The sequence below is a fragment of the Mesoplodon bidens genome (genome assembly GCF_964165515.1).
Source record: "Mesoplodon bidens genome assembly, chromosome: 1".
In the NCBI taxonomy this organism is placed as follows: Eukaryota; Metazoa; Chordata; class Mammalia; order Artiodactyla; family Ziphiidae; genus Mesoplodon; species Mesoplodon bidens.
In genome coordinates this window covers 61,952,334-62,003,455 of record NC_138176.1, presented here as the reverse complement: position 1 = coordinate 62,003,455, position 51,122 = coordinate 61,952,334, and the positions used below count along the sequence as shown (strand labels likewise).

General features: G+C 44.6%; 2 protein-coding genes across 2 annotated transcripts; both read left to right on the top strand.

Moving 5' to 3' along the window:
- Positions 1–13,400: 13,400 nt before the first annotated feature.
- LAP3 (leucine aminopeptidase 3) lies at positions 13,401–40,114 on the top strand. Its single transcript, XM_081226340.1, has 13 exons — positions 13,401–13,598; positions 15,995–16,110; positions 17,418–17,472; positions 17,938–18,043; positions 19,736–19,895; positions 21,196–21,360; positions 24,668–24,826; positions 30,020–30,144; positions 31,574–31,662; positions 32,752–32,854; positions 36,859–36,938; positions 38,967–39,076; positions 39,537–40,114. The coding sequence occupies exons 1-13, from the start codon at positions 13,497–13,499 to the stop codon at positions 39,724–39,726; spliced, it is 1,560 nt and encodes a 519-aa protein (XP_081082466.1). The 5' UTR covers positions 13,401–13,496; the 3' UTR covers positions 39,727–40,114.
- A 3,843-nt stretch (positions 40,115–43,957) lies between these two features.
- On the top strand, positions 43,958–50,626 carry MED28 (mediator complex subunit 28). The gene is made up of 4 exons (XM_081244141.1): positions 43,958–44,130; positions 46,160–46,226; positions 47,202–47,314; positions 48,605–50,626. Exons 1-4 carry the CDS (start codon positions 43,972–43,974, stop codon positions 48,800–48,802), a joined length of 537 nt encoding a protein of 178 aa, XP_081100267.1. The 5' UTR covers positions 43,958–43,971; the 3' UTR covers positions 48,803–50,626.
- Positions 50,627–51,122: the final 496 nt, after the last annotated feature.

Sequence of the window (51,122 nt, the reverse complement as noted above, 5' to 3'; positions counted from 1 at the left end):
CCTTCAAACTCATCTTGTGTAAAATGGAATTGTTTTCTCTACTGCCTCTTTCCTTAACCCCCACCAGGACTGCTTCTCCTCCTGGGTCCTCAGTCTCAGTTAAAAGAAGGATATCCACCTTGTTGCTTAAGCTAGAAATCCAGGAGTCATCTTTGAAACTTCACTTCTCTCACTCTGCAAATCCAGTCCATTGCTAAGTCATCTTGATTCTACTTGAAGGTAATTCTCCACTTCTCTCCTTTGCTTTAGCCACCACATAGTACAAGCCACCATCAACATTCCCCAAGGTACAACAAAAGTCTTTAACCACTGGACCCTGCTTACCTGTCCAGCTCCATCATTCCCTCACTGTTTACACTGCAGCCACACTGACCTTCTTTCTGTTCCTTGAAATTCACATACTCTTGTCTTTCTGCAAGCCCCTCACACTCATTCTCAACACCTATATCAGTCCTGCTCATTGTACAGGTCTCAGCTTCAGTGTTCATTTCTCTGGGAGAACTCTCCTGACTCAATAATCAGGGAAGAGTCTCCTACTCTCTGCTTGTAATGCTCCTTTATTTCCCCAGTCACAGCCCTCACTCATCACACAACCTTGGTGTTGCCTTGCTGAGTTGTTTTCCTCACTGCATGATGTGCTGAGTGAAGGCAGAGATTGTGTCTCTTATTTATCTTGTATCCCCAGAGCTCAGCTCATTACCTGTCATATTGTGAGCCCTCAAAATATTTATGAAGTGAATGGAAGAAATGAATAGGTAGAACCTGGGGCTCATATAACTCAGATCACTCTTGCCTGTCTTGTTCACTGTTATATCCCCAGCACCTACAGCAGGGCCTGACACAAAGTAGACATTCAATAAATATTTGCTGAACAAGTGAATCATTACACATAGTGAAATTCCATTCCAGTGGTCTGAGGAGTAATAAACTATTCAGTCTGTGATACAGTTACATTGAGAGCCATCCTCTTAATTCTTAATTGACAGAGCAATCATGAGATGAAATTACATAGAAATGAAGAAAATATAATCTGAGACCTGAAATAATATATCAATAGATCTTTACATATTATATTCATCCTCCCCCACATAAATACATCTTCTCCAACTTAGCAGAAGACTGGATTTTCTCTCGAAAGGGGTTGAGTCAGAGATGCTCCAGATTTTGGGGTCCCAAGTCCAACTGGGGGAAGGAGACACCTAAATAAAAATAGATAAACTAAGTCAAAATCTATGGACTGAATTATATGAGTCAAGACATTCCTTCTGACTTGCTTCCAAAATACTAGCAGTCAGGCTCTTGAAGGACAGAGAAGCAACTGAAGGATCCTTTCTTTCTTTTTTTAATTTTTAATTTTATTTATTTTTGGCTGCATTGGGTCTTTGTTGCTGAGTGCAGTCTTCCTCTAGTTGCGGGGCACAGGGGCTACTCTTCATTGCGGTGCGCAGGCTTCTCATGAGGTGGATTCTCTTGTTGTAGAGCACGGGCTCTAGAGCGCAGGCTCAGTAGTTGTGGCGCATGGACCTGGTTGCTCTGCGGCATGTGGGATCCTCCCAGACCAGGGCTTGAACCCGTGTCCCCTGCATTGGCAGGTGGATTCTTAACCACTGTGCCACCAGGAAGTTCCAAAGGATCCTTTTTGAGGAAAAAGGATCCAAGAGGAAAAGCTTACAGATTTTGACATTTGGGGATGTCACAATGAAATGACAGGGTGCTACCTAATCACCCTAAGGTGATGGCTACGAATTGCCAAGGTCTTCTCATGAAGTTCCACTTAGACTTTCAGGGTTCCCCTTTTAAATATTATTAGACAGCCAAAGATCACCAGGCATTTGAGGAAATCCACCAACATTAAAGTCAAAGACCAAAACAAACAAAGAAGGAATAGGGACTCAGAGGAAACAGAGACAATTCAGAGAGCAGAAGAAACTTCAGAGAACGTGTAATTAATATTTATAGAAAATAATAGTAAATATTGCATCAATGAGAAAAGAAAGAGCTCTTGGATATTTAAAATCAAATATTAAAATATTTGATAGCAGAAATAAGAAATTCATAGAACGAAAAGGCAGGAGATAGGAAAAAAGATCAGTGTTAAAAAATCTATGTTAAGCATACGTTCAGGCTCTATCTGCTCATAGTAGATTCTTAATATATAGTAGCTATTATAATCTCATTCAGAAAATAAATTTGTCAGTGATCTTTGAACATGAGATTCCTTCCAATTGGAATGTGTCTTGTAGGACTATTTTATTAAAACATAGAATTCACATATATGATTTTAGAACACTAAACTTAGATTTTTACATGACAATGAATTTACCCAACATACATAATACACAGTGCAGCTGCATTGATTTCAACATTAACAACCCAGTATATAAGCTCTCAGCCCTAACTGCTTCTTTGGGTCTTCATTTTTCTTGTGAAGGCTCCTATGCACATGTAAAAATGACTAAATAAAATTTGTATGCTTTCCTCCTGTTAGTTTGTCATTTAGCTTAATTTTTAGGTCTAGCCAGAGACCCTAAAAAGGTAGAGGGGAAATTTTATCTTCTCTACAGTGTTAAAGAGCACCGCCAGGGCTCCCCTGGTGGCGCAGTGGTTAAGAATCTGCCTGCCAATGCAGGGGACATGGGTTCGATCCTTGGTCCGGGAAGATCCCACGTGTTGTGGAGCAACTAAGCCCGTGTGCCACAACTACTGAGTCTGTGCTCTACAGACCGCGAGCCACAACTACTGAGCCCGTGTGCCACAACTACTGAAGACCACATGCCTAGAGCCCGTGCACCGTAACAAGAGAAGCCACCGCAATGAGAAGCCCGAACACTGCAACGAAGTATAGCCAAAGGGAACTTGATCTAAGGATGGGCATCAAGAAAGAATGCCTTTTGGGACTTCCCTGGTGGTCCACTGGTTAAGTCTCCACACTTCCACTGCAGGGGGCGTGGGTTCGATCCCCAGTCAGGAAACTAAGATCCCAAATGCCACGCTGCCAAAAAATAAAAAACAAAAAAAGAATGTCTTTGGGAAATGAACTTTGAGCTGGGACCTGAGGGGTAGCAATTACTATGTGGGCAGACATTGCTTGTTGCCCACAACATCCAGGCTCCCTTTCTTTGTTAGTTTTAGAACTCAGATCTTATCCTGGGTATCAACCCTCCTTACAGATAGGGATGGACAATAGAATTAAGCAAAACGATGAGTGGAGCTTCCAAAGCATTCTTCAAAGGGGATGACTCAGCTGGAAGGGAGGGTGGTTTGACCTTTGTCTTTACCCTTCTTCCTCTTATCTGGAAGGTAGAGGTGATGGCTGACATTTCAGTAGCCAGATGACCTCAAGGATGAAAGCTCTGCACTAAACATTGGGAAAGGGAATCTTGTACATGCATTGTTTCAACCCAAGCTTGACCACGTAAGAATGGGCCTTGGGCTTGGAACACTTCCTAACCTAGAGATAAAGAACCCACATGGGCCTGTGGTGGACTTATCACCTTCTGTGGAAATATTTTTCTGTCTCAGGCTCAGTGTGTATTCCTTTGTTTTACTGGAGCATGTGTGTCAACGGTCCTCAGGAATGTCACCAGCTTTCAGAATTTCAGACTCTACTGAAATTCTGAGTCTGGAATTCTGACTCCACTCCCACATCTGTTCATCAAAAAGATGAAAGGGAGAAAACAAGCCACAAACTGGAAGGGGGATATTTACAACAAATTTAACTGGCAAAGAATAGTGCCCAATATATATAAAGAACTATAAACCAATTTTAAGAGACAAACTACCAAATGATAAATGGGTAAAGGCACTAGCATTTCACAGAAGAGGAAATGGAAATTGTGAATAAATCTATGTAAAGATGCTCACCTCATTTGAAATTAAAATTACAATGAGATACTACTTCACATGTATCCAATTAGATTGGCAAAAAAATCTAGCAAAATCAAGGATGAGAAGAATGTGGTAAAATTAGGACTCTTATACACTGCTGGCAAAAGGAAAACAATTTGATATTGTCTCACAAATTTAAGCATTTATACCCTACCTTCCAGCAATTCAACTCCTACTTTTCTTTCTAAAGGAATTTTTGAATTCGTTATTCAGGAGACATGCTTAAAATTTTTTTCACAGCACCATTGTTTGTAATAGATGCTAGAAGCAAGCCAAATGTCAACTGATGGGAGGATGATAAATATATTCTGGTAGTCACATGCTAATTACATATTAAGGAAATTGATCCAACTGTAATACATAGAGCAATATGGATGAATCTTAGAAATACAATATTAAGGGAATAACATCACAGAAAGCTATATCTAGTATAAATACCCTTTAATAAAGCTCAGAAACAAGATGAGGAAGAAGTGCAACAATAACTTCAATGGAGTTGGATATTTCTAGTCTGAGGTTAAGTATTGGGTTCACAGGTGTCTGATTTATTGCTATGCTTTATAGGTAGCATATACATTGTAATTACTCTTCTGATGTATGAAATGATGCATTTAAAATAATTTCTAACCATAAAAAAACCCCACAACTATTTGTGCCTCTGGCCTCTTTCAGCTACCTTCCTGTTTGTCTCCTTTGTGTGGCTGTTAAACGTCTCATTTAGAAGTACTGGTGGTGGACATCTCTCGTGTTTACTGGTTTCCCAGCACCTCTTACCCACTCCTCTTCTGTTTAGGGAATGACCCACCTTGGGAACCCCTCTCCCTCAGGAGCAGCCCAATGCCTGGCTCTCCCAGCATGGGGGCCGGCACATACCCAGCTCTGCCAGTCAGTCAGCGGCACCCTCAGCAGATTCCAATTCAGAGGCGAGAACCCTGAGGAAGGAGGCTCCCGTGGCATCAGAGTTGCTGGTGGTTTGGAAGCAGAGGCACCTGAAGTTCGGAGGTAGCCGTGGCTGCAAGATGGGATTCATGGTGCAGGGGTGCCAGGAGTATCAACCATGATGGTGGGGCCTGAGTGGGGAAGATGGGGCAGTTGTCTCGTCAGATCAGGCCTGTGGCAGGTCTAGGGCATTGTTTCTGGAAGCTCTGCCCCTCGGGTCTTTTCTTCAGCCCTCAAGCCTCCCTTTCAATAAACTCCTCTGCTGAATCAGCCAGGGTTGCTTCTGTTGCCTGCATGGAGCCACCATCAGTGCTATTTTTCTCCTGTAGCTCCTTTCTGATAGATCTCACTCCCGATATTTTATGTTCCATAAACCAACATGTTCTTGGCACTAGGAATACAAAAAATAAACTTAGATAGGTAGATAGATGACAAATAAATAGTGGATGGATAGATAAATAGATAAACAGATGTAGATAGATAGATAGATAGATAGATAGAGTTCACACTATCAAGGAGTGCAAAGTCTTGTCAGGAAGGGGGTATTAAACACCAGTGGTTGGTTATCACAACATCCATTCCCATCCCCCACCCCTCTTCTCTGCTTCTGCTATAGAAAGTGGGAAAGATCCAGCAATTACACTTCTGGGTATATATCAGGAGGGAATGAAATCATTGTGTTGAAGAGATACCTCCATATTCATTGCAGCATTATTTATAATAGCCAAGGCACGGAAACAACCTAAGTGTCCATCATCAGATAAATGGATAAAGAAGATGTGAATTTTATGTATATATAAATATGTATATATAAATGTGTGTATATATATATATATATATATATATATATATATATATATATTCAGTCATAAGAAAGAAGGAATCCTGACATTTGCAAGAACATGGATGGACTTTGAAGGCTTATGCTAAGTGAAATAAGTCAGAGAACAACAAATAATGTATGATCTCATATGTCTTAAAAAAAAAAAACCCACTAAACTCATAGAAAAAGAGATCAGATTTGTGGTTACCAGAGTAGGGGATGAAGGGTGGGGGAATTGGATGAAGATCATCGAAAGGTACAATACAAACTTCCATTTATAAGACTTGGGGATGTAATGCACAAAGTGACTATAGTTAACACTGTATGTTAACTGTATGGTATATTTGAAAGTTGCTAAGAGAATAAATCCTAAAAGTTCGTATCAGAAGGATAAAACCTTTTTTTTTCTTTTTCTTTTTTTGTATCTCTACAAGATGATGGATGTTAACTAAATTTATTGTGGTAATTATTTCACAATACATGTAAGTCAATTTATTATTTGGTATACCTTAAACTTATATAGTGCTGTATGTCATTTATATCTCAATAAAACTGAAAGAAAAAATAAAGAAGCTGGGAAAAATAAATACTTCCCATCTCTTGCATCTTGGAGTAGCCATGTGACACAGTACTGGCCAATGACAAGTAAGTGGAAGTCCACTTTGGGGGCTCCTGGGAAAGTTTTTGCTCTTCAGACAAAAGACAGATGTGGCTGGTGCCACTCTTCCGGCTTCCTGTTGCCCTGAGTGTGGATACAATGCCTGAACCCACATGCAACCATGAACATAAGCCAAGCAAAGAGCAAGAACAGCAGCGGCATCAGTAAGCAGCTAAACTAACACCTGGAAAAATCTCTCTCTGGTCTTATTGTTAGATGAGAAAAACAAACTGCTATTTGTTTATGCCACTGTTAGTCAAATATTCTGCTGCTTGCAGCTGAAAGCATTCCTAATTTAAACAGAGCAAAATTGCAAACAAGGAGTGGTAAGTGTTGTCACAAGTCTCTTTCTTGACAAATACAATGGAATATCCTCTATTTATTGTACTAGCTAGCTTGAAACCAGGGTCAGGGAATTAAATACATGTCTTGAGCAAAACTTTTTGATGTTATCTGTGTGTATTAGTTAGAATTCAAGGTCAGCTGCTCTAACAAAGGTCAAAATAACAGTGGCCTAAAGAAAGTCACAGTCAGGATGTTAATAGTCCAGAAATGATTCACTGGCCTCATGCTGTTGGTGACCCAGCTTCCTCATGTCTTATGGGTTAAAATAATGCTGCTCTGCCTCCTACCATTGTGGCTGCATTCCAGTGAGAGAGACGGGAAGGGGGAGAAGTAGGTTCACCATTCCATTTTATAGAGATCTTAAGGCTTTTTTTCTCAAAGAGCTACTCTTTTGGTTTTCCTCCTGCCCCACTGGTTGATACATTTCATTCTCTGTGCTGGTTCTTTTTTTGTTCCAACATCTTTGTGTTGGAGGAAGCTGCAGCTTAGTCTTTGGCCCTTTACTTTTTTTTTCTTAGCTGCATTCTTTCTTTTCATGGACCCATGGCTTTTGGTACCATCTTCATACCAATGACTCCCAAATTTATACCTCCAGCCCAGAACTTTCTCCTGAACTCCAGACTCATAGATCACGCTACTTCCTCCACCTCTCCACTTGGAGGTCTAATGGATGTCTCACACCCCTGACCACTCTCTGCAAATCTGCTCCACCCACAGTCTTCCTAGCTGATGGCATCCTAGTTCCCATCCTTGCTGATGGCAACTTCCTTACAGCTGTTCAGGCCAAAACTTAGAGTCATCTTTGACTCTTCTTTCTCTCACATCCAACCACCCAACCTCCAGTCCGTGAAAAAGTTCTAATGGCCCTCTAAAAATACACCCAGAGTCTGACAACATCTCAACACCTCCACTTAGCACCCTAGTCTGAGCCACTGTCAACTCTTCCCTACATTATTGTAATAGCCTAACTGGTCTCACTGTTTCCACCTTGCTCCCTACAGACTGTTCTTAACCCAGAGACCAGAGTAATACTTTTTGAGTTAGGCCATTGTTCCACTCTGCTCAAATCCTCCCAGGGCTACCACTGCACTCAGAATAAAAGCCCTTAATTTGGCCCGTGGGTCCCACATGGTCAGCCCTCACTGTCCCCATCCATCCATGAGCTCATCTGCTCTCCCTCTCACTCACTCCACTCCTGCCACACTGGCTTCCTCGCATGCTCCAGCCTCAGAGCCTTTGCAATGGCTGTTCTCTAGGCCAGGAAATCTTTTTCCCCTGATATCCACAGAGCTCACCCCCTCACTCAGTTCCTTCAAGGCTGCGCTCAGGTAATTTTCTCAATGAGACCTACTTGACCACCCTATGGAACAGTAAAACACATCCGCTCCCTCACTGCTCTCAAGCCCCTTACCCTGCCCCACCTTTGCTTTTTTCTATACCACTTATCTTCTAACATATTATATAATTTAGCTATTCATTACATTTATTCTTTGACGCCTCCCACTAGAATATAAGCTCCACAGAAGAAAGGATCGTTATCTCTTTTATACACTGATGGATTCCCAAATGCCTAGAACATTGGCTGGTACTTAGTGGACGCTCTACAATTATTTTTAAATGAATGCAGGCATGAAGAAGGGCCATGCTTTGGAAGTTACACATTCACATTTCACTTCCACTCCCTCCCATTAGCTGGAAGCTAGTCACACAACCACCCTACCAGCAAAAGAAACTGGAAAATATAGTTTTATTTGGATGGTGATATGCCTGACTAAAGCTGTCAATACTAGAGAAAAAGGGGGAGAACAATCCTGGGGGACAAGTCACAGACTCTACCATGGTGTGGAGGTTACCTCTATCTTCAGTGACTGCGAGTGATGAACCTTCTTCAGTTATGATTTTGGGGAAAAAAAGTATAAAATGATTTCAAGCAAGTTAAGATGTTATTTTATGGTTAATACGTGTGGCAACTCCCTTAATTTGAACATAGCAAGAGATAAACAGTTTTTATCACTAGAAACTGTTCCTTCCTTCCCTCTCAAGTGTTGATATTTTAAACAAATCAGCTAGAAGCAGTGTTGAATTATTAGTCTGCCCAGGGTGACCCTGGAAGTGCTGAATAACTGTTACTCATGAATGTTGATAAGATTAATATCTTCTTGCCTCTCCCTAACCACTCCCTACTTTTCCTCTTTCTAGGGTTTTTGCATCTCCTGACAGAGGGCGTCTTCCACAGGCTCTGTCCTTTCCCTTTGCTTGTTTTGTTCTGTGATGGCTCCTTTAGGGAAATCGCCAGACTCCTGCTGCTCAGCTCACCCCGGGAGCATCTGCATCATCATCTGAAGCTTCCACTGGACTTTTTTCCATCTGTTTTCCCCTCCAGTGTCCCACTGTTACTTGAGAGTCAGCATTTATAATTAAACTCCCCATCACCTTCACAGCTTCTTCCTTCCTAAGCAAGTGGGAAGTGTTAGGGCCCTAAACAGGCTAGGGGTGTATGTTTTGCCAGTTTCATAGGCTGTATCTAGCTGATTCTGTGGTCCAGTTCCCAAATGGAGTCATCTGGCAAGTTCCATCAAAAACTCATGCCTCCATCTCTTCAATAAGTGACGCTGGGAAAACTGGACAGCTACATATAAAAGAATGAAATTAGAATACTCTCTAACACCATACACAAAAATAAACTCAAAATGGATTAAAGACCTAAATGTAAGACCAGACACTATAAAACTCTTAGAGGAAAACACAGGAAGAACACTCTTTGACATAAATCACAGCAAGATCTTTTTTGACCCACCTCCTAGAGTAATGGAAATAAAAACAAAAATAAACAAATGGGACCTAATGAAACTTAAAAGCTTTTGCATAACAAAGGAAACTATAAACATATGAAAAGACAACTCTCAGAATGGGAGAAAATATTTGCAAACAAATCAAAGGACAAAGGATTAATCTCCAAAATATATAAACAGCTCATGCAGCTCAATATTAAAAAAACAACCCAATCCCAAAATGGGCAGAAGACCTAAATAGACATTTCTCCAAAGAAGACATACAGACGGCCAAGATGCACATGAAAAGCTGCTCAACATCACTAATTATTAGAGAAATGCAAATCAAAACTACAATGAGGTATCACCTCACACCAGTCAGAATGGGCATCATCAGAAAATCTACAGACAACAAATGCTGGAGAGGGTGTGGAGAAAAGAGAACCCTCTTGTCCTGTTGGTGGGAATGTAATTGATACAGCCACTATGGAGAACAGTGTGGAGGTTCCTTAAAAAACTAAAAATGGAATTACCATATGACCCAGCAATCCCACTACTGGGCATATACCCTGAGGAAACCATAATTCAAAAAGAGTCATGTACCAAAATGTTCACTGCAGCTCTATTTACAATAGCCAGGACATGGAAGCAACCTAAATGCCCATCGACAGACGAATGGATAAAGAAGATGTGGTACATATATACAATGGAATGTTACTCAGCCACAGAAAGGAAGGAAACTGGGTCATTTGTAGAGACGTGGATGGACCTAGAGACTGTCATACGAGTGAAGTAAGTCAGAAAGAGGAAAACAAATATCGTATATTAATGCATATATGTGGAATCTAGAAATATGGTACAGATGAACTGGTTTGCTAGGCAGAAATAGAGACACAGATGCAGAGAACAAACGTATGGACACCAAAGCAGGAAAGCAGGGTGGTGGCGGGGGGCGGTGATGGTGGTGGGATGAATTGGGAGATTGGGATTGACATGTATACACTAATATGTATAAAATAGATAACTAATAAGAACCTGTTGTATAAAAAAATATATAAATAAGGAAAAAACAAACAAACAAGCAAAAACTCACGTCTCCAGCCAGCTTACCTGCTATTAAAAGATAATTTTCCAAAAAAGTTAAAATCAAGACTCATACAGATATAAAAATGAACACATGTTAAAGATTTTCTTTAGCTCATGGAGGAAACAATTGTTATAACTGGTTCAAAAGAGAATTCTGAGAACTGATACATTTATAGATCAGGAATATTGAAATGAATGTGAAAATGGAGACAAGACTGGTCCCCCCTCCCCGCCACACACACACACACACACACACACACACACACACACGTGCACGTGCTCTTCTACTAGACAGGATATAATCTACATATCTACAGACAACACTTGTGTTGCGATGTACAACAATTTACAGAGTTGTGAAAGAATTTCGTAGAATCTGAATCAGTTTACCCACAGGAGTCATCTCAAAGCTCTCTGGACAGTACATGGTTTTCCACCAAACCACAACTCTCCCTATACTGCTTGGTCTTTCTTCATCCTTGACTCCAACCTCTATCAGCTGTACTAAAACATAGATTTTACTTCTCCCAGCTTCTACAAAAAACATTGTTGAGTCCACGTTGACTCCCATATCAATAATAAACTCTTCTAGCCTTTCAAAATCCTCTTTAATCCAGCATCACTGTCTTTTATAACCTTTTAATCCAGGCAAGCCTGATCCCTACACCGTAAACCAAGCCAACGGCCTCCCACACACTCCTCTATATCCTGATGTCTTCCTCAACCATCTATATCCTTTTCATTCTACTGGCTCCTTTCAAGCTTTTCCTGTTTTTTTTGTGTTGTTTTTTTTTTTTGCGGTACGCGGGTCTCTTACTGTTGTGGCCTCTCCCGTTGCGGAGCACAGGCTCCAGATGCACAGGCTCAGCGGCCATGGCTCACGGGCCCAGCCGCTCCGCGGCATGTGGGATCTTCCCGGACCGGGGCACGAACCCGTGTCCCCTGCATCGGCAGGCGGACTCTCAACCACTGCGCCACCAGGGAAGCCCAAGCTTTTTCTGTTTTTGTATTTATTATTTGAAGGCCACAATCGGGAACTATTCTGTTTTTTAATTAACCCTGCCGCATCCAGTAGACCCTGATCATGCATTCATTCAAATATTTTATGAACACCTCGTATATGTGGCAGTCACAGTCTAAACTCTAGATCTAGGCACTGGGAGCTCAGAGATGAAAGCCGTGGCTCCCAAGATGCCTAGGGGAAACAGGGAGAATACAGGGGATCAGCACTTTGAGACAGGCTGCTTTGGGAGCAAAGGGAGGGCACATAACCCAGATGTGGAATGTCAGTGAAGGTTTCCTGGAGGACATGGCACCAAAGTCTCGGTCAAGCAAAGAAGGGGACAGAAGGAACTGAATCATATGCACTTATAACTGTATGAAACAGTGTCTATTTTAATCTCTTTACAGTCATGATATATCTTACCTCTACTAGATAATAAAGTCTTTGAGGCCAGGAACCCTTTTAAATTCTGTTGCACCCCATGGTTTCTAACAGAAAAACATACTAAACACTTTGTAAACTCAGGGTTTGTTGGATGGCTAAATCTTGCATCCCAAAGTGGTCAAAAATATTGTTCAGTAGGACAAAAGTTACTTGGGGGCTTTGACATTTATTTCTCCCTTATTCTATTAGGCATGTGAAAATTAAATGGTGTGGTCCTTGAAGCAAAGAGAAAAGTAAATGAGGCTATGGCAGGAAGCAAATTCTCCCTGGCAGGAGCAGCAAATAAATAAAATGAAGGGAACAGAATTTGCTAAAAGGAGATAGTCTCAAATGTAACCTATGGCTCTGCAGCACTCTCACCTCCGAAGCTCACACAGCCCTCCTCCTCGTCACTCACACAGAAGGTTGGGGGACACGTTTTAGCAAATTTCTGGTTATGGAAACTGCAGCATGAGTTCGTTGGAACGAGAAAACAGCTATAACGTGAATACAAAATTTCTCTTAAATGAACATAGGTGAAGTTTGTTGAGTTTATGATGCAATTCCTCTTCAACTATCTAAAGGAAGTCAAAGAGGACCTACCACCCCCAACTTGCCCAACCTTCAAGAATGGACAGTCAAATCTCTGCTGCGTCCAGCCCTTGCTCGGTGAAATAGACATTCTCTCCTTCCCGCGACTGAGACCAGGACTTGACTCACTTCAGTTGGGGGACCCCGCCTACCCCGCGCCCCTAGCTAAAATCAAAGATCCAGCTAAAATTGGGTTCAGACACTGGTGTAACATTAAGGACGGCTTTCGTATCCCTCTTTGTACTTCATCGTGTTCTCCAAGTTCCATTCAACCGTGTATCTTTTTACAATAAAAAATGTAAGAGCCCTTTAAAAATATATATATTAAAACATTGAGCGCTATTCGCAAAGCTTCTCTTTTCAAAAAACAGTATTTGGGCTAACTGCCTTACCATGTTGAGCCCTTGGACCAGATGCAAGTTCAAAAAAAGTTCAAGAAAAGGAAAGTAATAAAAATTACTCAGCAGGAGGGTCTTCACTACCCAATTAGAGCTCTGCTATAGAGCTGCTTCTACCCTCTTTCTCCCCCGTGCCCTGCCTCCATCCCCGCCCCTCGTGGTACAGCATAACAGCGACTCCGCCCCTCTCTAGAGTGTTCCTCCAAGAGCTCCGCCTCTTCGTCTCAGTACGCACATGCACGCCCTGAGCGCCCGCCACAGGTTCGCGTCTATCCCAGTACTGCCCAGTCGGCTCGCCCCGCCCCTTGGGCGCACGCATGCTCGTCCGCGCCCGAGCCCTACCGCGCCCGCGTTGGCCCTCACCCAAAGAGCCCTGACCCCCGACGCCCTCCCGCCACGCCCCTGGCGCACGCCCGGCACGCCCCCTGGCACCTTCCCCGCCCCCTAGGCGCGCGCTCTCTGCCCACCTTCCCCCCTTGCCCCCCCCGAAAGCTGGGCTCCCAGGCGCGCACTCGCCCTCCTTGCGCCACGTGCTCGGTGGAGGGCGGTGCGGGGGGGCCGAGCCGAAAAGATGTTCTTGCTGCCTCTTCCGGCTGCCGCGAGACTCGCCGTCCGACATCTGAGCGTGAAGCATTTCTGGGGGCCCGGTCCAGCCGCCGCAGACATGACGAAGGTGAGAGGCCGCGGCTCGGTCCGGGGCCGCCGCGAGAGTCCTGCCCGCGGGCCACGGGGACTTCGGGGCAGGTCAAGGCCGCGTTGTTCCGGGCTTCGGAGCCGAATTACAGGCATTGGCTAGAAAGAAACGTTTCGTGTCTTTGCGGAGCTCGGCGTTGGCAGCGGGCTGCGCGGGGCTGCAGACCCCCCAGTATTCTCCAGCCGGCTAGTGCCGAGGATGCGTTCTTCCTTCTCTTGCTTGAAAGTGCTAGGACCCGAACTCTGCGCGCGAGGGAATGGTAGCCCTAGCTCCCGTTTCCTGAGCTCCCACTCTGTGCCGTGCCCTTACTTCATTATTTTGTTTAGTCCTCGCAGTAACCCAGGGAAGGACGGCGCCAGGATTGTTCCCACCTTAGCTAGGAGGATGCCCAAGTTTGGTGAGGTGAAATGCCCTCTAGGGTCCCAGAGTCGGGCAATCACTGGCCCCGGGTTCCACACCAAGACCTCCCTCCCCAGCTGAAGTTAAAGGCCAGGAAAACACAGGCTCTCGGGGAGTAAACTGAGTAGAAGGGTTTCTAGAGAAAAATGTCTCTCTAGGGAAAAGGGCTTTGCAGGGAGACCCATCTGTTCGTGAGATTGGAAGTGTCCTGCAGAAGAAGCGCCTCCTCCATCTAACTGAGCTCCAAAACATTGTGAAGAGGGTCACTGTTCGGTCGTGGGGGATCTGGAAAAGGGGAACGATGGCTTGGCGGGAGGAGCACATGTGTGGGAGTCACGCTTGAGGACCAGAAGGACTGTGCCTGGCTAGGAGTGTTCTAGATGGGGCTTGAGCTCAGGCCTCTCCCTGAATCACAGATGGCTGAGGGACCAGAAGCTTGTCCCCTAGTCTGTTGAACACTATGGAAATAGATCCTACTCAGGTAACATCCGTGTTCTGTCTGATCAGTTCCCTACTTGGTTCCCTGGAATCCCGGACAGTGGGCAGTCTAGGTAAGTTAGAACCTGGGAAGGTTACCAACCCCGAGGAAGCCTATTTTCTTTGATGGAAAGGACAGGACATGATTTGGTCTAAGTACCAGTGTGATTCTGTAGAAAGGACAAAGGACCTGAGGGAGGGCATCCGGATTCTTGACCAGTTCTGTTGCACACGGGCTAGTACGTCAAACCAGGCTTCAGTTTCCTTATCCATCAGATGCGAAGAAGACTACTTGTCCTTTCCGCCTCACAGAGGTGCCCTAAGTCAGAACACATTTTTAAAGTCATAAATTGCTGTGCAAAGGCAAATAGTGATTCCTAGGTTTACTTCCTTATTTCAGGTGTTTGGGGCTTGGAGCTTAAGGAGATGAAACGATAAGCCACTAAGTGCTGGACCGAATGCTCTGGCCCCACCCTTCCGGTGAAGGTGCATCCTTTTCCTTTCTTCCAGCCTATGAGTTGGCCAGAGTACTTGTTAGTATTGGCAAGTGCAGCCATTGACTTTATTGGGATGACATCCCAGAGTATTGCAGATTTGCATTTGAAGCTTGTAGGGGAGGAAGAACTTACTTCTACTCTCCAAGGTTCTAGGGCAGCACCTAAGAATGAAATGGACACAAAACAGATTAACAGGAGAAAGGCATACAAGTTTTATTTCATATTTTTATGTGTACATGGGAATCTTCAAAAGGGAAATGAAGACCCGAAGAAGCCTATAGGCCCAAAAGCTTATATACCTTTTTAAACAGAGACGGGGAAATTGTGGGGATGTGATAAGGCAAAGGAGCCTGGGGGCATTAAGTTGAGAGACAGGGACTGGGAAATATATGGGGGAAACGAAGGGAGGATAAGGGTTATTTTAGTAGGTTTGTTTGGTATTGACTCCCAGTCTATGGTGATAAGAATGTTCTCTTCCTGGTACAGGGAGAGAAGCTTTCTCATGGGAAATTTTATGACCAGCTTTTAGATAGGAAGGGCGGGTGGTGGTGGGCGGTCAGAGAGCCCTTCCTGCATCTGCTTTTTCTCAGCTGCCTGCACCTCAAAGTAATCAATATGCCAGAGTGGCATATTTTGGGGTGGCATATTCTGAACCCCTTCCAGATCTGACTTCGTTACAAAAGGAATTGTTTTCTTAAAGCACCTTTCTACTCTTCTTTATTTGTAAGTGAAGGAAGCCCTCTATGTTGTGAAAGCTCTTGGGAGGGACCATCAAGACCAGGACAGGTAGTAATTGTGCTCTTGCATCAGCAGTTTGAAACATGTAGGTAGGATGTGAGTATAGCTGACTGCCCAGCACCTGCTGCTGCTTTGGCCTTGTTCTTCTGTCCTTGGGGGGGACACGGTTTTGTTGAAATGATTAGCTCTTTGTGGAATTTGGGAACCCTTGAGTCCCTGTCAGGGATCTACTCTAATTATATTCACCTTTTCTCTTGTTTTCAGGGCCTTGTTTTAGGCATCTATAGCAAAGAAAAGGAAGATGATGTGCCCCAGTTTACAAGCGCAGGAGAGAATTTTAATAAATTGGTGTCTGGAAAGCTGAGAGAAATCTTGAACATGTAAGTATTCACCTGTGGGTTCCAGTTTTTAGAGTGCCCTGAAAGTGAAAGAGAATATCTTTTCTGTGCTTTATTATTAGCGGATGAAAATGCACGGAAATACACTGGCTGGGATCTTCTCAGTGGAAGTGAAAGTATGTGTCTGTGGAATGCACATTGGTACTTCCGGTTCAGTATTGGGTGGGTCCACCGTTCTGGGAAGTCAGGCTGCTCCAGCCAAATCATAGACTTATGTGAGAGGCTGACCCAGAAAGATCTGGAAAGTACCATATTTCCTCAGCCCACCCTCCTGGCTCCAGTTTGTTTCTCCCCACCCGCTTCCCACCTTCCATCTCTCTACCTCTTTAACTCCCCTTCACTTGGGGGGGAACAGCCTGGGCTGGTTCAGAATAGCCTGAGGAGGCTGCAAGTGTTGAGTTTCAAGGGCTTCTCAGATCTTAAATGACATGTGAATCGCCTGGGGGTGTAGTTAGACTGCATATTCCAGTTCAGTAAATCTGGGTGGGGCCTGAGATTCGAACCACTCTTGGATTAGCCAGGGTCTGGGGAAGGTAGGAAAACATTGGGCTTTCCAAGTCCTTCTGAGCTGCAGGCCACGTTTAACAGGAACAGAGGTGACAGCATAGGCCACTGCAGCTGTATGTTATTTGGATTACAGATAGCCTATTAGCATCTGATAGGCGTAGTCTAATAATTAGAGTAATTGTCTAATCATTGAATGACAGAATTTGCATTGCCTGTCAATTGACCAGTCCTTCACCGGTAGGCAGCTCTCTCAACTGCCTTGGTCAGTTCATTAACCCAAAGCTAACCGGTATGAGTACAGAACAGCCTGGCCTTCCTGACTGCGAGGTGTCAGGGCATCCAGTCCTCGGGCTGTAATTGTGCGTTGCCACCTGCTTTGTTTTTAAATTGCCCGGTATCCCATCTGTAGATACATCACAAAAAACCTCCGGGTTGAGCACACTGTAGTCAAGTCAGCCACTTAGGTTGGTGTCTTGCGTCTTTTATGAGGTTTAAGATTGAGGTCAGCCTCCATCCTCAGCTCTCCCCTACATTACCCATCCACGGCATCGCCTTCTGTAGTTGGCGTTAAATCTAATCCGGAAGTTTTTGAGATAGAATTAGAAGTGCTGCATCTGAGAAATCTAGCCTGAGAGAATTCTGTATTTGATAAAAACATAAGTGTAGCAAATTTGCAGAAGCATCCGAGCATACTGTAATAATGCTAAAGGTTTGTTTATGTCACTTTTCAATGGAACAGAGCAAACTATAACTTTTAAAACAACTGTTTCTTCTTGTTGCAGATCTGGACCACCCCTGAAGGCAGGCAAAACCCGAACCTTTTATGGTCTGCATGAGGTATGAGGTGAAAATAAGGTTTATGTGGCAAACCCTGAGTTAGCACCTATATGTGCCAAGTACTATGGCTGACCAGTCAGGCAGAAAATTTTGTATCGGATTATGTGTTCGTTTTATCCCAGGATTAAGCCGCAAGTATTGGTTACCATTGTAAAGAGGCGAGTTGTTGTCAAAAAGTACTGCATCTCTTGTATTCCTCAGTCTGCAGGCTTTCTTGGTTCAGTGGCCCTGTCTTACATAGCAGAGTTATTTGCAGGATTATCCTCGCTCTCCCTTTGCAACACACAGTTATAAAATTTAACCAAGATAACAGGGCTTACAAAAATAAAACAAGCAAAACTTCGTGGAGGGTTTTGTCCCGTGCAACACTTTAGGGGGTTCTGTGCAAGCTCCTGTGCCATTTCGTGCTGGAAGTGGATGCTTTAAAGACGTAAAGCAGCTGATTTCGTGTATCTTTTGGAACAGGACTTCCCCAGCGTGGTGGTGGTTGGCCTCGGCAAAAGGACGGCCGGAGTCGACGAACAGGAAAACTGGCACGGAGGCAAGGAGAACATCAGGGCCGCTGCAGCAGGTTCTTTAACTTTTTTTTTTTTTGCGGTACGCGGGCCTCTCACTGTTGTAGCCTCTCCCATTGTGGAGCACAGGCTCTGGATGCGCAGGCCCAGCGGCCATGGCTCACGGGCCCAGCCGCTCCGCGGCATGTGGGATCTTCCCGGACTGGAGCACGAACCTGTGTCCCCTGCATCGGCAGGCGGACTCTCAACCACTGCGCCACCAGGGAAGCCCAGGTTCTTTAACTTTTGAACTTTAATGTTGGTAAAGATTGCTAAGGCTCACTTGGTCAGATTATGTCTCCCCTCTTTCCATCGCCATCCCCTCACGTTCACACAAATAACTCTCAACAGATATGCAGTTTCCCTTACCTAACATGCTTGGCTTTATTTTAGATACAGAAGGTTAGCTTGTGGAATTTTATTTTTATATTTCTTTAGCTTCTGTCTGGGGGTTTCAGGACCACTTGTTCCCTCTTATAGTATCAGCCTTAGAGCTCTGTTTTGCCAGAAAGTCCTGGTGGGTGATTTTTTTCCTTTTTTGTAATGCAGCCCTCGTGTTGCCCAAATTTTATTTTATTTTATTATTTTTATTTATTTATTTATTTTAAATTTACTTTTGGCCATGTTGGTTCTTCGTTGCTGCGCACAGGCTTTCTCTAGTTGTGGCGAGCGGGGGCTACTCTTCGCTGTGGTGCGCAGGCTTCTCACTGCGGTGGCTTCTCTTGTTGTGGAGCATGGGCTCTAGGGCGCGCGGGCTTCCGTAGTTGTGGCTCGTGGGCTCTAGAGAGCAGGCTCAGTAGTTGTGGCGCACGGACTTAGTTGCTCCGCGGCATGTGGGATCTTCCCGGACCAGGGCTCAAGCCCATGTCCCCTGCATTGGTAGGCAGATTCTTAACCACTGTGCCACCAGGGAAGTCCGTTGCCCAAATTTTAAATCACGTGGAGTCATCATATTTACAAATCAGAGAAAATGGATGCCAAGGGCAGGATGCTTATTTATCACTAGTTGCCAAAGGTGCATGCCTGTCCCAGTTTGTCACGTGGACAGTTCAAAAGTTGAGGTAGGTGCCATTGGCTGCCATTGGGTCTCTTCAGAGCTGAGCGGCAGGACAAGGCCTTCACCGCGGAGTCTGTGGTTAAAGATGCTTTGAAAACCGTTGCTGAGGTGGTGATAATTAGCTTGATTGATCTTTGACCCCGTGTATATCATACGTGCTTGTTAAATGTACTTTCAAAGTTCATGTTCGGAGATTATCTCATAACTTTCATTTGGGAGATTTTGCTGACCTGATCTTAATAAACGCTGGGTTACTAATGGACTTTGCTCAGTTCCTTGGGTGTAATTTCAGTGTTATCACTTCTATGTCATTTTTAATCTGGCAAGCTCCTGGTGATTGGGACGCTTCATCAGGAAACCCTAGTGTTTCAGAAGTGATACTAGTAATAGCAGCCACTTCTTGAGGGCCCGCTTTGTGAGGTGCTAGACTAGTCATTTTATCCATCAGTCTGTCCTCCCACCCTCTGTGAGGTGTGTGCTCATCCTCACTGTACAGAAGGGGAAGTGGAGGCTCAGAAAAGTCAAGTGTCAGGGCCAGGATTTGGACCTCAATCCTGATGTTTTCTCAGGACCCCATCCCAGGCCTCTGTCTTCTGCCCTCAGAGGTGTCCCTGACTGACTCCGGTTTTCTGGTTCCTCTGTCCCTGTGAAGCGGGGTGCAGACAGGTTCAGGACCTGGAGATCCCGTCCGTGGAGGTGGACCCCTGCGGAGACGCCCAGGCGGCTGCGGAAGGAGCGGTGCTTGGGCTCTATGAGTATGACGACCTGAAGCAGAAAAAGAAGGTGGCCGTGTCAGTGAAGCTCCATGGAAGGTGATGGAACAAAACCAGGCCCAGGCCCATTCCCTGCGTGCTGATGGCAGGGCCTTTTGGACATGAGCTGCCTGCCTTTCAGCATTGGGCACTGCCGTGCAGCTTGTCTGTGGCTCTCCCATGGCCTTAGCCATTTTAGGAGTTCGGTGACTGTGCCTCCACTCTGCTCCTGGCTTTCGTCCTGTGTGTGTTTCTCCCCTGACTCTCTAGACCCCTCCGTGTTTGCTGGTTCCTAGGAAACCATACCTGGTTGGCTCCCTGAGGAGGGAGGGAACAAGATGACAGACGGGCCCCAGCAGGTTTTGATGCAGATCATTTCCATCTACCCAGTGCCTGTGGGCCCTGTACTAAACGCCAGAGATACGCAGACGCAGGAATCCGGCCCTTGCCCTCCTAGTCTAGTGGGGAGACTCATCGTTGAGCAGATTTATTGAGCACCAGCTACACTCCAGCCCTATTCTGTGTTCAGGAGCAGACAGTGTGGGACCCTCAGGAGATGGTGCTGGGAGGACAGCGGGGGTCCTCCCAGTGGTTGGCAGCTGTGATGTAGTGGGTAAGAATGAGGGCCCTGCGACCAGTCAGCCTGGCTTTAAATCTGGCTCCCACTTCCTGGCTGGGTGACCTCAGTGAAGGGACTGAAGTCTCTCTGTGCTTCATTTTCCTCATTGGTTGAGTAGAGTTGTGGCTCGGATTTCATGGGGCTTTTATGATCGCAAGACAAAACCCATCAAGGGTGTGTCACGTGGTGAACTCCGTAAGTGATGAGTGTTGTTCTGCCTGTCCGTGCGCCGTGTTAATTCCTGTCGTGCACAAGAAGAGCCAGGGTCGAGGAGAGCTTACCCACGTCCTTTGTCTTCTGAAGCCGGCCCTGCCCTCTGGTGGGTTGGAGTTCAGGGTCCCGACCCAGGCAGGGAGAAGGCGGGAGGCCTTCAGTTCCCCGGCAGGACTGAGCAAGGGGAGCTTGCTCTGTAGTCACTCTGGAGGAGTGTAAAAGAGGCCTTTCTGTGGAAGCCTCTGCCGTCAGATTTGGGGGGTAGATTGAAGGCTCCAGAGGTTCCTCAGGCCAACAGGTGAGGTGGGGATTCTAGGTTTCCTCTAGCTCAGCTCAGTGGGGGTCGTGTTTTCCAGCACTCTATAAACCATAACAGCTGCCCCCCTGGATCAGATCACAAAGAATAAATCCGGGTCCCTGTGTCCATCACGTTTCACTTGTCATCTTCGGCAGGAGCCCTCCTAGCTGGGCTGTGGTCTGTGTCCTGGAGAGGCTGTCTGACGATGACCTTGTGCTTGCTTTTGCCAGTGGGGATCAGGAGGCCTGGCAAAGGGGAGTCCTCTTTGCTTCTGGGCAGAACCTGGCGCGCCACTTGATGGAGACACCTGCCAATGAGATGACGCCAACCAGATTTGCGGAAATTATCGAGAAGAATCTCAAAAGTGCTAGTAGTAAAACAGCTGTCCACATCAGGTAATTCAGGATTATGTCATAGACTCCTGTGCTAGAGCCAGACGGAGCCTCAGAGATCCTAAAATCCAGCTCTCTCACTATTCAGAGAATTAACTTGAGACTAGAGAGGTGAGGTCACCCACCAGCAGCCACATACAGGTGGGGGTAAGGGCTCAGTTTGAGGTTTCTCCCATCATATCTTGCCTTGCTTTTGAGAGTGTTGTGACTGCACACTGCACATGAGTGTGTGTTTTGTAGCAGCTTTATTGAAATATAATTCATGTAATGTACAGTTCACTCATGTATGCAGTTCAGTAATTTCTAGTATATTCACAGAGTTGTGCTACCACCACCACAGCTCATTTTAGAACATTTTCATTACCCCGTAAAAGGAACCTTGTACCCATTAACAGTCACTCCAAGGGCTTCCCTGGTGGCACAGTGGTTGAGAGTCCGCCTGCCGATGCAGGGGACACGGGTTCGTGCCCCGGTCCGGGAAGATCCCACATGCCGTGGAGCGGCTGGGCCCGTGAGCTATGGCCGCTGAGCCTGCGCGTCCGGAGCCTGTGCTCCGCAACGGGAGAGGCCACAACAGTGAGAGGCCCGCATACCTCAAAAACAAAAAACAAAAACAGTCACTCCTCATTTCCTTCTCCCCCTGGCCATCAGTTCATGGACATATGGGTTGTTTATACCTTTTGGATTCTGAATAATGCTGTTGTGAGCATTTGTGTATAAGGTTTTATGTGGATGTATATTTTCCTATCCCTTGGGCATGTGCCTAGGAGTTGAATTATTGGATTGAATGGTAACTCTTAACCTTTTTGAGGAGTGTGCACATTGTATTTTGTTTTGGTGAATCCTTTCTGTCTTTTCTCTTTTTGATGTAAGTGAAGAACAGAGCACGCTCTCCCTGGCATAGAATGAGAATCTCTACCTGGTAGATTCTGTTAGCTAGATCAAATAACCAGAACTGATGTTCCCAGGGCGTCCTCAGGTTCGTTGTCAGCAGCCAGGCTGTTGGATGTAAAAGGCTGCCCCTCCAGGCTCCCCGTAACCCTTTAAGCAAACCAAGTCTGAGTATTTGGGGATTTATTATTAAAGTAAATCCACAGATATTTGCTTTACCTAAATAATCCTTTACTATCAAAGTTGCTTCTCAAGGGCACTTCCATTTAGAAGGATTCTTCACTATTTAATTGTGAGTAGGGTTCGCATTTTTCAGGAAAACCCCTGTGGTCTAGATAGAGCGAAGAAAATGTATAATCTATAGAAAACGTAGTATTGGAGCTTGATAAAATTTCTGGAATGGTTGCTATATATTCTGTAGCAATGTTTAGTCCCTACAAAGGTGTCTTGGTAAAGACTATTCCTTGTTTTATTTAAGGAGACACCAGAGCTATGTTGTGTCAGCAGATTGTGGCTGTGTGACCTCACATTATCAGTAAGGGCACCTCCTGTTGCCTGGGAACTTAGCATACAAAGATGGGTGGCGATGGTTCTTGTCCTCAGACAGCTGAGGACCTTGCAGGAAGGAATAGGCAGGGAAATGGTTGTGCAGGGGATGCTACAGGAGCAGAGAGCCAGGGAGGATTGTGGAAGAGTTGAAACGGCTTGCCAACAAAAGTGGTGCCTAAGCAGAGTCAGGGAGGTGAACAGACAGGAGAGTGGGGCAGGAGCACCTATGCAGTGGCCTTGGGAAACTGCATGGCTTGCGGTGGAGCAAAGGGAAGTCGGCCAGAGATGAGGCAGGTCAGATGGGTGGAATGTAACCATTAAACTGAGGCAGCTGCGTCAAACGTGCTCTAGCGTAGGTGGGTGTAAATCAAAGAAATACAGACTGTACTTCAAGAAGGGCAGGACTTTAATAAAACATCAAGTACTGGGTTTGTGAATAAAAGTGCCCACATTATACGGCCTCGCTTCTTTTGAAGTGTTTTTTTTAATTGTCATACCTTCCATTTTTATATTCTTTTCCCTCTGAAGTTGGGTGGCCCTCTCTCTACAATGACGTCCTAGATTAATAGTTACAACAAGTGTCTAGGCAGGTGCGGGAGGAGCGTTCCTTGACTGAGGTGGTTTCTGGTCTGTCTGTAGGAGGGTAGGATTTCTCCCCTGGCCTAGTTACTGTGGCCAGAGAGCAATACAAAGCCCTTTTGGGCCTCCAGCCTAGGAGGAATAGCGATGTGGCATCTATCTGTCTTCTGGTTGGCACTAAGGGCTATTCCAATTAAATTACCCCCATTGATCCCGTGTTTATTAAGTAGTAACTAGTTTTCCCACTTCAATCAGACATATCAAACTGTGAGAAATAGTGTGACAACATTAAAAAGATGGAATTCCAGCAATACTGTAAAAGCAAAGAAATAGGTAGTTTAGTCTAATCAATGGAGTGTAGTTTTGTTGGTTCTTTGTTTGTTGATTGGTTGTTTGACTATTGCTTTGTCTTTTTCAGAAGTACCAAAAATAAATCAGTGGACTCCTCAGCTATCTTTGAGTACCCTTGATGGTCTCAGAGCCTTGCTAATTTCATCTTTAAATTAAAACTTTAGAAATATGTGAGTGGCTTGGGGAAAAATCAAGTAATAATTGTGTATTGACTATGCACTATTACCTGACATTGTATTGCATACCATACATGAATTCTCTTAGTAATTCTATAGCTAATCTTTTTTTTTTTGCGGTACGCGGGCCTCTCACTGTTGTGGCCTCTCCCATTGCGGAGCATAGGCTCCGGAGGCGCAGGCTCAGCGGCCATGGCTCACAGGCCCAGCCACTCCACGGCATGTGGGATCTTCCCGGACCGGGGCACGAACCCGTATACCCTGCATCGGCAGGCGGACTCTCAACCACTGCGCCACCAGGGGAGCCCTATAGCTAATCTTTTGATGGAGGTGTCATTGATCTCATTTTATAGATGAGGAAACAGACTCAGAATCAAGTGACTCTCCCAAGAATATACAGAAAGCAGATAGGAGGTGATAATTGAAGCATTAACGTGTCTGTATTAAGAGCTTGTATGTTATACTTTTTTTTTTTTTTGCGGTACGTGGGCCTCTCACTGTTGTGGCCTCTCCCGTTGCGGAGCACAGGCTCCGGACGCGCAGGCTCAGCGGCCATGGCTCATGGGCCCAGCCGCTCCGCGGCACGTGGGATCTTCCCGGACCGGGACACGAACCCGCGTCCCCTGCATCGGCAGGCGGACTCTCAACCACTGCGCCACCAGGGAAGCCCTATGTTATACTTTTTTACACACGGATGAGTTATTCTAAGTTATTGAAATGGGGATAGCAACATGTATTTACTTTTTCCCTTTTCTGCTCTACAGACCCAAGCCTTGGATTGAGGAACAGGAAATGGGATCATTCCTCAGTGTGGCCAAAGGGTCCGAAGAGCCTCCAGTCTTCCTGGAAATTCACTACAAAGGCAGCCCCAATGCAAGTGAACCTCCCTTGGTGTTTGTTGGGAAGGGGATTACCTTTGACAGGTACTTCTTTACTGCATTCATGCTTTGTATTTTGGTGAATGCTTTGTATGCCGTTGCATTATTTGGTGTGTAATTTGGTTCAGAAGCATGGTGTTTGGTCAGATCTTATGTGTAACTTTAAATATGTTAGGCTGCCACTTACAAAACACCTACTGTGTGTCAGAGGCTCTACTAGGCATTTTACATATATTAGCCCTGATCTTACGCCTAGGAGCTAGGCGTTGCAGACATTCTTCAGGTAAGGAAACCATGACTCAGGTTAAATAATTTGTTCAAAGCCCCATAACTTATAGAATCGGAAGTCAAACTCAGCTGTGTGTTTAAAATGTCTTAAAATATTTCCGTCTTACACTTTGATTCTCCTGTGTGGATATTAAAGACTTCCAAGTAGATAATGGTGAAACAGCTTTCCAAGTAGATCATGCTGTCTTCCCTTTGCTTACTTGAGATTACTTTTTTTGCCGACTAGTCTAGCTTTCATTAATCTCCTTTAAACCATAAGTGTTCCTTAGAATTGGAAGCTGTCTCTGGTTATTTCAACCAGGGAGAAGCTGAGTTGGAAAAGATGATCTGAGTCAGTATTTCCCATAGAAAGTATTTGCTACTGAATACTAGTTTCTGGGTTGCTAGTTAAATGTGAGACTTGAAAAGGATTACTTGATCAAAAAACTAGGTTAGATAAATTGTTTTTTATTTTGTTTTGTTTCAACTACAGGACTTCTTGGGGGTACAAAATACAGCATTTTCTAAATTTCCTTTTTTTAAAAATAATTTATTTATTTATTTATTTATTTATTTTTGGCTGTGTTGGGTCTTCGTTTCTGTGCGAGGGCTTTCTCTAGTTGCAGCAAGCGGGGGCCACTCTTCATCGCGGTGCGCGGGCCTCTCACTATCGTGGCCTCTCTTGTTGCGGAGCACAGGCTCCAGACGCGCAGGCTCAGTAGTTGTGGCTCACGGGCCTAGTTGCTCCGCAGCATGTGGGATCTTCCCAGACCAGGGCTCGAACCCGTGTCCCCTGCATTGGCAGGCAGATTCTCAACCACTGCGCCACCAGGGAAGCCCCTCCTTTTTTTAAAATTGAAATATAAATATAGTTGACATCTTAATTTCCTTTTGAAGGGAACGTTTATCTCAGGAAATCATGGTCCATAGAAACTGCTTTGGAAAATGCTGCTAGAGATCCATAAAATCTTGATGTCCCCTAGTATGTTTTTGCACCCATTCAGGAACTCCATCTGAAACGTGAATGAATCCCACCCTTACAGGTGTGTTTCTAGGCACTGTGATGCCTTTGTCCTGGGCAGATCTGGCCTCCAGGCTGGTCTTCCTTGTACTAGCAGATTGTCATGCCTCCTGTGTTTTCCATCCACTGGTTCATGTTCTCTCCTTTAAAGCATTGGTCTCAAACGATCTTCGTTATGTAGCCCATCAGTAAAAGATTCGAGCTCATACCACTCAAAATACACATATTTATTTATGTCACGTGCATATACTGTTGTATTAAAGTGTGTATTATAAAACACTACAGCAGGGAATTCCCTGGTGGTCCAGTGGTTAGGATTTGGCGCTTGCACTGCTGGGGCCTAGGTTCAACCCCCGGTTGGGGAACCAAGATTCCATAAGCTGCGTGATGCAACCAAAAAAATAAAAAAATGGGCCTCCCTGGTGGCGCAGTGGTTGGGAGTCCGCCTGCCGATGCAGGGGATGCGGGTTCGTGCCCCGGTCTGGGAGGATCCCATATGCCGCGGAGCGGCTGGGCCCGTGAGCCATGGCCGCTGGGCCTGCGCGTCCGGAGCCTGTGCTCCGCAACGGGAGAGGCCACAGGAGTGAGAGGCCCGCATACCGCAAAAAGAAAAAAAAAAAAAAGAAAAAAAAAATAAAATAAAATAAAAATAAATAGAACACTACAGCAGATAAAAATAAGAGAATGAAAGACGTTTTTAAACGTCTTTGCTAATTGTGATGGTTTTATACTATCATGGGCTAATATCTTAATTGAAACATTTGTGCTTAGGGTGAAGTTTATTGTTCATTTAAATCTGTACTTGAAGTTTTTGCTATGGTAATATTAAGCAAGGAGGCCTGACCTAGTCTTCTGGGTTTAGAGAAGGCTTCTTAGAAGGAGTGACAGTTTTAGCTTAAGATGTGAAGGATAAGGGAGTTAGTTCTGCAGGGAGTAGTGCAGGGAAAGAGCCGGGTGAAGGCTGCGGGTGGGAAGGAAGAGGGGAAATTCCTGGTACTGAAAGCATGCCAGAGTGGCCGTGACAGAACGTGACTGGGGGAAGGGACGAGGTACAGCTGGAGAGATAGGCAGAAGCTGGGTTGTTCTGGGCCTGGTTAGATTTTGGACTTTGAACAGTTGGAAGTAACTGAAGGGTGTCTAGCAGAGGGAAAGAATGATGTGAGAGTTACACGTACAGTGAAGTCCACCCATTACGTGTTCAGTTCAATGAGCTTAACAACCGTGTGCACCCATGCAGCAAACCACCTCTGTCATGAAAACAGAACACTTCCCTGACACCCCAAAAACTCCCTTGGGGAATTTTGGGGGATGCTCTTTTGCAGTCATCCTCTCCCCTACCCCACCTCAGACAACCAGTCATCTTTCTGTTATTGTAGATTAGTTTTGCCTCTTCCAGAAATTCATTTATGTGGAATCTTTTATGCCTGGCCTCTTTCTCAGCATCGTATCTTTGAGATTTAACCATGTTGTGGTCATATCAGTAATCTGTTCCTTTATATCACTGAGTCATATTCCGTTGTTTGGAAATAGCAAAATTTGTTTATCCAGTCATTGCTGAGGGAAATTTGGGTCGTTCCAGTTTTGAGTTATTAGTAATAAAGCCGGTATCATCTAGAAGCCTTTGTGTGCATATATGTTTATCTTTCTCTTAGTTAAATACCTAGAAAAGGAGAGTTGAGTTGTGTAATAACTGCATGTTAAACTTTATAAGAAACTACCAAAGTTTTCCAAGGTTCTTATACCATTTTGCATTCCCACCACCAGTGTACAAGGTTCTAGTTGTTCTCCATCCTCCCCAGCGTTTTATGGTGTCCGTCTTTCTAGTTCTAGCCACTCAGGGAGTGTGTAGTGGTATTTCTTTGAGGTTTACTTTGCATTTCTCTGACTAATGATGTTTAGCGTTTTTTATGTGCTTATTAGCCATTGGTACATCTTCTTTCATGAAGTGTCTGTTCAGATCTTTTGCCCTTTATTGTAGGAGTGTTTGTCTTACTGAGTTATAAGTGTTTTAAAAATATATTCTAGATACAAGTCATTTTTTCAGACAGATGTGTTGAAAATATTTTTTTTTCCACTGTGAGGCTTGCCTTTTCATTTTTTGAAGTGGTGCCTTTCAAAGAGCAGTTTTTAATTTTAATGAGGTATAATTATCAGTTTTTAATTTTATAGTTCATACTTTATTTGCCCTGTTTAAGAAATTATTGCCTATGCCAAGTCTGTGTTTTCTTTGACAAGTCTGTGGTTTTAGCTTTTAAGGCTGTGATCCATTTTGAATTTTTGTGTATGCTTATAAAAAGCATTGAGGTTCTTTTGTTTGTTTTGTTTTGTTTTTTTCATCTATTTGTAAAAGTTTGGTAGTTGTGTGGGTAATGAAGTGAAGGGGTAAGACTGCTATAGGGACACCTGAATATATACAGGAGCCAGGCAAACATCTGAATGACTGATGGTGGTAGCCTCAACTTGGATGGATGCAGGAGAAAAGAAATGGATGGATTGGAGGGGAATCTAAAAGGTGATCAGAGATAACTGCTGACCTTTGACTAGTGGTTATTTAGAATGATAGTCCTATACACAGAGTGGAACCCCCTGAGCAGAAGCGGCGTAGAAGTAGATAGAAGGACAACCTCATGCACCAGCTTGCTCTCCTTGCCCCCATGGGGTTATGTCTGGACTTCTTGGACCAGGAGTGTACTTCTTTTCTTATTCTGAGCCAGTGGATAATCTTTAATTCTAGGTGTAAATGACAACCATCTAAATATCAAGTGCAGGGCTTCCCTGGTGGCACAGTGGTTAAGAATCCACCTGCCAATGCAGGGGACACGGGTGTGAGCCCTGGTCCAGGAAGATCCCACATGCCGTGGAGCAACTAATCCCATGCGTCACAGCTACTGAGCCTGAGCTCTAGAGCCCGCGAGCCACAACTACTGAAACCCACACTGCTAGAGCCCGTGCTCCGCAACAAGAGAAGCCACCACAATGAGAAGCCTGTGCACCACAACGAAGAGTAGCGCCCGCTCACCGCAACTAGAGAAAGCCCACGCACAGCGACAAAGACCCAATGCAGCCATAAATAAATAAACAAACAAATAATTAATTAATTAATTAATTAATAGATTTAAATATCAAGTGCTTTGGAGGTGAATGAGAATTAGGACCTGATTTCTAAGGTGAGCAGATGTCAGAGCAAGGAGTTGACTCTGTCACCAAGGCAAGTCGGCAGCAGAATCCAATTAGAACTCAGAATAGAAACCCCTGGCTCATTGCCCAGCCTGCAGAGCCAGTGGCTCTGGATTCTTATAAACCGGAAGCAGAAAAGTCACTAGTTAGTTAAAGAAGTCTGTTTGGGGCAGTGGCTTGGGTTTCTTGGTAATTGAAACCTTTCTCAGCTCTTGTGTTTGGGCACTGTCTCGAGGCTTTGGGCTAGCATCTTCCTCGTGCCTGGGTGGTATTTTGCCGTCTGCAGGATCTAGCACACTTCGGGGGTGTCAGAACGAGTTCTCTCCTGTCTTCCTAGGAGTTGAAAGGGGTCCTCCCGGTCTTTTGTGAGCTTGTCAGCTTTCCCCAACAGCTTGTGACCTTCAGGTTCAATAAGTTGGTCAATTCATAAAATTTGCTGAAAAGACAAATCTACCTAGGTGTCAGGAGTTCAGATGGGATTTGAGCAGTGTTGACTGCATGATGTAGTAATGTTTCCAGTGGCACTGCTTAAATTTCATTCATACAGAAATAAAATGAGCTAACATACCCACCTGTATTTCTGGAATTATTTTGTGTCTTTTATAAAAACCACAATATTATCTTTTTAAATGCTGAAATCATTGACTCCCAATTTGGAAATTTCTTGATGTTTGTATGTGGTAGTTTACCCGCAGCTTACACGTTCTTTTTAGGCAAATGGTTTTGGCCCCCTTCTTTGCTATTAACATGGTACATTGTCCTTTTCCCCCCAGTGGTGGCATCTCCATCAAGGCGGCTGCAAACATGGACCTCATGAGGGCTGACATGGGAGGAGCCGCCACTATCTGTTCAGCCATCGTGTCTGCTGCCAAGCTCGACCTGCCCATCAACGTTGTAGGTGCGCGGGAGAGGGAGGGTGTCTTGGAGAGCTTCTGGAATCCTGTCCAATGGTAGAACAGAGACAACAAACATGGTTTCCTCTAATCTGAAAAGATCAAGAAATGGTTTTTAAATAGGTTTTCATCAAGTGGAAGATGTTTGTTTAGCTGAGATAGGTGTTATCTTGTCTGAACTGGCAGAGTTAAATGTATTCTGTGTTGTGGGCTGTAACTAGAATTGATTTGTTTTACTTCTGCAAAAAGTGGTTAGCAGTCAGGGGCACATGATATCAAGTTTGTGGTTAACTCCAATGGAAAATGCTCAGTCAGTAGTCAGGGTAGCAATTACCTCATAGGGTTGTGGCTGATTAAGTGCCTCGACATGCAGAAAATGCCTGGGACAGAAAAAGTGCTCAGTACACAGGCGATTTCTGTACTGCAGGATGCCAGACACAATGCTGGGGGTTTGCCATGTGACAGAGGGGGAGCTGGGAGCGGGCACTGAGGTCGAATGACTTGTGCAATGTCACCTCCACTGCATGGGAAGGTAGGACTGCAGTCCAGGTCTGTCTGACATGCCCCCTCCCTCTCCTCCTCCATTTTTCTTGAACTGTTTGTGAGTCTCAGACCTCATGACACGTCACCCCTGAATACTTCTGCTTGTGTCTCCTAAGAACAAGGACGTTATGTGTGATGACAATACCATTATCATTTCCAGGGATTGATACAGTAACCAAATTCAAACTGCCCAGTTGTCAAAAAAATGTTTGTTTATATGTGTGTCTATACACACACGTATTTTTCTTTCTTTCTTTCTTTCTTTTTTTTTTATTTTTGCGGTACGTGGGCCTCTCACTGTTGTGGCCTCTCCCGTTGCGGAGCACAGGCTCCGGACGCGCAGGCTCAGCGGCCATGGCTCACGGGCCCAGCCGCTCCACAGCATGTGGGATCTTCCCGGACTGGGGCACGAATGCATGTCCCCTGCATCAGCAGGCGGACTCTCAACCACTGCGCCACCAGGGAAGCCCCTCTATTTGTTTTTGAAATCTTGGTGCCACTCAAGGATCACCCCTTGCGTGTGGTCACCATGGCTCTTTAGTTTTCTTTAATCTAGAAACTATTCCTGCCCCCCTTTTTTTTCTTTCATGACACTGGCATTTTTTTAAAGGTTCAAGGTTGTCTTGCCATATTCTACAGTTCCGATTTATTTGGTTATTTCTTCACAACAGAATCAGGTTAGACTTCTTTGGAGAGAATGACATGTATTTCCTGTTACTGGTGCACGTAATGTCACCACCTGGGTCACTGGTGATGCTAAACTCGATCACTTGGTCGAAGTGGTGTCTGTGACTGGCATCTGTTGAGGGCCCGCTGATGACCTAGGTCCCATGGGTGGCATATTTGGACCTGGCACGCTCCATGTTCCTTCACATATTCTTTTTTTGACAGGTTTGGCCCCTCTTTGTGAAAATATGCCCAGCGGGAAGGCCAACAAGCCTGGGGATGTTGTTAGAGCCAAGAACGGGAAGACCATCCAGGTTTGTAGGTGGAAGACACAGCCTCCGAGTTCTGCTCTTTCTGAAGGGCTCCCAGCATAGCCACATAAACACACCTTGAACGGGTGCAGAGCAGTGGCTCCATGTAGGGAAGGGCAGTGCCATTATTATGAGGAGCTTTTCATGCCGTCAAAAGTATTTCTTCATGGGAACCTGAAGGTGGTTTTTCCTACCTTACTATTCCTCCTACTTCCTGAATGCTGTACACACAAATTACCATGAATTTGCAGCCAACCCTGCAGAACGGGGCAAAGCAGTACAAGTGCAGGCTGTTTTCTGGATACACCTTCGACGTGATCACTTTTTCCATTTAGCAGTTCATTCGAGTGGAAAACGTATTCTGCATCATGGGTGCTGCATCTGGGGATGTGGCAGCAGGTCGTCCACTGGGCACGTGTATGCATGTACATACACACTGCCCATAACGACTGCGCCTCTGTTTAAAAGAAAAGGATATAATATGTATGAAGCTGTAAGAGTTCTCCGGTCTGGAGATCCAGGCTGCTGCTTCGATGTATCTTTCTTAAACTCTTTAGCCTTTTTGTTTTCAGAAATCTTGATATTTTTTTCCCTTCCTTTTATAAACTTAATGGTAAAGTGAACCAGACACTTCTCTTAAAGTCATCAGCATTTGGTTATCAGCTCTGATACAGGGATTATTTTTTATTTTTTATTTTTTGCGGTATGCAGGCCTCTCACTGTTGTGGCCTCTCCCGTTGCGGAGCACAGGCTCCGGACGCACAGGCTCAGTGGCCATGGCTCACGGGCCCAGCCGCTCCGCGGCACGTGGGATCTTCCCGGACCGGGGCACAAACCCGTGTCCCCTGCATCGGCAGGCGGACTCTCAACCACTGTACCACCAGGGAAGCCCTGATACAGGGATTATTAAATTACATTTGCTCTTCAGAGTAAATATACTATTCCCGTTCTAATGGTAGTATGTTTTTGATACTTCATGACAAATGTCACACCAGCATTTTCTTTTAAATTGAACATAGCTGTGTCTAGATTTTATATTCATTATTTGTATCATCTTACCCTTTTTTTTTCTTTTGACCTTCCTCTTTGCAGGTGGATAACACTGATGCTGAGGGGAGACTCATCCTGGCCGATGCGCTCTGCTACGCTCACACTTTTAACCCAAAGGTCATCATCAATGCCGCCACCCTGACAGGTCAGACAACGTGCTTTTCCTGCTTTTGTTTGAAGAAAGTCTCATTTGTTGGCATCGAGTGCACACATTGTACTCAGGGCATTATTTTGCTGAAACCTGGCTCGCTCCATTTGCGTTCAAAGATCTTTCACCAGAGGAATTGTTCTGCAGTTGTAAACTGCTTCGAATATTAGCCTTGTTGTTTTGAAACATCCCAGGCTGTACCTTTAAATAAAGAAACAACAACTGGGTCAGGTCAGCCCACCCACAGTGATGACGTCTATAAATGATACTAAGCGATGTTTTCTGTTACGATTGCTGTTTGATACAGGTCTGAAAAGATTAGTGATAAATCTCAAAATCAGTAGTTATTTTTATTAATCATAATGCATCTAATGCCCCCTAAGTGTTTTCTGAACTTCTGTACTTGAGGTTGTACAGAAATAAAAACACTGGGGATGGAGGTGGCAAGATCTTCATGCAGTGGAGGCAGGGCCATGTAATGTGTTGTGTGAAGCTTGCTGGCTTTAAGGCCAACCCAGGGGTGGCTCCCAGCTGTGCTGCTTCCTAGTCTGCCAGTTTTGTGCTGATACCCTGACACCCCCAAGCATCAGTACCTGGGGACAAGTCTGTTTGTCTTGCAGAGTTGTGAAGACTGGAGGGAGTTTCTGGAAGGCCTCTTTAATGCAGCACCTGCACGTGGCAGGCAACACCATCGGCTCTGTAGAGTAGGAGTAAATGCCTAAAGGGACGACAGTGGGCATTGCCTTATTGCAGAAACCCAGTATTCATAATCTTTTATCCAACAGTTCTCTGTTTTAGGGATTCATTCTGTCTCCACCTTTTTTAAGATTAAAATTCAGATCATTTTTTATCCTTTGGTTTTAATTCTTCCCCTGGTCACGTGAGCCTTTACTTTAAGAGAAATCAGTTCATGTTTCTTTTTTATGTGTTTCTAACAATAGTCCACAGATTTATATGCTACGAATCCTTTTTTCAAGCTCGCATTATAGTATTTTTATGGTCTTTTGTCTCCCTCTTCAGTTCAGCAAACATTTTAAGCTGAACAACAGAGGTTCTGGGGCTGGTGTTTGAGGGGCAGTGCTGAGGTGGGTGGTAGTACACCCTTTCTGTAAATGAGGAATCACAGTGCTTCACCCCCTTTTTTTTCCCCAAGCCTGAGGGTGTGAGAAGGTGGGAAAGTTGGTTCCAGGTGACTAAGGGCAACCTGATGGGGGAGCCTTCAAATCGCCCCAGCCGTTGTCCTTGCTGAAGGCTGTTGATGGCTCACTTTAGTTCCCCAAATAACTTAGGGAGCCCCTTCTTGAGTTCCAGGAGCTGGGATTCAAAAGGGGGAGGATGAGAAACAGTTTCCAACCCCAAGTTCATAGCAGGAGGAGGAACGTAGTCTTTAGAAGGAGAAAATAATTTGTCCTGCCTCTTAATAGCATGTGACTTTGACAATGTCTCAATTGTCTCGTCTGTAAAAGGGGTATAATAGCACGTCATTGGCAGGAGGGGTGCCTGTGAAAATGAAATAAGGTGATACAGGTTGTTGTGCCTGGTAGACACTGGACTGATGTTATTGACCTTTAAAGGGTAGGCCTATAGTAGACTGTAGGAGCAGCGGCTGCTCAGGGGGTGCCATTCAGTCATGGTACCTCTCATTTTCTTAATGCCTGTGATTTAGGATGGAACGAGAGTGGTGACATCAGCACCTTCCTTGGAGCTTTGAGGTTCCTTCCATACTCTGAGAAATTCTGGTAACACTGATGAGTTAGCACCTCAATATACAGCTTCAAAAGTGCCTTGTAAAAGAAAATGGAAGGTATGCCCCCGATAATGGTAATTCTGAAATTGGTGGTGGTACTAGTTCTGTAATTATGTAGAAAATAGATTATTTTCTGAAGTATGTAATGAAGTCTCTCTAGAGCCATGATCCCTGTTGGATCACATTAAATATTTACGTCTCCCATTTTCTCTTCAAGAGAGGATATCACATCACATTCTTGTTTGCAGTCAGTGCTCATCTTCTCTTTGAGAAATTCTGATGCAAGACTCTTACAGGGCTGATAGGAATGTTTTGAGGACAAGTGAATAAGTATGGAAAAAGCCACTAACTTGAAAAGTAAAGCATTAATGAGTGTGTATCCCCGCAATCATATAGACAGACCATAGGCAGTGAGTAACCAGCAACCATCGTAGTATCCGGGATATAGGGGATGCCATGAATGATTGTTGACACAGTCGGCCTGTGTTTAATTCCTTCAGATGGCTGGGGATACAGAGGTGGGTCAGGACAGAGGTGAGGCCTGCGTCCCATGGGGCGTGGCAGCCAGCAGATCCTCACACTGACCAGCACAGAGGAGCTGTGAGAAAAGGAGTCCGTGAGAGCCTGTGCATCTGGGGATTTGACAGGTCTGAGATGTCAGGCATCTTGTCTGAGAAGTGCTGCTTGAGCTGGGATCTGAAGGAGGCGGCGTTAGCGGGTGGAGGGGGGGAGAGCGAAGGCACCTCTCGAGGTGGGGGTGTGTGTGTGGCCAGCGGTGAATGGGGCCGAGAGGAGCAGAGCATGGCTGGGTGAGGACTTCCGGGACCCGTGTGCTGACAGGCACCAGTCCCCCGCTGGCCTTGGCGTGTTGCGGGATTTAGTCTGGAGCCAAGTGCAGCAGGAAGCTAAGAGTAGAGACTGTGGGATCACATTTGCCCTGTGAAAGGGTCCCTGGCCGGCAGCGTGCTGAGTGCAAGGGAGAAGGGCCCAGGAGACGCTGGCCGTCCAGGTGGGCTGGTGAACGGCGTTTGGTTGTTGACTCCGGTGGATGTGTAAGTGTGTGTGTTAAGGATGAGTGTCTGCGTTTAGCTTCAGAATAATCTGTCAGGTCTGAGAGTATAGGTGAAACAGGTTTGCCCGTGACTTGATAATTGTTTGTGGTGGTTAATGGGTGCTTACTTGTATGTCCATTACATTATTCTCTTTGCTTTGTGTATATTTGAAGTTTTTGACAATAAGGTTTTTTTGTTTGTTTGTTTTTTTAAAGTATTACCATAGTCCAGTGGTAGATGATGGTGGTAGCGGTCATGGTGAAGGGAAGTGAATCGGTTTGAGATATAATTGGGAGGTAGAGTAACAAAACCCCAAGGGACAAGGACCCAAACAGAGTTACCCAAATGTCATGTGGAATCACAGGTTTTTACATATGGGTCACCGTTATGTTTACACTACACTGTAGTCTGTTATGCGTGCAGTAGCATTATATCTAAAAACACAATGTACGTACCTTAATTTAAAAAGACTTTATTGCTGAAAAATGCTAAGTAACCATCATTTAAGCCTTCTGTGAGTCACAGTAGTAACATCAAAGAACACTGATCACAGATCACCATAACAAATAATGAAAAAGTATCAAACATTGCAAGAATTACCAAAATGTGACACAGAGACACGAAGTGACCAAATGCTGTTGGAAAAGTGGCTCTGATAGGCTTACTTGACACAGGGTTGCCACAAACCTTCAATTTGTGAAAAATGCAGTATCTGCAAAATGCAGTAAAGCAAAGTGTAATAAAACGAGGTATGCCCGTACCTCTACCCAGTGGGCTTTTAAAGTCATTAAGAATACTTTTAACGAATTTGTTTATAAAAGAATAAACGTTTAAAGCATAAAAGGAAGAGCACGTACTGGACATGTACAGTATGGTCTTAATTATGTTTTATTTTTTAAGTTTAGAAGAAATCTGGAAAGAAATATTAAGAATATGTAGTGGTTATCCCTGGGATGAGATTATTGGTGATATTTGATGTTTGCTTTTTTGTCATTTTCCTTAATAATTGAAGGTGAATTCTAGCTTGAGAAACTAGAAAGATATTAACTATATACAGCAAGGATTTCCCAACATCATCTATTTTCTAAAATGAGGGAGACATTAAAACAGGGTAACGGCTAAAGTTTTGGTCTGCACAGCAGCAGAGAAACCTGTCTTGCCGGAAGAGACCGAACGCTGACCTGAAGGGCTGTGTCTTGCAGGTGCCATGGACGTAGCTTTGGGGTCTGGTGCCACTGGGGTCTTTACCAATTCTTCCTGGCTGTGGAACAAACTATTTGAGGTAAGAATAACACATACAGACCTAGATTATGGAGATGATCTAATTACTCTAGCCTTAGAATGCTATATTTCTTCATTAAAGTGATTTTTATGTTGTAGATTTGCCTTTGACATGAAAATTCAATAAACTCGATTCAGTGTGGTTTTCGATAAATGTTCCACAATTATGGGTATGATGCTATATTCCTCCTCTCCTCCAGCAGCTTCAGAATGAAGTGAAAATAACTTTAAAAGATCCCTGATGTAGAAAAGGTTACAAGGACAGCTTTGTGGAAGAAGGAATGGCCTTTTAAGGAATACGGGTCATGAGTCAAGTAGGGGAGCATGTAGATAGGGCTCACCCGCGTCCCTTGTCCCTTCGCGGGGGGCGAGAAGGACGACTTGTGCAGCTGTGCTCTGTGCCTCCTCCCAGCCCTTTCACAGCAGCCTCTTCCAAACAGCAGTTTGCTGTCACCACCACCCGCTCCCCGCTCTCGCTGCCATCAGGTTTGCCCAGCGATGCCACTCTGTTAGCCTCCTTTAGCTTGTCCAGAGGCAGCGTGTACCTCTGGCGTCTTGGTGACACCCTGCTCTTGGCTTCCACGATAATCTTCTCTTCTGGTTTCCTTCCTCGCTGACTTCTGTTTCAGCCTCCTGGGCCACCTTTTTCCTTTGCCCCTTTGGTTGCCTTCAGTCCCGGGCCACATGTTCTGACTCTGCATGGTCCTCACCGGAAAGCCCATCTATTCCCCTGGCTTCAGCTGGCACCTCTCTGCTAAGCTCCCGTCTCTCCTGCGGCCCAGACTCTGTGCATCCCGCTTGGCTATGAAACAGCTCCATCTGGCCCCTCATTCTTTCAACAAGTAATTAATGGGAGCTTACTATGTGCCAGCAGAAACAAATACAAAATGTCCCTGAATACATTCTTGATGTGGTTTAAGGTCCTAAACTGCCCTTCCACCCTAAACTGCTTCCCTTTCACCTCTGTCATCTCACCATTTGTGAAGCCCCCCTCTACTGTCCCCAGCCTCGGGGAGAAGCTCAGCCCCCTTGTATCCTTTCAGGTAGGCTGTGGGGCCTCTCTTCTGTGCCAGGCACCCAGTGTCCAGTGTCCCTCGCTATCGTCCACAACGTTGTTGTTGGTTTTGATTTTTTAAAATTTAATTTTCTTTAAAAAATTGAAGTTATATGTACATAAACACTGAAATAACAGCAGTCTATACAGCCTGCAGCCTCTTTTCCTGGAGGCGGTTGCTTTCAACCCTTGGTGGGTTCATCTGATAACTACTCAAGTCTCAAAACAACAGCTTACATTGCTGCTTCCTGACTTTTCACTTTTGGCTCTTACCTTTGACCACAGTGTATTAAAACAACCTTTATCCGTTTCTCCTACTAGCCTGTGGGCCCTTTTTTTTTTTTTTTTTTTTTTGCGGTACGCGGGCCTCTCACTGTTGTGGCCTCTCCCGTTGCGGAGCACAGGCTCCGGACGCTCAGGCTCAGCGGCCATGGCTCACGGGCCCAGCCGCTCCGCGGCATATGGGATCCTCCCGGACCGGGGCACGAACCCGTGTCCCCTGCATCGGCAGGCGGACTCTCAACCACTGCGCCACCAGGGAGGCCCGTGTGGGCCCTTTGATGGCTCAGTTATTAAGTGTCTTTATATCCCCAACACCTCTTGGTGCTCAGCAGTTCAGTAGATGATGGATGGATGGATGGATGAATGACTGTATAAATGATTACATGAATTAATGAGGTCACCTTATCTTAGGAGATCTGGCCTAATCAAACCAGCAAAGCCTGTCTGTGCTGCAGGTTACCAGCTTATTCATTTAAACTGAGACCCATAATATTAGTTTGATGATTTTAGCAAATGCCCTACAAATTTGCGGGACTGTTTTACAACATTCCTGGCTGCTTTTATAATTCTTAAGTAAACCTTTTAACTAACTGAAATAATTCTGGAATCTGTTGTATTGCATCATGTTTTAGAGTAACGGGTCAGAACCTGCTTCATCTACTCTGCCAACTAGCATACCTATTTGTTCTTTAGGCCAGCATTGAAACGGGAGACCGTGTCTGGAGGATGCCTCTCTTTGAACATTACACAAAACAGGTTGTAGATTGCCAACTTGCTGATGTTAATAACATTGGAAAATATAGGTATGTAAAATAAGCTATAAAAGTACATTTTTACTGTCATCATTGGTTGCCAGAATGACCATTTTCAGTTTAATCCCCTTTCACAAAAGGTTTAGCTGTCCAATTTTCTTTTGATGTAGTGCTTGTAAGCACTAATTTCTGTCTTTTATTTTCAAGGTATTTCCCAACTGGTTCTCAAAATTTTTGCATGTTTTCAAATCTAAAGGTCGTTTTAAGCAAATGGTAAGGGAATGAGATGTACAATATGGTCATTACCATAGGAAAAAGAATTTATCCTTTATGCGTACAGCTATGTCTGAAAATCTTGAAAGTGATTTCTGGGTTAACATCTTAAGAGGTCTCATTAGCTTGACTTTGCTCTCTGGTCATAGAAGCCACTTAGCAAGAATGGAGGATCTTAATAGAACGTTCAGTGCACATTTACATGGGGTTAAATGTTGATTGTTGTCTTCCTCTTCAGATCTGCAGGAGCATGTACGGCTGCAGCGTTTCTGAAAGAATTCGTGACTCATCCTAAGTGGGCGCATTTAGACATAGCAGGTGTGATGACCAACAAAGATGAGGTTCCTTATCTGCGCAAAGGCATGGCTGGGAGGCCCACGAGGACCCTGATTGAGTTCCTGCTTCGGTTCAGTCAAGACAGTGCTTAGTTCAGGTGCTCTAAAATGCCTTCATTCTGTCTTAAACAGGCAGTAGAGCTTCAGAATACTTTTGAATGAATAGATAAAAATCTTTTAAGGGAAACAAAGGATGGTATTTAAAAACATAGAACAAAATGAAATTTGTATGCCTTGATTTGTTTTTCATTTTATGCAGAGATTTATAAAGGTAAAGCTAATATCTTGCTTGGCAAAGATTTTTAAGATACTCTCTCTTAAATGAATAATGATGATTTTTTAAAAGCTACCTAATCACTTTTCAAAGTATATGTTTGTAATTGAGGAGCAAAATTGTATTTCAGATTTGTGATGCTGGGAATATGAACAAACTAAAAGTCGCTATGCAGTTGTCAGAAACAATAAATCCAACTTCTTGTGCTTCCTGGTGTGGCTCTGATTTACTTATATATTATCATAAACCCAGTGATGCTATAATATAACTTGTCTCTTCTGGCTGTGTTATATGAACTAAGTAAGTTGGATTTCAATGTTAATAATCACTTTGGGGCACTCAGTGATGAGCTTATGAGTTTGTGAGGTGGTACTATTATCCCCACATTACAGATGAGGAAAATGAGGCACAAGAGGGGGTTAGTAACATGCCAGTGATGTCACCAAGCTAATAAGTGGGAGAGCAGAAAGCAGTAGAGCTTTCTTTTTTTTTTTTTTAAATAAATTTATTTATTTATTTTATTTTTGGCTGTATTGGGTCTTTGTTGCTGCCCGCGGGCTTTCTTTAGTTGCGGCGAGCAGGGGCTTCTCATTGCGGAGGCTTCTTGTTGCAGAGAGCTGGCCCTAGGCGTGTGAGCTTCAGTAATTATGACACGTGGGCTCAGTAGCTGTGGCACGCGGGCCCTAGAGCACAGGCTAGGTAGTTGTGGTGCACAGGCTTAGCTGCTCCGCCGGCATGTGGGGTCTTCCTGGACCAGGGCTCAAACCCATGTCCCCTGCCTTGGCAGGCGGATTCTTAACCATTGCGCCACGAGGGAAGCCCTAGAGCTTCCTTCTAAATCTGCACAAGTGGAATTTTGATTGGTTTTAGTTCCAGGTGGTAAGCAAATAGTTTACCCATTGACAGCCCCTTTTATGGTCTTCTTATTTCAGTATTTCCAAATAAATTCCACATCCATTCAAGTCCCTGAACTGAAAGAAAGCATTGCAGTGGAACAATTAAGAATGCCAGCTCTGGAGGCAGACTGCCTGAGTTTAAATTTTTTTTAAGTATTTTTATTTTTATTATATTTTATAAATTTACTTATTTATTTTTTTGGCTGCATTGGGTCTTAGTTGCTGTGCGTGGGCTTTCTCTAGTTGCAGCGAGCTGGGTCTTCTCTTGAGCACAGGCTCTACGTGTGCGAACTTCAGTAGTTGTGGCGTGCGGGCTCAAGAGCTCGGGCTCAGTAGTTGTGGCGCACGGACTTAGTTGCTCCGTAGCATGTGGGATCTTCCTGGACCTGGGCTCGAACCCATGCCCCCTGCATTGGCAGGCGGATTCTTAACCACTGCGCCACCAGGGAAGCCCTGGGGTTAAATTTCTGCTACATTTGTATTGGGTGAATCAAATTACCCACAAATAGGATCTATTTTTTTTTTAAGACTTTGAGAACGTTTGACAGTTTTTTTTAATTGGAGTTATTTTTAACATTTAGTATTTTAAAAACTTGACATGTAAATGGATATTATGTGTCTAAACTGGCTTTTAGAGAGGGAAAGACAATGGACATGCATATCCATGTTAATAAATAACATGAATTTAAATTAAATCAGAATTAAAATCAGGCAGGAATAGTGTGTAAACACAGGTTCCTCTGGGTATCTATATCCAGAAGCTACTTCAGCAGGAAAGATGGAAACGGAGAGGTGGAATTACCGCCTTGTGAAAGGAAACTAAAAACATTTAGATTTCTTCTGTGTGATTCTCAGAAGACCAAATAGGGATTTGACCTTTCTATCAAAGGCTTTTTGTAAGTAAAAGAACAATAGAACTCTTGTGTTTACTAGAGTGTGAGATACAAAAGGCATGGTGTAGTCCTAGATTCTTGTGCTTATCTAATCTGGTTGAGATGAAATTTAGTTGCCACTGCTGGTGCATCTGGCTACCAGGTATTCACAAAACCTTGGTGGATCCTTAGAATGATGTTCCAGAGACTGGTGGTATAATCTACATCTAAATCACTAAGGACAAGGCAGGGCTTGAGAGAGCCATGGCTTCAGAGAGCAGCAAATCCAAAACAGCAGCGGTTTAGAATACAGTAGTGTTAAAAGATAGCTGAAGTAAGAAATCCAGAATTCAAGCAGCCCTATGGCCATTGGAAACCCAGGAGTAAAATGTAAATGGTTCCACTCCTCTATTTTTCATTGTATACAATAGTTACATTTTTAATTAAAATATTATTTATGTTAACATAATCGGCTTATTTTTACATGAATATATTTTTTAAATTCTGTTTTTAATATTTACCTATTATTTTTAATTAATAGGTAAATATTGCCCAACATACCCCACATAAGCAAAAACATTTGGAGTCCTCAATAATTTTTTAGGAGTGTAAAGGAGTCCAAAATCATGGCATTCTATTTCTGTTCAATTAAATATTTATTACGTCTATTTTATGCCAGGCACAGTTCTGGGTGTTGGGAATACAGGTGAACAAGACAGGCAGGCCCTGATCACATAGATCTTGTTTTCCAGTTCGCGTGTTGTGTGCATGTGTGCAAGGCAACTTAGTCAATGAAGAAAAATGAACAAGATAATTTCAGGTAAGTGTTCAAGTGCTGTAAAGAAAATTAAACAGGGTGAAATGGCTGGGAGTGTGGGTCCAATCAGACTGACGCTGGGAAGGTGACTTTTGATCTGAGACCTGACTGGCAATGGGAAGTCTCTGTTTTTTCTCTACTTCTGCCTGCCTCTCTCACTCTGGCCCCGCTGGCCTCTCTGTAGCTCCTTAAATATGCCAGGCAGTTTCCTTCTTCAAGGCCCCCCCCCGTCTAGAAAACTTTCCTAATTAAAATTTACTCTAGTCACTCCAGTGCAGATCTCCTCAGAGAGACCTTCTCCAACCACCCATCTACAATCCATCACTTGGGACTTCCCTGGTGGCGCAGTGGTTAAGAATCCACCTGCCAACGCAGGGGATACAGGTTTGATCCCTGGTCCGGGAAGATCCCACATGCCACAGAGCAACTAAGCCCATCCGTGCGCCACAACTACTGAGCTTGCGCACCCTAGAGCCCATGCTCTGCAACAAGAGAAGCCACTGCAACGAGAAGCCCCTGCGCCACAACGAAGAGCGGCCTCCGCTGACCACAACTAGAGAATGCCCGCATGCAGCAGTGAAGACCCAGTGCAGCCCCCAAAAACTAAATAAAATCCATCATTAGTCATCCCCTTACTGGACTTTATTTTCCTTCTTGGCACTTATCTCTACATGATTTCACTCTATATATGTACATGTTTATTGGTCTCTCTCCCACAGAACAATGGTAAACTCTCCAAGAGCAGAAACTTGGGGTGATTGCTATAACCCTCAGATCAGTAAATAGAGCCCGGGACATGGAAGGCTCAACAGGTATGCTGGATGATAACTGTAAAGATAATTATAATGAAAAAATATTTAGCTTCTGAAAAGTTGAATAAGCAAATGTTTTAAAAAAAGATTAGCACGGTGACTTTCTTTGATGTAACCATAATAGCTCCCAGCACATAAGACAGGGAGCCTCAACAATGTTAAGTCGTTTTTGTTACCTATATCTCCCAAAGGAAAATTTAGGGGACATTTTTCCTCTTTATTCCCGCTACAGTGACTGGATTAGTAATTGGCACAGTGCGCTCTCAATAAATGTTTGTGGGACGAATGAGCACCTCCCTTCTACCAACGGGTAAACCGAGCCCAGAGAAAGCTCCTGGGTCAAAGTCATTTCAAGAGTTGAGAGCAAAGGCGGGGCTGGTACAAGAATATCCTGACGCCGCCAGAGGGCTCGCCCCACCGTAGTTACTGATTCTGCTCTCCACACAGCTGTGTTAAACCCTCTCAAAGCCTTCAATTCTCAAGTTCAAAAAGCAAAAGTAAAAGCCCGGTTGCCTGCGTGACGGAAACAAAGAGGGCACAAAGGGCCAAACCATAGGTTTCCCGGGCGTCCAACAGACGCCAACGTGCACGCAACACCGTCACGTGACCGGCCATGTCACGTGACCCGCGGGCCCCAGCTCCCGCGCAGGCGCAGTGAGCCTCTTAAATGGCGGCTCCGCTAGGAGGCATGTTTTCCGGGCAGCCACCGGGACCCCCACCACCCCCGCCGGGACTCTTGGCCCAGGCTTCGCTTCTTCAGGCCACACCAGGCGTTCCGAGGACTTCTAACAGTACCTTGGTGGACGAGTTGGAGTCATCGTTCGAGGTAAGATAAGACGTGGGCGTCTGTGTTCCCAGCCTCCCTTCTTTTCTGAAGCGTATGCTGCGCGTGCGCAGCTTCTCTCTTTCGGCGATACCTGCATGTAAGTCGCTTGCGTTAGTCTCCACATTGAATGGTGGCCGGAATTCTCCTCTGGTTGGCTGGCGGAGATGCCTAAACTTGACATTTCTGGAGCCACGTGGACTTGAAGTTTATCTACCCCCAACCGTGGGGCCCTTCTAGGTTTTCAGTGGGCTGTTCTCGTCCCACCCCATCCTTGGTTCCATCCCTGAGTATCCTTTCCCGCGTCCCTGCGTGTTTAGTACGTGCTCCTTTTCTCCGGAGCGCAGCGTCCACCCCTATGTCCTGTATCCTTTCCGTTGGGTTCCACCCTTAAACGGTCCTAAAGTAGTGGGACTTTTGGAGCTGGGAGTTATTTAAAAGTTACTGTGGGAGGGGCTTCCCTGGTGGCGCAGTGGTTGGGAGTCCGCCTGCCGGTGCGGGGGACACGGGTTCGTGCCTCGGTCCGGGAGGGTCCCGCGTGCCGCGGAGCGGCTGGGCCCGTGGGCCGTGGCCGCTGGGCCTGCGCGTCCGGAGCCTGTGCTCCGCGGCGGGAGAGGCCACAGCGGTGAGAGGCCCGCGTACCGCAAAAAAAAAAAAAAAAAAGTTACTGTGGGGAAGTTGGTACTCAGGGCCGAGGAAGGGGGAGGAAAGCTGGTGGGTGAGGAGAGAGGCAGAGGTGACCCTAACTCTGAGTTCTGCTTAAGCATTAACCCTGTACCAAAGAAGATGGGGAGTGATAGCAGACAAAGGAGAGGTACAAAATAAGTGCTTAGAAATAAGACGGCTTCCTGTGGTCTCTAAAGTGGAAGATGAGCCATTAACGTGTGGAAATAAAATAACTTGTAACCGGAATTACCTTTTCTACATTTTAAATCCTAGTCGTGTGACTTTTATACTGTATATAATAGCAGAGTAGTTGATAAACATAGTTTGTAAATGAACGTGTTATTGGGGCTGCGTGGACAAAATGCTTTTGTTGATGGGGTGTACATTCAAAAGTTTGGAGACAACAGATTTAAAGAACAGAAATCTCTTCCGTCTGGGAGGAGGATGAGACGCCTTTGGGGTGGGGCTAAACCATAAAGGAAAGGGACAGGTGAAGTTTTAGAGCAGCATCTAGCACTGAGAGGGGAGGTGGCTCTCATCATGAGCTCTTGCTGAAACACTGGCCCTGTAGAAGGAAGTCTGCAGCTGACCACCAGCACCCTAATGCTTAAAACCCTTTAGTGGATACCTGTGGCTGTGGGGATAGCCCAAGAGGTGCTGTGGTCTTCCTAGCTCTGCATGTTCACGTCTCTGCTCCAGACCCATCTCTTCTAACTCTGGCCACAGGAGACCTTCTGCTTGTGTTCTTCATTTTCTCTTTGGGCTTCCAGGTCCCTCCCCCAGCTCACACATCACTTCCGCATCGACCCTGCCTTGCTGCTCTTTGTAGCACACTATATCAGGCTCCATGAAGTCAGAGAACACCTGTTTTGCCCTCCTCTCCTCTCATTTTATCTGTAGTGCTAATCCAGTGGTAGCAGATAGCAAGTGCTTGATGAATATTTGTCAAACAGTGAAGGAGCCTGTTATGTGTCAGGACCTGTCCTGGGTGCTAAGAATACACAGAAAACAGTTCCTGCCTTCAAGGAGCTCGTGACTGTGCAGTGGAAAAAACAAATAAATGGCAGGCAGCTGCTGTGCTGTGGGATCAGTGCTCTGATAGAAGAAACCCGGGATACTCTGAGAGCACATCTAGGCATGGCTGTCAAGGAAGGCTTCCCAGAAAACATGAAACCCAGGCGGGCATTGGGAATTAGCCAAGTGAAAAGGATGCGGAGTGGTGCTACCTGGATCACCCACCTAGTCTTCTCGCGAGACTCGGCTCAGCCTTCGTTTTCCATAGAGAGAAGTTATTTCTTACTCTAAAGTAAGATTATTGATGTGTGAATGACATTTTTTTCTTTTGTAATATGTTTTGATCACACAGGCTTGTTTTGCTTCTCTGGTGAGTCAGGATTATGTCAGTGGTACAGATCAGGAAGAAATTCGAACTGGTAAGAATTCCCTCATTGCTGATTTTACACTTGATGTGTTTCAGTCCCGCTTGTATCCTAAGAGAACTTTTCCAGGGAATAAGATTTGTGTAATCTCTATATACTGCTGGTTCTTTGTTCAGTTTATTGACATCTTATGTCACTCATAATGAGCCACTTGTAATGAATGAGCTTTTCCTATTGGTACCAAGACGCAGAAGACCAATAGTGTGTACTGCTTTTTAAAGAACTAAGTTGGGCTTCCCTGGTGGTGCAGTGGTTAAGAATCTGCCTGCCAATGCAGGGGACACGGGTTCGAGCCCTGGTCCGGGAAGATCCCACGTGCCACGGAGCAGCTAAGCCTGTGCACCACAACTACTGAGCCTGCGCTCTAGAGCCTGTGAGCCACAACTACTGAGCCCGTGCGCCTAGAGCCCGTGCTCCGCAGCAAGAGAAGCCACCACAATGAGAAGCCTGCACACCGCAACGAACAGTAGCCCCCGCTCGCTGCAACTAGAGAAAGCCTGCGCGCAGCAACGAAGACCCAACACAACCAAAGATAAATAAATAAATAAATAAATAATCCTCTATGTCTTTTAAAAAAACTAAAGAAAGAACTAAGTTTTTTGCTTCCCCTTCCTCGCCCAAGTTCTGTCCCGGGAGAGGTACTTCTGATTTCTTTGTACTGTTTTAAATGTTTCATTTTAACTGGAAATCATGATGTTAATTGCTGGCTCTCTGGATTGTCTTTCTTCAGAAGAACTTTTGCATTGTAGTTCGGTTTCTTATTCACCTGGTAAAAAAGATTGTCTGCTAGTTAATGTTGCTTAACTCGTAGGGGGTTGGGGTCAGTAATATTGCTGTGGGCAGGATTAAAATCCCCGATTCCATCTACAAGAAGGTGCTGTTTTGATATTCCAACTGTTGATTTATGAGAGAGATATATGTGTCTAGTGTTTTCCTTAATTTAATATTTTGGTCTTTTTTTTTTTTAAGGTGTTGATCAGTGTATCCAGAAATTTCTAGATATTGCGAGACAGACAGAATGTTTTTTCCTACAAAAAAGATTGCAGTTATCTGTCCAGAAACCAGAGCAAGTTATCAAAGAGGTACAAGCTGAGTTCTCTCTCTAAGTTTAAGGAAGAGCAAATGTTGTCAAAATTCCATTTATGGTTTAAATGAGATGCTCCATTTGCGCATTAGTTATAGTGGGGCTTCATAGCTTGAATGTAAAATGTTGGTTGTCAGTGTTCATGACAACCTGGACCTGGGGGTCAGGGGTGGAAAGCAGTGTTTCAAACACAGCAGCTCTCGGCTTTTACTCGTTTCATACACTGGCTTTCATGGAAGATTTTTCTTTTAAGGAAAAAAAAAAAGAAAAGGTTCTGCTTGAAAGGTTGAAAAGCATTAATGTAGATGATAAGCTCATTTTGAACAGGAACTGATCTGTGTGTCCCTGCTGCCTTACACACAGGAAGGGCTCTAGGCAATTTTGTTCAAGGAACCAAAAAGCAAATGTTCTGTCCCAGGCTCCTTGAAACTCAGGATTTTATTTATCTCAGTTGTTTGAAACCAGGGTATTTGGAAGTGTGTTGAGGTTGTCATTAATGACATTTAGTGGATAGGGCCAGGGCCTGCCCCCTGCAGTGTGGAAAAGGGAAGAACCTTCCTCCCCAAAACACAGTGATGCCCCCAGTGGGAAATACTAAATTAGGATGATTATTTTTTTAGCAGTTTTTAAAATAACTCCTCCCACAAGCTGAGCAATTAGTCAAAATGTTCATTTTATTCTTTGATACCAGCTGTTGAGAAGGTGAATGGTAAGAAGATGATATTCTTACAGTTCACCATATCAGATCATTTCCTGATTTGAATGCCTGAGTGACAGTCTAGGTGTGTTCAAAGCCAGGTCTTAATACAGGATTTTAATACTGTTACTCATTAAAAAGCTCTTGAAAATGAGATTTTAACACTTAATAATCTGAAATGATAGAACAGTGGCTGTGGATTCTTTTAAAACAGTTAACGTGTGTTTCAGATTCTCAGTGTTGTAGATCCTTCTCACAGTAGCCTTTGGATAGAGAGATATCCTGAGTGCCTGGAGACCACGATGGGAAAGAGACTGACTTCTTTTTGGCTGTCCTTTGGTACTTTGGAATTTTGTAATGTGTGTATTACTTACTAAAAGAACATGAATTAAAAATAAAAACTGTTAAGCAGGCATCTTTCATGAGAAGAGTTGCTTTGGGTTATTCAAAGTATGCAGCCAAGCAGAGTAATCAGCCTACTATGGTTCAGTTGGTTCTCTGTTTTGAATTTACTTCTTAGTGCTCTTAACTAATCAGAAACTATGTTCATGTTTTGTGAGTTTACTCTGACTTCATTGCTTTTGTTTATAGGATGTCTCGGAACTGAGGAACGAATTACAGCGAAAGGATGCTCTGGTCCAGAAGCACTTAACAAAACTGAGACATTGGCAGCAGGTGCTGGAGGACATCAACATGCAGCACAAAAAGCCAGCCGACATCCCTCAGGGTTCCCTGGCCTACCTCGAGCAGGCGTCTGCAAATATCCCTGCACCGATGAAGCAAACCTGAGGAAAAGCCACCTGAACAGGAGCTGGTGGCTGAGTCAGCCCAGACACAGTTTTGCCAAACATCACTTCTTGTAGACATGACATTTTGGGAGAACTCTTTGCCAGAGGGCGAGATGATTTAGTTTTGCACTCTCATCTAAAATTTTCCCCCTATTTTTGTAAGCGTTATTTCTGGAGTACTTTATAAAATGCTTATTGCTTTGGTAAACCAAGTATATTGTCTTTAGCAAAATTTAAGACTGTTAATATGATGCCATTTACAGATTCCTTTTTATGTTTTTGGTTTTTGCTGCTTGTTTTTATTATTTTTATTTTTGTATGAGTGTTTATCTCTCTGTTTCCAGTTTTAGATTATTTTGTATGATCTGAGGGGAAAAGCTTGTATGATCTGATCTGCATATCAAAGGATGAGGATTTTGGTTGTAGGTCTTTTATGATCATTTACCCATCAGTGGCAGTATATAAAAATAGTAAATTTGCTGTTTTTCAAGACTGAACTACCTAGAGAAGAGGAGTCTAATGCAACGATGTAACACTTCCAGAACCTCAGAATGAGGACATTTTGTAAATAGGTTGGAAGAGGATTATAATATTGTAGGTTAGTGTAGTAACTGTTACTGTACTGCAGTAACTAGTGCTATAGGAATCCAGCAGTATCCTTAAGTTACTGTTGACTTTTATTTGGGGTGAGTTTATATTTTGTGTAGTGTTCATTTACTTTTGGGGGAGGGTAGGAGCAGTGCTATGCTAGTGATACTCATTTCTTCAGTAATCAGTTTAAGTAACAGAGCGGACCCTGCTCTCAGTAGGGGCATAGGTGAAGTATGAGGGTTAAAGTTTGCTGTGATCATCTCTGAGTTTTGAGTTTTGTTTGTTCTGCTATTTGGAGCAGATTTTTCCGTTAATGAATTTCTTGCTAATGGGTGGTGTTGATTCCAAGGGACTGGGGCCTCGAGGTGGGAGGTTGGCTGCAGGGTGCATGGGAGACTCAGTGTTTGGGAAGATACTTTACCCTCTGTCAGTCACACAGGCCACCTCAGATTCTCTGTTGAACCGCTGTTGAGAAGTACAAACTAGCATTGTGCCTGGTCTGCTGTTGAGAAATACAGACCGGCATTGTGCCTGGTCTCCTTGGATGAGGCTTTCCCCTCTCTGTTGTTCACATTCCCTCATTAGATTACAGCCCTTCTCCCTCACCCAGTGCTGCACTGTCTCTTAAGCAGGCAGCAATTCTGTGACTCGGAGTCTTGGCTTGCTTTTCCTCCAGCCTTGAAGGCCCCACCCCACCCACCTTGACATCCATTCAAGCTCCAGTTTGGCCTGGACGCCACCTGGTCTCTGCAGCCTCCAAAAGTGCTCTCTGTTGTATCCACAGGACACAGGACTTCCTGTCCCTTCTGCCAGCCTTGCTTGGTTTTCCCTCTGCAGTTAGTGATCTGTCTCTTTGTTCCTCATGAGAGGTAGGCATTATTCCCCTCTGAATACACAGAGACCACTTATTATCTTTTATACATAATAACTTAGTACTTATTTTTGTTTGTGTGCGTATGTGTATGGTACACAGCCAGAGGCCATTGAATTCCCTCATTCAGAGTATATAGTTAAAGCTTTTAAAAGTTGTTTTCAATCACATTATCTGATTTCAAGGTTGTTAACCTGGTCATCTCGTGCCAATTAGAAGCGCTGATTGGCAGCTGTAGATTTCTTGATTAAAAAGCTAACTAAATTGATTACGTTTTAGGCATTCTTTCAGTAATGAAGAGGCTCTTAGTGGAAAGTTCAGGAACTATTCTATTTGGTGCTTAGTAAAAATATTTTGAATTAATGTGTGTACCAGTTACTGTCGTTTGTTTACTAAATTCAAAAGTTTTCTGCCACGTAAACATTTCACTTCTTTCTGTTTGTAAATATCTTTTTCCTTTTTAGTGGCATCTTGCTGGTTGACAAACAGAAAACCCTCTGGGATGCCATCTCCTTCAAGGAGAAAATAATGAGCCATCAGGTGGACCTTCCCTCATCTTCCCTTGGGATGACAGACCAACCCACATCTTCAGGGCATCTTTATTTGCTTCCTGGTCCATCTGCTGAAGCCCTTACCCTGTATAAGATGAACCTTTCCACAAATGATCTGGGTCCAGGCCAGTTGCCTTCTTTAGGGTTTAACCCCTTGGGGGCTCTCTGCCCCCTGCAGCTCACAGAATTCTTGGTCTTCCCTGCTGCGATGCGATGCCCAAGCGCTGCCCCGTTTCCCGGCCCCTCTTTCAGTCTCCAGCTCCTCCACGCTCCCCACCCACATGTGACGTGTGGCTCCACAGCTCCAA

Excerpts from the sequence above, each read along its gene's own strand:
- MED28 (XM_081244141.1), top strand. The coding sequence starts at position 43,972 with ATGGCGGCTCCGCTAGGAGGCATGTTTTCCGGGCAGCCACCGGGACCC. Across the intron at positions 46,227-47,201 it reads TCAGGAAGAAATTCGAACTG|GTGTTGATCAGTGTATCCAG; the intron begins GTAAGAATTCCC and ends TTTTTTTTTAAG. Across the intron at positions 47,315-48,604 it reads CAGAGCAAGTTATCAAAGAG|GATGTCTCGGAACTGAGGAA; the intron begins GTACAAGCTGAG and ends TTTTGTTTATAG.
- LAP3 (XM_081226340.1), top strand. The coding sequence starts at position 13,497 with ATGTTCTTGCTGCCTCTTCCGGCTGCCGCGAGACTCGCCGTCCGACAT. Across the intron at positions 36,939-38,966 it reads TGTGGAACAAACTATTTGAG|GCCAGCATTGAAACGGGAGA; the intron begins GTAAGAATAACA and ends TTTGTTCTTTAG. Across the intron at positions 39,077-39,536 it reads AATAACATTGGAAAATATAG|ATCTGCAGGAGCATGTACGG; the intron begins GTATGTAAAATA and ends CTTCCTCTTCAG.